Here is a 72,089-nt window from a genome sequence, read left to right on the forward strand (position 1 = left end):
TAATTAATTAATTAATAAGTAATTCTTTTTATACTAGCATAATCATTAGGAAATGTTCTCAAAACAAAACAATCAAAGTTGCAATTCCTTATACAATGTACATTGCATCTGGAACATTGTATAGTTATGGATACCACATCTGAAAAAAAACCCCATCCAAGGGCATCAAATTAGAGGAATCAAACATAGTTCTTTCCACAGAAACTGAGAGTATTTGGGATTCTTCAACTTAAAGAAAAAGACAACTGCTGTCACAAACTTCATTCATTTCTGTAACATTACACATGGCATGGAGAAATGGAGAAAGAAGCATCTTGTATTTTGAAACATTAATTCCAAGAGCCTTCCAATGAAGCTGATTGGAATAAGATCTAAAATTATGGTAAAATTATGCATATGGTGCACAATCACCCTTAAGAATTCATCAGATCAAGACATGCTGTTGACTATTCATCTGGCTGGCTTTAAAGGAAAATTTTTAAATAAATTATTCATAGAAATCATAACTACTCAGGGCCTTTAGTCCTGTAGACTCAACTCAGCTTTTAACTTCCTACTTGTGAGTATCACATAGGCATTTGGTTTGCTTGTTAGCAACAAAATGCTTAAATAAGATGATCCTTGGATTGATCCAGCAGGCCTGTTTTTACTTTCAGATGAAGACTTTTGGTTGAGCTAATTAAAATACTTGTATTTATGCTATGGGATATACTATGAGCAAGTTACCATCTTAAGTGCTAGGATAAAGTGAGCAGTATTCCATTAAGTCAGACTTAAGTGGATTTTTATTTCCTATGTGTACATCTATTGCCACTCGGTGGATGTCAAGCAGAACTGCAAAGAACATGATTTTATACTTTTATGATGTCTGCAAATTTACTGTTTGACATACAGTACTGGTAATTATTCAAGATATACTTTTGAGTTATGGGACAGGCTGGTATCCCAACGTATCCAATAGAAGGGGAAAGAAAGAATCCTGTTTAACACTGATGGGTAAAAATAACTGTAATTAATCAAACTGATTACAGAGGAATCTTTCAAATGACCTTATAATCAACGCTCATGAAAATTAAGAGAATCTCCTCTAATAACAAACACAACATTTGATTTTTAGTATTTTCTATGTTAATGATTGTTTAGCTCATTGACCAATATTTTATTGGATATATATTAATGAAGTAGCTTCATTTTTTAAAATGCAGAAATAGAAATTTAAATTTAAATATATGTGCACAAAAGGCTATTGTGCTATTGCCAACAGCTATTTATGCATTTTAAGAGAGTGTTCTGGAAGCACTCATATTCCAAATTTTAATTGTTCATTTCGACAATAAATTATGTTGTACCTACATAATTTGATTAGGGGTTCAGTGGATTCGCAGTTACTGCGCAGGTCCCACAATATAGTATTACTGAAGTGACAAAAATAAAGTTGACATATTATTTATAATGATTTGTTTTTATGATCTATTTCTACTTTGTTATGAATGCATTTTTATAAAGCTAGGGCTATCTCCAGCAAATAGCTATTGCGTCAAAAAATTGAGAAAAAAGGGGCTTCTGAAGGAATAAAGAAGTATACAACATCCTTCTTGTTGTTTCAGCCAGCCAGCTTCTAACTAACCAGCCAGCCTTTGCGACCTTTTGACAAGCAAAGTCAAGGGGGAAGACAGTTTCACTGAACCGTGTTACTAATTGAACAACTGCAGTGCTTCACTTAACAACTGTGGCAAGAAAAGTCATAAAATGAGGTAAAACTCACTTATGAAATGTTTTCCTTAAAAACATACAAAGGAGAGGGGCGGCATACAAATCTGATTAATAAATAAATTTGTGGCTCAGTTGTGGTCGTAGCTCGAGGACTACCTGTAACAAGTTGGAAAGGGATCTTGAAGTCATTTAGTATAAATCTAATACAAATCTAATAAATAATAATAATAATAATAATAATAATAATAATCCCATGCTCAAACAGGAGACCTCCCCCCCATACTATTCCAGCAGGGGCGGATTCCTCTTACGTGCTACCAATGAGCTGCACACACAGCATGATTATTCTTATGTGTGTGCACGTGATATGCAAGCGCGTGTGCATTCCCAGCGTGATTTTACTTCCACGCATGCGCAGGAAGAAAAAACGCGGTGAAATCTGATGAGGGGATGTGTGCAAGAGATTTCGGCATTTTTTTGCTTCCGCTTATTCACTTCCGAGCATCCCCTCAAGCGATTTTGCTTCTGCGCAATTTAAGAAAAAAGATGACAGCACCAAAAGACTGGCACCGGAGCGGTCACGTGCAAATTATGCAATCTGGCAGCTGCTACCGGTGTGCAGTCAACTATCACGCGGTAGCAATCCACCCCTACATTCCACGCAAGTGGTTGTCCAGTCTCTTCTTTTTAACGCGACTTTTAAAAAAGTCTCATTGGAGACTAATAATAATAATAATAATAATAATAATAATAATAATAATAATTTATTAGATTTGTATGCCGGCCCTCTCCGTGGACTTGGAGAGGCTCACAACAAATAATACAATATAACAAATCTAATATTTAAAACATCACATCTAAAACCCCACATTAAAACCATACAACACAATCATTCCATGCATTAACTATATACAGTGATCCCCCGATCATTGCGAGGGTTCCGTTCCAGGACCCCTTGCAATGACCGGTTTTTCGCGAAGTAGCGCTGCAGAAGTAAAAACACCATCTGCGCATGCACAGATGGTGTTTTTACTTCCGCAGCAGCAGCGAGGAGCCGAAGATTGGGGTTTCCCCACCGCCCACGCAAACTCCTCGCTGCCGCTCGCCCGCCCTTCGCCCGCCCACGCCGTTCGCTCGCGCCGCTTCCCAGCTGAGTCCTGAAGCCAATTCGCTTCAGGACTCAGCTGGGAAGCGGCGCGAGCGAACGGCGTGGGCGGGCGAAGGGCGGGCGAGCGGCGGGCGAGCGGGCAGGCAGGGGACAAGACAAGCGGCGGGCGCGGCAGCAGCGAGGAGTTTGCGTGGGCGGTGGAGAAACTCCTCGCTGATGCCCGCCGCTCGTCCTCCCGCCAGCAAGAGGGGGAAGACCCAGGGAAGCCGCCCAGCAGCTGATCTGCCCGGCGCCATCTACGCATGCGTGCCCATAGAAAAAAGGGCGCGCATGCGCAGATGGTGTTTTTACTTCCGGGTTCAAAAATCGCCATACAGTATAGCCGTTTCGCAATGATCGGGATCGCAATACCCGGGGGATCACTGTATACCTAGCCTACAATGATGGAACATCCACGGCTTCTGAAGGCAAGCAGTTCCAATAGTTCATGGTTCTCACTGTTAGGGAATTCCTTAGTTCTAGGTTGCTTCTGTCTTTGATTAGTTTCCATCCATCGTTTCTTGTCTTGCCTTCTGGTGCTTTGGAAAATAGGTTGAGGGGAGAAGTCTGTAATGCCCTGTACAGTATAGGGTGGGGATAGAGGGAACCTTTTCATATTTATTTATTATTTATTTATTAATTGGACATTTATGCCGTCTATCTCTAGGACTCGGGGCGGCGTACAACATATAATAAAACAAAATGAAATATCTTAACCCAATTAATTAAATTTGAGACCTAAAAACCCCAAAACCATAAACAGTCATTTTATTCAATCAACTTTCTCTGAACATATGGTGTAACTACGGATATATTACTTTGAATTTGCAACATTCACTTAATTTCCAAGTCGGTAATAAGCTGAACATAGACCCGGCGATTAGTAACTACGGCTGCTGCTTTTCAGGGATCTCAACGAGACGCGCCTCCAGCGATTACCGTAGCGTAGCCCAAAATGCGCGCTCCCGCTCCCGGCAAACCCTCGGCAATTCTGTGTTCACGGCCCGCCTTACAAAGCTCAGCCAATCACCTTTCAGTCCTAGAACGACGTTAGATTCGAGCCAAACCAATCATTGTGGGCGCGAGTTTCTTTCTTCCGCCCTCCTTTACTGACGGGCGGTTTGACCTAAAAGAGCGAAGAGGGGGCGGATTTTTAATTTTCCAATACCCGCGTTCTCGCGCGCGGCGATAGACCGTGAAAGAACGGGGCGGGCGTTAGAGTCCCCCCTCTAACCCCGCCTTATTTGAAATTGGTCCCCGCCTCCTTCTTGGGCAAGCTTTACCTTCGCCTTTGGGATCGCCACTTGATAAGGATTGGCGCATGCGCGTCAGAATCTGCCGCGATGGAGCTCTTGGGGGATTTGCCGCTGCACTTCGCTCGTTTGCCTATGTTTCCCTTCTTTGACTTAGCGCATTACACCGCTTCCATCATGACTCTGAAGGAGCAGCGGGGTGAGTGAGTAAGTAGGCCGAGGTCCGGAGTACAAAAGTTGTTTTTAATCCTGGGGTTTCCCGAAGGAGCAACCACAGCTCCTTCAGAGTCAACAAGCATTCCTACAAGTGCGACCTAAGGGCTTACAACTCACCCTTGTTTAATATGAAGACGACTAGCTTATGCTGAAGCTTAGGTTGAAACATATTTTACATTAAAAATTAAAACTTCCTATTTTCTTCATTTAAAAAATGTACATAAAAGAAAATGTATCTTTTCTTTTATGTACACTGAGAGCATATGTGCACCAAAGACAAATTCCTTGTGTGTCCAATCTCACTTGGCCAATAAAGAATTCTATTCTATTTATGTCTTTGGAAGGTTGCTTATTAGGATTGATAAAAATGGCTATATATTTTACTTTTACCCAGCATAATTAATGTATAGAATTGGACTCCATGATATTTATTGATGAACAGTTTTACAAAGGGTTATTATAATTAACATAGAAACATAGAAGATTGACCACAGAAAAAGACCTCATGGTCCATCTAGTCTGCCCTTATACTATTTCCTGTATTGTATCTTAGAATGGATATATGTTTATTCCAGGCATGTTTAAATTCAGTTACTGTGGATTTACCAACCATGTCTGCTGGAAATTTCTTCCAAGAATCTACTACTCTTTCAGTAAAATAATATTTTCTCATGTTGCTTCTGATCTTTCCCCCAACTAACCTCAGATTGTGCCCCTTCTTTTTGTGTTCACATTCCTGTTAAAAACACTTCTCTCCTGAATCTTATTTAACCCTTTAACATATTTAAATGTTTCAATCATTATTATTATATTTATTATATATTTATTATATAATATATACATATTTATTATAATTATGATTATAATAATTATATTACAATTATAATTCCAATAAAATTCTAATAAAACATTCTTTATAAAGCGTATGAATGCATCAATACCATATTCGATTTTCTAAAAGGGATCAAACTGCTTCAGGAAATAAAAGGTTTTATTGTTGAAAGGACCTCAGTAATACTATGAAAGCAATACAAGCGGTGTATTTGGATCACAAATAATTTAATACACATCTGATGGGGAAAAAAATATTTAATGCCTGTCAGTCAGTGGCTTAGCTGGAAGGATTTTATTTTTATTGTCCGGGGTCATGTTTTCTTGATAACAAAACTTCACATAGATTTTGCAAGCTGTTGACTGTTTATTTGTATGTTTTTTTAAAAGGGCAGGATTAGAAGATCTGCAACGATTAGCCAATAGCGTTTGATAGAAATTAACTTGTGTTAGGTTCAGTATAAAGTCAATTGCTTACCAGAGGTTACTTTTAGAAGCAGAATATTAGGCAAGAGAGATTTTTGGCAACTCTGGAGTTCTTTTTATGTAACTTCCACTAGGAACTAATCTGTGAGATAATTTTCTATTTTTAATGCATGGGGAGAATTAGCTTCATTTTTTTTAGCAGAATGACAAGGTAACTTTGTGTAATATCAGACGATCGCATAGTTGAGGGAGATATTTCATATGAATAGTCATACATTTATTTATCTGCCTCATCTCTAGATATATTTGCTCTGATTTGACCCATTTTTGTTGTCCTTTACAGTCCCAAGTCCTCAATTTAGGACCACAATTAAGCCCAACATTTCTGTTGTTAAGCGAGAGAGTTATTAATTGAATTTGCCCCATTTTACCATCTTTCCTGCCACAGCAGTTAAGAAAATCACTGCAGTTGTTAAGTTAGTAATACTGTTGTTAAGCGAATCTAGCTTCCCCATTGACTTGGCTTGTCAGAAGATGGCAAAAGGGGATTTACATGACCACAGGACATTGCAGCTGTCATAAATATGAGTCATTTGACAAGCTTTTGAATGTTGATCATGTGACCATGGGGAAGGCTTCAACAGTCGTAAGTGTAAAAATGGCAATACAGTACGTCACTTTTTTCAGTGTTGTAACTTTGAATGGTCACTAAACGAACAATTGTAAATTGAAGACTACCTGTATTGTTTTGGATGCACATGCTCACAAACACCCAGGTACAGTTGATCCCCCATATTGTTGCTTTCCGGAAAGGATGTAAAAGCATTTTGTGAATGTAGATGGAACTGATTGATTTGTTTTGTTGTTGCTGCCATGGGAGTGAGGGGGTGTTTAATAGGTTTTATTGTGTAATGAATTTTTAAATGTTGTAAGCCACTTGGAATCTATGTCTAACTTTAAAACACACACACATGCATACATAGAGTGGAGGGGAATGGAAAGGAAGGAATGAGGAAGAGGGGGTGGGATTCTTCTCTTGTTGTTTCTCTGATTGCCTGGTAACCTGTGTGCCCCACAACCTGGTGTGAATGGAATTATGGGCCTATTTGGCGAAAGGGCTGTGACAAAGGATCTGGGATGGAGGGGCTAGGTCAAAGAGTAGGGCCGTTTCAGCCAAGGAGAAAAGTCAGCTAAATATTTGGGGCCGGAACCCTAGGGGCGGCAAAGTGGACAAGGAGAACAGTCATAGACCCATTGAGTTTGCTTCTTTTGAAATGATCTGTCCTATTCCTGTTTCTGTCCCTTGGCCACCTAAACTGGGAACTTTTAGTGACTCACTTCTTATTATTATGGACTGGAGCTCAAAGTTCAGCTATAAATTCAGAATAAATTTAGGTGAGAAAAATGCCACCACAGATCATGACAAGAGAAAAGACCACAAACCCACACACATCTTTCTTTCTTTCTTTCTTTCTTTCTTTCTTTCTTTCTTTCTTTCTTTCTTTCTTTCTTTCTTTCTTTCTTTCTTTCTTTCTTTCTCTTTCCTTCCTTCCTTCTTTCTCTCTCTCTCTCCCTCCCTCCCTCCTTCTCTCTCTATCTGCTCAGGAAGCAAAAGGCGTTGAAATCTTGTGAGGCGATGCATGCTAGAGATTTTGGCAATTCTTTGTTTTCACACATTTGCGGAATTCATGAAAATTCAAGAAAAAAGATGGTGGCACCCAAAGGACTGGCACCGGACTAGTCGCACGCAAATTGTGCAATCTGGCGGCCACTACTGGTGCGTAGCCGCCTATCACACCAGTAGCAGCCCACCACTACATTCCAGCAAGTGGTTGTCCAGTCTCTTCTTAAAAGTCTCCAATGATGGAACACCCATAGCTTCTGAAGGCAAGCAGTTCTAATAGTTCATGGTTCTCACTGTTAGGGAATTTCTTAGTTCTAGGTTGCTTCTGTCTTTGATTAGATTCCATCCATTTTTTCTTGTCTTGCCTTCTGGTGCTTTGGAAAATAACTTGAGCGGAGAAGTCTATAATGCCCTGTATAGGGTGGGGGCAGGGAGGGGACCTTTTTATATAGTGTAAGTACAAGTTTAAAGAGCATTGATGGCACAGTGATTAGAGTGCAGTACCTCAAGCTCTCTCTCTCTCTCTCTCTCTCTCTCTCCACAATGTTTTTTTTGCTGAATTTGAAAATTAAGGGAGACTAGGATAGATCTATTTCGGCCTTATTTTGGCCTCATCAGCTAGCCATACCCACTGGGACTTGAACCTGCAACCTTTGCCTTGTAAGGCAGAGAATTATCCTCTAGGCTACAGTATCCAATCCCTTCAGCTCTGCACCAGGGAAGGGTTACATATTTTTGTGTCGAATATATATATTATATATACATATACGGTATATATATATGATTTTGAATCTGATGAATTCATAACTCATAAAAACATAAGAATTGGTTGTTTTGTGCATCTAATGTTAGCAGGGATATGGGAATATTTGGGAGTGATGGGTTTGAAGGCTATATATAATGTTCTTCCTCCCCTCTTCCTACTGAAAATTACTTTAAACTTCCCAGTTCAAACTTCTGATAGGAAAAGAGCTGATTTTCAGAAATGATTATCTGGGTTAGGGTTTGCTACATTTAAACCTCACAAGTAAGTAAAATGTGCTTAAAGATGTTGACCCCATCGCATATAGAATTGAAAAATAAAGCAAAAAAAAAAATCTAATATTTCTATTTCACTTTATTTTAAATTTCAAAACTATAATATTTAAAGTTGCAAGGATATAAAACGTAAAAATTGTTTTACTAGTAACTTAAACTTACTGTATAATACTAATGTGATAGTTTAATTGCCATCTTAGGCATGAAAGCCAGCTGGATGATTTTGGGCCAGTCATTTTCTCTCAGCCCAATTCACATTCACAAGGTTGTTGTTGTGTAGAAAATAGGAGGAGGAGAAGTATTAAGTAGCTTCATTAGCTTGAGTTATTTATAAAACCAAGGTGGGGTTAAAAAAATATTTAAAAATTGCAGGTTTGAGTTCTATGAATACAGTTCACTAAGCTATCTGAGCAATGAAATAGAAATGGAGTTTCAAAGATTAAGGTATTGCCATCTGTTGTGGATGCTGTTTTTATGCTAATGTAATTATTGTGTAAAATAATGTTCATTGGCCTCTCCATTTCAGGTTCTAAAGTGCTCCCAAGGTGTCCAATGGCATGTACAAAATTTTGCACGGGGACAGTACACTTCTAACTTCTGTTTCATTTTCTAACATTACTTTTTCCAAATTGATTAAAAAAAAATATTTTAGAAAGAAAGGATAAAAACTGTTTCTTTGGAAGCCATCCCAGTACTATTACACATAAATTTATTGGCAGCTGGTAGAGATCCATCCCTAATAAATTGCAAAAATGCAAATGTAGCTTTGTTTCTCTGCATTTAGGGGGCTTTTAAGAAAGGGGTCCCTAGGCACAAATCTAAAGCTCTTCATAAATTGAAAATCTCCAGGTTTTAGAAGAATAATTTAGCAACATTAAGTTCTCTAAACGATAATTTCATCTCAGTAATCTGGTTTACCAATAATAGTAATAATCAGTAAGGAACCTGATTATTTTTATATCAGGATAATACAGGAGAGATGTTCAGAGCATTTGCACTAATATTCCTGCTGTTTACTACTTCTCCAGCATAAAAGGCTGACAATCACATTTATAAACACTGCATTTTTTTTGCTGACTCAACCAGGTTTTTAAATCATATAATAAATCATATATATTTCTTTAAATATAAGACATTTTTGTCCAATAGGTTGATTTTGTAAAAGGCAAGTGTACTTATGCAGATTTTATGTATATAATTCAACTTTATTTTTGCAGTCTTTTAAAAGTAATGTTGAGCTATTGATTTTGTCTCTATGGAAAAAAATCTGCAAACATTCAAGTTCTTTACATTTCATAGACAGCTAATGCATTGGGATTAAACAGAGATTTTAACAATTTACACACTGAATAAGAACTAGCTAGCTTTTTGGCTGCTTTTGATAAATTATAAATGCTTTGGGGAATCCAGAGCATGATGCCATGGTCTTTCTAGACTGAAGGTATTATTATTTGTTAACAGATTAAGAGTAATTTATTCCATAATTTCTGTTGTTTTTATTGCAGACTGATCTTGATTGTGAGCCAATTCAGTGGCTCTTAGCTAACTTTTGTTGTAATGAAAGAGAAGCATCATTAAAGTATTGAAAGTTACTAAAAGAACAAGTTGTTAGAAAACATCATTGTTTTCCCCTGTGAAACATTTAACTACATGGATTGTAATCCTTGCCTTCCCCAGTCATTATGGCGATTGCTGGGATTATCACATGTAGAGAGTTTAGAAAAGGGGGGACATGATAGAAACATTTAAATATATTAAAGGGTTAAATAAGGTCCAGGAGGGAACTGTTTTTAATAGGAAAGTGAACACAAGAACAAGGGGACACAATCTGAAGTTAGTTGGGGGGAAGATCAAAAGCAACATGAGAAAATATTATTTTACTGAAAGAGTAGTAGTAGATCCTTGGAACAAACTTCCAGCAGACGTGGTACATAAATCCACAGTAACTGAATTTAAACATGCCTGGGATAAACATATATCCATCCTAAGATAAAATACAGAAAATAGTATAAGGGCAGACTAGATGGACCATGAGGTCTTTTTCTGCCGTCCGACTTCTATGTTTCTATGTTTCTATCAAAGCTATTTAGTCTTGACTAAATATGACTGTCCCAAATTTGCCCAGATGATTTCCAGGTCTAAAATAAATCTATAATTCATGGTCTCCGGTCTTCTAACTCTTTGCCTTAACTACTACTATACTACACTAGTTTATGTAGTGTGTGTGTGTGTGTGTGTAAAATACAACTTAACCAAAAAAGCACCAAATCCCATTAAGACAAAACATATGTATATATACCATATTTTTTGGAGTATAAGACGCACCAGAGTATAAGACACACCTTACTTTTTGGGGAGGAAAATAGGAAAAAAAATCTACCTACCTGATATTCATACGGGTAGCATCATTAATGTCTGTTTAGTTTCTGCACATTATTTTATCCCCTGGTTAAGGCTGAAAAAGCCTTTTTTCGGAGGGATAGGAATGAAAACAAGCCTGCAAAGACTTAGGGCTGGAAACAACCTTCTTTGGAGGGAGCATGAACTTTGTGAGTGACATAGGGGAAGGATTGGTAGGGAAGGTTTGCCTATTTGCCGATGACTCTAAAGTGTGCAATAGGGTTGATATTCCTGGAGGCGTCTGTAATATGGTAAATGATTTAGCTTTACTAGATAAATGGTCAAAGCAATGGAAACTGCAGTTTAATGTTTCCAAATGTAAAATAATGCACTTGGGGAAAAGGAATCCTCAATCTGAGTATTGTATTGGCAGTTCTGTGTTAGCAAATACTTCAAAAGAAAAGGATTTAGGGGTAGTGATTTCTGACAGTCTCAAAATGGGTGAACAGTGCAGTCAGGCGGTAGGGAAAGCAAGTAGGATGCTTGGCTGCATAGCTAGAGGTATAACAAGCAGGAAGAGGGAGATTGTGATCCCCTTATATAGAATGCTGGTGAGACCACATTTGGAATACTGTGTTCAGTTCTGGAGACCTCACCTACAAAAAGATATTGACAAAATTGAACGGGTCCAAAGATGGGCTACAAGAATGGTGGAAGGTCTTAAGTATAAAACGTATCAGGAAAGACTTAATGAACTCAATCTGTATAGTCTGGAGGACAGAAGGAAAAGGGGGGACATGATCGAAACATTTAAATATATTAAAGGGTTAAATAAGGTCCAGGAGGGAAGTGTTTTTAATAGGAAAGTGAACACAAGAACAAGGGGACACAATCTGAAGTTAGTTGGGGGTAAGATCAAAAGCAACATGAGAAAATATTATTTTACTGAAAGAGTAGTAGATCCTTGGAACAAACTTCCAGCAGACGTGGTAGATAAATCCACAGTAACTGAATTTAAACATGCCTGGGATAAACATATATCCATCCTAAGATAAAATACAGAAAATAGTATAAGGGCAGACTAGATGGACCATGGGGTCTTTTTCTGCCGTCAGACTTCTATGTTTCTATGTTTCTATGAACCTGGGAAGATCGTTAGGAGCTATGGTAGTTAGGACTGGGAAAAAGCTACATTCTAAGACACACCCAAATTTTCAGCCTGGATGTATCTTTCCATTACATATAAGTAGACAATTTAAAGGCTGAGAATGAACATACCTGTATATTTCTGAATTTTAATCCGGAGTAGTAGTTTCTTTCCAAAATGCAAAAAACATTTGCGCTACTCTAAAATGGTACTTGGGATTGTGCTTTTAAATTGCAGCAAATTTTGCTTTTGAGTTTGTACAGTTTGTAAGTATGGAAAATAGAAGTGTTTTGCTCCTATTTCCAACCTGTAGACTCCCAAAGAGGAGGGAAATTTTTTGGCTGTGCTGCTTCCATTGAGGTCACTAGGTGGCTTCCTCAGCTGTCCAGAAGGTTGGGAAGTTAAACTGCTTCTTTTCAAGGATAACAACTTAATAATAACCAATAACTGCTCTAACTTAATCTTCAAAGGTTTTTATAAATAGAAAATCATCTACTAAGGTATCTTGGTTGTAGACATATCTATTGTATAGAATTGCAATATATTCAGTGTCTTCCAGAAAATGACATTTGCTAACAATTTAGCCAGATTTAAAGCCTATTTTTTCAGAGCATGCTAGAAGAATGTACTTCAAATCTGACAAAAATGTTAGCAAACACCCTCATTCGTATAATTGTTCTCCCCATTGTGGAAAGGACCTTGGTCTTGTGAGCGTACTTAGAAGCCTGGGTTCTCTCCTTGCCCCACCATACCTGGGAGACCATTCTCTGCACTAGGCTTAATGACCTGTGCAGTTGCTGATGGACCACAGTCAGGAGAACCAGGATTGTGATCACTGAACAAATTGGTCTCATGACATGTCACTTAACAATGGCTTTGCTCAGCGACTGAGATTTTAGTCCCAATTGTTGGTAATGTAGGACTATCTATAGTAAATGTAGGACTATCTATAGTAAACGGCATAATCTCCTAACTGAGAGTGTGTCTAATTCCAATCCATTTCAATTTGCTAATATCTAAGATGTCTTCAGATTTTTTTTTACTGTATTGAACTTCCCTATTTTAGTGGTTTTTAGGTTCCCTGTACTCATAGTTCTGTCTTTGCAGCATTCTTTTCTTGGTTGTGAACATCAGCAACTAAATACAGTACCTTGAAAATCTTAATCTACTCATGTGGATTTAGCACATTCAGCAACCGGTCATGAAACCAACATCTGATTGTTCTTTTTTAGATTCTATTAGGCATCGTCTAATCAGTTGCAGTAACTATATCGCACAGTATAAATATTTTGAAATTCCTCTCAATCATTCTTTTCACCATAAATCCCACATAATTTACATTATCTAAAAGAAATCCATTTGCGTTTGCTAAATCTACAAAAGGACTACTTCTGCTTAATCAGTAAAATCCCACCTGTCTATAAGAAATAAATGGGGAAATGATCACTTCCTGTATTATTGACTTGGAGAATTTCCCAGCCACAATAAGACAGGATACATCTGGAAACAGTTTAATCTAAAGAAGAAAATTTATGCATAAACAAATCAAACTGAGAGGGGGTTCCATTCTTAAAAAGAATCAACTCAAACTTTTCTCTAAAGTTGTCCAATAATTCCCATTCCTATTTGAGTTACCATTGCCCCATAAAGAGCTGATTAAAATCCCCACATTAAGAAAAAAAATCTTTTGAATTTATCAATGGGTGGTTCAATTATATACAAAGCAGGAAACATGAATTATAAACATTTATATGATTTCTTCAAAGCAATTCCCTCTAAAATTTCAGGTTAATCAAATCTGAATTGTTTAAACTTTCCTTCAAGAGACTATTGCCCCCTGCAATGTGCTTTGACTTTATGAACAACAGCATAATTTCAGATGCTAAAATTCAAGATTTCCAGTTACTATGTCTCTTGAATACGAATTATATCAGGTAACACCTTCCAACAGTAAATCAAATAATTTGTGTTCCTCCTAGCTAAGCTCTCCAGACCAAGCTGTTTGTAACTCAAGCTAATGGAGGAGTTTGTGGATATTTTCTACAAAGAGGTTTCTTAACACCCCCCACCACATTTTGGCTGCCTTCAAAATAATCGAGTTCATCAAGGTTTTTCCTCTAAGATGTACTATTGTTAATTTCCACAGCAAATGCTGTGGTAGTTAGTTTTATTCAAAAACAAATTGGGATTGAATTTGTTTCCCAAGCACCCTGAATTTCTGCCAGTGCTATATCCATGTTCAGTAATAGCTGCCTAAGAAACTCCTAGAGTTACTTGTATATTCTGACCATCTCTGGCCCTCCTAGCACTCCCTCATCCCCTGAGTAGTACAATGATCCCTTTCATAATTGCAGAGAACGGAAACAAGGTTTCCACCACATTGATCGAATTCATGTAAACTGTATCTCCCACATTGTGCTCAACTTCATCACACTCCAGACAAAGATCTGAAGGCTGCATTTAATAGCATTTAGCATTAGTTTATTTTTTTTATTAATACACATTATAAACTCCTTTTAATGTCGTCTGGCGGGACCCAGGGGAAGAGCCTTCTCTGTGGGGGCTCCGACCCTCTGGAACCAGCTCCCCCCTGATATTAGGATTGCCCCAACCCTCCCTGCCTTTTGTAAACTCCTTAAAACCCACCTCTGCCATCAGACATTATGGAACTAAAACATTTCCCCCTTGCCCATGTTGTTTTGCCGTTTGATTGATTGACTGTGTGCCTGTTTTTTATATATATTGGGACTGTTTTATGAATTTCCTAACTTAAATTGTAATTAGATTGGTGGGTTTCGATTTGTTACTATGTACTGTTTTTTTACTATTGTTGTGAGCCGCCCCGAGTTTGCGGAGAGGGGCGGCATATAAATCCAATAAATCTAATCTAATCTAATCTTTTAATTTCTACATTAAAAATGTTGGTTTGTAAGTGAAACCAGTTAATGAGTCATTTTTATTGTATATATATTGGACAAGAAAAACACCTGTCTAAGGGAGAAACACAAGGAAGTATCAGGAGTTTACTATACATGATATATAGGATACTATTAGTAGTATACATTGTCAGGAAGGTTGTGACTCTGTTGTGTTTCAAAAACAGATCCCTCCTTGCCTTCACTGAATCCAACGCATATCTTCCACAATTTTTCTTAAGCCATTCTGCCACTTGATGGGGTTTTTAATATTTCACCATCACATCCTTTCCCATGGCTTTAATTAACAACCTGTTCACTCCACCCAAGGGTTCCTTATTTTCCTTAGAACATGCTGCTCAGGTCTGCATAGCAGGATCATTATGGCTTAAGAAACAAGCCACAATTAAACAACTAATACCACTGACAATACTTCTACTCTTCAAAAGGACCTTGACCATGTAGCTGAATGGTCTAACAACTGGCAACTTCAAATCTCTACCAACAAACGCTCCGTCCTACACATTGGTAAAAAGAATCCGAATACTAAATACATACTTGGTAAAACTGAACTAACAGAGGACCCTCACTTAGTCAAAGACCTTGGAGTACTCATTTCCAATGACCTAAGTGCTAGAGCCCACTGTAACAGCATTGCCAAAAAAGCATTAAGAATTGTAAACCTAATCTTATGTAGCTTCTTCTCTAGAAACACTGATTTATTAACCAGAGAATACAAAACATTTGTAAGACCTATTCTAGAATATAGATCACCTGTGTGGAATCCACACTGCATATCAGATATTAATGCAATCGAAGGAGTCCAGAAATACTTCACAAGAAGAGTCCTTCACTCCTCACGTAACAAATTACCCTACTCCTCCAGACTTCAAATACTAAATCTAGAAAATTTACAACTACGTGGTCTCCGAACTGTTGTTCATAAAATCATGCATCATAATGTACTCCCTGTCAGTGACTACTTCACCTTTAACAACAACAACACAAGAGCACGTAATAGATATAAACTGAATGTAAATCCCTCCAAACTTGACTGCAGAAAATACGATTTCAGCAATAGAGTGGTCACCGCCTGGAACTCATTACCTGACTCTGTTGTTGCTTCCGCCAACCCCAAAATCTTCAACCTTACATTATCTACAATTGACCTCTCCCCTTTTCTAAGAGGTCTGTAAGGGGCGTGCATAAGTGCACTTATGTGCCTAATGTCCCTGTCCTACTGTCTTATTATCCTTTCTATTACTACGTTCTACTTATGTTATGTTATGTTAATATGTACTATAATACTATACTTGTTTGACAAATAAATGAATAAATAAATAAATAAATAAAACATGTGGGACTACTCACAAGAGCCTACAAAACTTTTGCCAGACCCATCCTTGAATACAGCTCATCTGTCTGGAACCCATACCACATCTCAGACATCAACACCCTTGAAAACGTCCGAAGATATTTCACCAGAAGAGCCCTTCACTCCTCCACTCGAAACAGAATACCCTACAAAAATAGACTAACAATCCTGGGTCTAGAAAGCTTAGAACTATGGCGCCTAAAACACGATTTAAGTATTGCCCACAAGATCATATGCTGTAACGTCCTACCGGTCAATGACTACTTCAGCTTCAACCGCAACAACACAAGAGCACGCAACAGATTCAAACTTAATATTAACGGCTCCAAACTTGACTGTAAAAAATATGGCTTTAACAATCGAGTTGTCGAAGCATGGAACTCATTACCGGACTCAATAGTGTCAACCCCTAACCCCCAACATTTCTCCCTTAGACTATCCACGACTGACCTCTCCAGGTTTCTAAGAGGTCAGTAAGGGGCGTACATAAGTGCACTAGTGTGCCTTTCGTCCCCTGTCCAATTGTCTTTCCTTTATCTCATATATCATATATATTTTCTTCCTTTCATATATCTTCTCCTCTATTTTTACATATTATCTTTATATATATTACTTCATGTCTATTCTCTTCCATATGTATTGTGTATCGGACAAATGAATAAATGAATGAATGAATGAATGAATGAATGAATAAGTAAATAAATAAATAAATAAATAAATAAATAAATAAATAAATAAATAATTAAACAATTAATTAATTAATTAATTAATAGGGTGGTACAGAGCTTAGAATGCAGTATTGCAGGCTAATTCAGTACTCGCTGCCAGAAGTTCAATTTTGACTGGTTCAGGGTTGACTCAGCTTTCCATCTTTCTGAGGTCAATAAAATGAGGACCCATATTGTTTGGGGGCAGTAGGTAAACCTCTTAGAGAGGTCTGTAAAGCACTGTGAAGCAGTAAAGAAGTCTACGTGCTATTGCTATTAGCCCATCAGGGAATTTAAAGAGCCATTTGTTGGCTGTACTCCTTTTGCAGCAAATTAAAAGCAATACTCTTCATAAAGAGCTGTTTGTATCTTCTCTTGTTTTCAGGAGTAGTTGAAGTCGCCTATGACAGCCCACTTGCGTGTTGGTTTAGTGCTATGCTTTACTGTTTTGGTGGGTCCATATTATCTTCGCTGATGCTAGCAGAACCTCCCATTGCATTTCTTGCCAACACCACAGGTGTCCTCCTTGCCTCATCCGTCTGGTAAGTAACTTTTAATATATAATGCATTTTTTTTGATAACTAATACATATTTTCAGTTATTGCTTATATGGCTTCAAGCCATGCTATAAAGAGTTCGTTTTAAAGTTGTCATCTGCTTAAAGAAATCTGTCAATGAATTTTATGATTGTTAATAGAGTTAATTTGCATAAACATGCTTACAGCTCTATCAGTAATTTGGAAAGGGAAAAAACCCCTCTCCCCCTAGAAAAAGCTTTTTTTTCGTTGAACAAAGAACAAAAAGTCTTCTTTTGATGGAAAGATTTGTGGATAATTTAAACAATGTCTGATTTTAAATACAAGGAACTGTCTAGACTTTTAAAATACAGTGGTACCTCGAGATACGAGTTTAATTCGTTCCGGACCTGGGCTCTTAAGTCGAGCAGCTCTTATCTCGAACGACTTTTCCCCATAGGAATTAATGTAAATAATTTTAATTGGTTCCAGCCCTCAAAAAACTCACAAAGTTAGTCTAAATTATGCAGAAAGACATGTTTTTAATGAAGAAATGTACATGTACATATAAATGAATAATGAAGTTTCTTTCACTTAACTTGTAAACTTTCTTAAACTTTTAAATTTACATATGTTCAACTTCTCTGCCACCCAATCCTGTAGGACAGAGGTCCCCAACCCTTTTTGCACCAGGGACCGGCTTTAAGCGATCAAGAGAGGAATGGGTGAATGAATGGACGGAGGGTGGGAAGGAAGGAAGGAAAGAGGGAAGGGACAGGAACAGAGGAAGGAAGCAAGGAAACTTATGAAAGGGGAGAGTAAGAGAGGAATGAGTGAAGGGAGGGAGGGAGGGAAGAAGGTGGGAAGGAGAAAGAAAAGAAGAAATAGAGGAAGGGAAGGTAAAAGAGAGAAAGAAAAAGAGCAAGAAAGCAAGCAAGCAAGCAAGCAAGCAAGCAAGCAAGCAAGAAAGAAAGAAAGAAAGAAAGAAAGAAAGGGGGAAGGGACAGGAACAGAGGAAGGAAGCAAGGAAACTTATGAAAGGGGAGAGTAAGAGAGAAATGAGTGACGGGAGGGAGGGAGTGAAGAAGGTGGGAAGGAGAAAGAAAAGAAGAAATAGAGGAATGGAAGGTAAAAGAGAGAAAGAAAAAGAGCAAGAAAGAAAGCTGCAAGCACCCCCCCCCGAGCCCCCCAGGCCGGCTGCATCCTTTTAAAACACGCGCGCCGCTTCGCAGCTGTCTCCTGAAGCCGAACGCGGAAGTTAGCGTTTGGCTTCAGGAGACAGCTCCTTGGCGCTTGTATCTCGAATTTGGGCTTGTAAGTAGAACAAAAATATCTCTCCCCTCCCAGCTCTTCTCTCGAGTTGCTCTTAAGTAGAGCAGCTCTTATGTCGGGGTTCCACTGTACATTTAGAGATTACTAATTATTTAATAATTAATTATTGAATTATGTTCTAACTACCATTAATCAGTAATTATTTAATTATCAGCTACAAAGCATTTTGGATTTCTAGGAAATAAAGTAGGAATCTGTATAATAATAAATAAGCATTTGATAGACAGTGATGGACATTAAACCAACAATTAACAATATATAGTTAGCGTTAGCATTAACATTTAGATTTATATACTGCTTCACAGCGCTTTACAGCCCCCTCTAAGCAGTTTACAAAGAGTAAGCATATTGCCCCCAACAATCTGAGTCCTCATTTTACCAACCTTGGAAGGATGGAAGGATGAGTCAACCTTGAGCCTACTGAGATTCGATCTGCCAAACTGCTGGCAGCTGGTGATCAGGAGAAGTAGCTTGCAATACTGCACTTTAATCATTGCACCACTGAGGGCTCTTCTAGTTAACCTCAAGATTGTGAAAATACATTCCATGAATTTTGCACAGATTTATTATGAGGGAGAGAGGATTGCATGTGGTTGCCCCTCTGCAATGGTTTCCTGTTGGGTGTTTATTTGGCTCTAACACTATTTGCCTTCTAGAAAAAGCTAAAGACAGAGTGTTCCCAGAGGGTTTTTGGGGACAAATACATGTTCCTATCTGTCTGTCTGTCTGTGTCTCTATATCAGAAGTGTGTGTGTGTGTGTGTGTGTGTGTGTGTGTGCGTGTGTGTGTGCGTGCGTGCGTGTGAACTTTCAATAATCCTTTGATTGCATAGCGATATAAATTGAGTTAATAAATGAATAAAATACACAAATAATCCTGATGGGCTGGCATAATCAGTCCTGGCTACTCCTTAATTACTGCTGGTTGCTTATTGATTTGAAGTTACAGTGGACTTATCTTGGAGTGTTCTATGACCCAGATTTGAAATTCTGATGGTTGCTCGCCCCCACGGCCACATGACCAAAGTTCAAGCATTGACAGCAGGCTGCATTTATGGCCATCTGCATTATCCCATGGTCACTTGACTGTTGTATGTCAGTTTTGCTAAAAGCCAAAAACTGTTCTGGTTTTTTTTGGTAAAACTGTATATATAGGTGAACTGGGTTAACAACTGCAATATTTGCTTAATGACCAAAAGAGGTCATGAAATTGTCATGATTTATGGCAGTGATGGGCAGACTTCACTACAGTCATAAATCAAGGACTACCTGCAGTCCATTGCCAACAAGACCCTCCCTGTTTCCTTCCTTCGCTCTGACATTGTTATGCCAGTATAATCCACCTTTTTTAAAAAAGTGCACTGAAGATATTTTAGATGCATTACTTTTATTCTTTAAAAATGCCTCATGTTTCTGATGGGAGATGGGTTATTTAAGATAAGTTTTCACATGATTGACAGATACATCTGTCTATGAGCAAAATGTAGAGCACAAATGCTAGGGAAAGAAAAGCATGGTTTTATATTTTAGAATTTAAAGTGTGTTCACTGATGCTTTTCTTACAAGTTGATTAGGAGGAGCAAGTTCCAATTGAAACTTAGCGGTGTTTAGCTTTCCACATTTGAAAACTGGGTCAGCCAGGCTGCCTATACCCATTTTTAGGCTATAAATGGAAACCAGCAATCTGTTACCTTTATGACTGTTGCCTTGCTTGAAATTTAACATTCAAGGCACAAATAATTCATTGTGCCTTTAAAATGTTAAATTTCAAGCAGTCTCATATAAATAGGCTAGTGGTACCCCGAGCAAAGATTATGCACACTCCAATTTGAACTTCTTAACAAACCAAGAGACCCAGCAATAGCATTTAGTCTGCCTTGCAGTTGACACTGATGTCCTATTACCCATAAATAAAAGACATGCTGTTCTTTTTAGGGCCTCTCATTAAGTAATAAACCTCATTAGGAGCATTGAATGGTGCTGGGATGCTTGAGTCTCAGCCTTTTGCAGTTGCTGCACCATAAAACTGCTGAATTAACTTCTTGCTGCCCGCGTTTTGCTGAGTACATTTCATTTAGGGAGGTCTGCTTTCACCCTAGAAGCTGCTCAGCTCAAGCACTAATAATATGGACTAGTACTTAATGGCAGGGAGAGAATATGCTTTGTCTTAAGCTGTTTAGCTTGTGGCCTGACAGACAAAGGTACTTCTGGGAAACACATATCCTGACTTCGAAGTTTCCTTCTGTGAACAGTTTCTGCCAACACCACGGGGGGTTGCAAATTATTTTCTTCTTTAGCAATCTATCTATATACACACATATTCAATATGTTCCTCTGGGCTGCCTAGAGATGCTGGGGGATGTCTTTGGGTGGTAGAGAAAGTAGTAGGAACGAGGTAAAGAGAAGATTGCCGGATTTGCCTCTTTCCCATTTGCATAAACAGAAGAACAACTTGGAATCAGAATCTGTGGGCTGCTAGTTTTGTCACAAATGATTGACAAGCTGAGATTTATCCCCAAGCTGCTGAAGCTGGAATGTAGATACAGCGAGAGACGCTTAGAATGATCTTTGTGAATAAAGGGCTACTGATTGGAGATTTAAATGGTTATGATGCAAAATGTTCTAACTTTAACAATCAGAAAGAGTCCAAGGTCAATGGACATCTTCATTCTCTGCCTCTCCACAAGAATGTTATGATAAGAAGTAGCCATAGTAATCCTGCTTTTTGTTCCTTACCCTAGCCCTAGCCCTAACCCATAGCCATGACTCAGTTCCTGTGACATTCAGTTCTATGGAGAGCTGAAAGACAACCATCCAATCACCTCTCTACCAGGGAAGCACCATGATGTTCACAACAGAACAAGTCAAGGTTATGTGGGCTGAAACAGATACTGTATAGATCAGTGTTTTTCAACCAGTGTGCCGCGAGACATGGTCAGGTGTGCCGCGAAGCTCAGAGAGAAAGAAAGCAGGAGAGAGAGAAAGAAAGAGAGAAAGAAAGCAAGAGAAAGAGAGAAAGAAAGCAAGAAAGAGAAAGAGAGAGAGAGAGAGAGAACAAGAGAGAGAGAAAGAAAGCAAGAGAGAGAGAACAAGAGAAAGAAAGAGAGAGAGAAAGAAAGAGAGAGAAAGAAAGCAAGAGAGAGAGAAAGAGGGAGAGAAGGAGAGAAAGACATAGAGGGAGGTAGTGAGGGAGAGAGAAAGAGCAAAAAAGAGAGGAAGGAAGGAAGAGAAAGAAAGAGGGATGGAGAGAGAGATAAAGAAAGAGGAAGGAAGAGAAAGAGGGAGAGAGAAAGAAATAGAGTGAAGGGGAGGAATGTGCCCCAGGGTTTCGTAAAGGTAAAAAATGTGCCACGTCTCAAAAAAGGTTGAAAATCACTGGTATAGATAACTGGCTTATGACTTGTCCCTTTATTCTATCTTGGAAAAACTCATTTCCTAATTTTTATCTCTGAGGTCAGGGTCTTTTTCTTTTAATTGATGTAATCAGGTTTAGAAAGCAGAAATTGTCTAAAAATTGGATAAATATATAACGAGCAAGGGAATGAATGGTAGGTTGTTACAAGCATTCATTATAAACAATGCCATTATTCAGACAAATCATTATCAAGGAAAAAAAATATTCATGTTGAGCATGGATTCATACAAAGCAGTTTTTCTAAATTCATATGCATAAAATGTTATTTGGCTTGAATGTTAGCAATTTTCGCATGCTTTGGTTGCCTGATTCAGTTATATGGGATTTAACCTGCTGCCACGGAAAATAATAAAGTACCGGTATACGGTATTTTTTTTACATGGCTCGAGGGTTGATTGCGTAGTGTTTGCTAGCACAATAGTCTAGCACCACTAGATGGCATTAAAGAATCTCCAAATTTCTAGTTTTTGTATTAAATATTGATCCAGATTCCTTGAGTTGTACAAATATTACAAAATCATGCTGTTAGTACATTAGGTTTCATAAACTCTGGACTATTTAAAAAAGATGAATTATATAATTCTTTTTGGTATCTTTAACATACATCAATGAAAAAAACCCACCCTTTACCTGAATATGTTACTGATTCTTGACATAGATTATCTCCAGAAAATTATGGCCTATGAAGCAACCTTTGGTTTGGAACGATTTCTGTGGATTGAGAAAATAGTCCAATTTGGATTCCATAAACATTCCACAGACATTGTTGAAGCCAATTAATGCCTTTTAATTACTTTTGTCATGTGCCATTGTGTATACAGCCAAATGACAATAAAGATTAGCGTATCTTATTTTATTTATTTTATTTTTCATTTTATTTATTCATTTGTCCAATACACAATACATATGGAAGAGAATAGACACGAAGTAATATATATAAAGATAATATGTAAAAATAGAGGAGAAGATATATGAAAGGAAGAAAATATATATGATATATGAGATAAAGGAAAGACAATTGGACAGGGGACGAAATGCACACTAGTGCACTTATGTACGCCCCTTACTGACCTCTTAGGAACCTGGAGAGGTCAGTCATGGATAGTCTAAGGGAGAAATGTTGGGGGTTAGGGGTTGACACTGTTGAGTCCGGTAATGAGTTCCACGCTTCGACAATTGTTAAAGCCATATTTTTTACAGTCAAGTTTGGAGCGGTTAATATTAAGTTTGAATCTGTTGCGTGCTCTTGTGTTGTTGCGGTTGAAGCTGAAGTAGTCATTGACCGGTAGGACGTTGCAGCCTATGATCTTGTGAGCAATATTTAGATCTTGATCTTAGATCACTCTCTACGTATCCTTTTTCTGAGTTGCCAAGCTCGAGTCTAGTCTTCAGATTCGTCAGATTTGGGGCTGAAAGGTGGATCCAAGCAAGTATTCAAATTGACCAACTCGATACTCAAGATGATTGATCGAGGATAACCCATTGTGAAGACTGGTTCCACAGGATGAGTAGAGGCTTTCAGATAAGGTTACAATGTCTATTTTGAAAACAAGGTGGGCAAATTTAAATCCTGTAAATTCAAGCAAATGACAAGGATCAGGAGTTGAGTTTGACTTGCAGTAGAGTTTAATCTACAGTGCAGAAGCAAGTTATTGTATAGTTTATACTTGTTGATAAGCAGAACAAAATTTGAATCTTTAATACTGCTAGTTTCAGAAGTACAGATTGCATAAAACTGCATAGGAAATCCTTTGAAAATGATTATTTATTTGAGGGATTTATGCTAATTTATGACTGAATATTTGATTGGTAGACATCTGAAATATAGTATTTGTAAGGTTTTTTCCCAACAGCTTATGAGGATAGTTACAAAGCAGCCCTGCCTTCAAAGCTGCAATCTAAAAATCACAAGATAAAAGAAAAAGGAGTTGGGAATAGAGAGGAAAAAAATAAGTCCTGGCCATAATGTATAAGAGTTGACGAAAAAGAGCCAAAAGTCAGTAGCTTGTTTGGTAGCTTTTTTCTTGCTCAACTTATATCATCTTTCTTCTCTTTCTTTTTTTATCTACTTCTTTTTGTTTATGCATGTTGCCTCAGTTGTATCTTTACAATTAATGCTTTAAATCAGAGGTGAGGAACTATGATCACTTCATAGTTATGTATGGTACGCTTGTGTTGTATGGTTTTACTGATGGGTTTTAGATGTATTTAAAAATTAGATTTGTCAAACAAACAACTTGTGGACTTCAACTTCCAGGATTATTGAGTCAGCTCAGGAATTCTGGAAGTTGAAGTCCACAAGTCTTAAAAGGACCATAGTTTCCCACACCTACTTTAAATGGGGGGGGGGGGGGGGAGAAGAATCTAAAGCAGGGATCTCCAAACTTGGCCAACTTTAAGACTTGTGGACTTCAATTCCCAGAATTCCGCGAATCGAAGTCCCCAAGTCTTAAAAGTTGCCAAGTTTGAAGACCTCTGATCTAAAGCTTATGTAATTAGATGGCACTATTTATTTTAGACTCAGGGCGGCTTACAACATGTTAGCAATAGCACTTCTTAATAGAGCCAGGCTATTGCCCCCACAATCCGGGTCCTCATTTTACCCACCTCGGAAGGATGGAAGGCTGAGTCAACCTTGAGCCGGTGATGAGATTTGAACCGCTAACCTTCAGATCTACAGTCAGCTTCAGTGGCCTGCAATACAGCACTCTACCTGCTGCGCCACCCCGGCTCTTATCCAGCTATTCCTGGATAAAAGGGAATTATTAGCTTGCCCAAATACCAGGATCATTTGAATGTTCAAACTTACAGGAGAATGGATTCCAAAATGGGGTAAAACAAAAAAGGTATAGATTTGGCAGAGAGCAGTGTGGTGGAGGCAGAGAAGAACTGAGTGAGTTTATTGATTACAAATATTAGTGGAAAAATGGGAGAGTTATAAAACTGGGGGAAATTGGTATGAAGTCATCTCAAAGAAAGGTAGCAGAGCTCAATTCCAGAAAGGCATGGATTGATATTGCAACATTTTGCTATAATTCTGAATGTACCGAACCTTTCTGCATTGAGAGAAAAGTTGAAGGATTTGTGGTGTTTCTTTATTCCTTGAAGCAATCATGAATTTTTCCTTAGAACTAGTATGCTTTTCACTCAAGTAGACTTATCAGACTTACATAAGGTTTTTTTTTTTGGTTTGGTAAACTGTTTTACAATCTAGTATAAAATAGTTTCATTCCTTTTCTCAGTAAAGAATTAAAAGGAATTTTGTGAAGTGCAACACCTGAAAAATGGAAGCAGATCTGTATTCTATATTGGATTCCTATTACTGTTTCTTTCCCTCCTCACTGAATTGTTATTATGTATCTGTATTCTGCATTGTACTTGAATTTTGTGTCCCAAACCCATATGTGACTTAGAGATGTATCTGGCATAATTCTTTGTTTACAAGGGTTAGGCTAAAGTGTTAAGTTTAAGACAGCGGTCCCCAAACTGCGGCCCGATGAGGTCTTTTAACCGGCCCGCGGTAGCTCATGAGATTTTACTGGTCGATATAATAAGCTCCCGAATCTCCTGTCCACTCACCGCGGTCGGCTGCTGAGCGAGGAGAAGGTGGAGAGGCAAGGGGGTGGGGAGGAAAGCGGGCCTGCAATTGGCCCCTTCCTTTGCCGCCTTTAGGTAGAGAAACTGTTGCTGCCCTATGGCAGGGCAGCAACAGTTCCTCTCCCTAAAGGTGAGAAAGAAATTGGCCAATTGCAGGCCTGCTTTCCTCCCCGCTCCCTTGCCTCTCCATCTCCTCCTCCCCTCCTCCGCGGTGAGTGGACGCGAAATTCAGGAAAAGGCGATTGGCGATTGAAAAACTGAAAGTCACAGCTAAGTGCACCATAGCTAAGTGTGTGTGTGTGTGTGTGTGTGTGTGTGTGAGGTGGCTGCTTGAAAACCCCTGCAGCCTCATACTATCTATTATTTGTTATCATTTATGTTTAAGAAGGTTTCTTAATGGAGAATTTGTTCCATACTTGCATAGTTGGCATGCTTTTGCTCTAAGCATCTTTGGGAGACTGAACCTTTTTCTCCTGATTGTTTAGGTATCTTATATTTTACTGCCCACATGAGCTAGCCTACCGCTGTGTAAGTTTTCCACCTATACGGCTGATGATTGCAGGAATGAAGGAAGTGACAAGAACGTGGAAGATAACAGGTGGAATTGTTCACGCACATAAACGCTTTGCAGACGCCTGGCTAATCATGATAGGAGTTGGTTGGGCCAGAGGTAATACATAAAGCCTCTCTGTTATGAAACTATTTTTTGTGTTGTCCTTCACTTGTTTTTATGGAGGGTGCCTGGTACCATTTGGAAAAGAACGGCTGACTTCATACAAAACTGTTCAGAGTTATTTATTTTTGGCTTCTCAGCCCTCTGAAACTTGCTAATTAAAAATAAATTTCTTTTATAAGAAGCATCATTCCCAGAGATTCAGTGTTAGTTTTATGGTGCTATTTCATAGCCTTCTGATAAAATCTGCTGGAATGGTTAACATTGCTGATCTGTAGAAACAAGTTTTCTCTATCTTAAATCCAGCTTTACAATTTGCTTCCCCCGAATGTCCTTACCGGTATATTCCTTTCAGTTAATATTGGGTAGTTTCTGTATATCTTTTAATTTGATTAAATCCTTTTAATTTTTTCATAAACAGTTTAATTAAACATCTCAATATAAATAGGTTGAAGAACTTAAAGCCGAGAGCTGTTTCCCATATCTGGTGTTATGCCTTTGCACTTAAAATTCTGCCTAGTAAATGTGTGTGAAATTAACTTGTATGTCAGCATACTACCTGGGTTAAGCTATTTTTTTAAAGTAAACTTTTATTGCTTTAAAACAATTGCAGCAAAAAGCAAGCATAACATATAAATGAAGGTATAATTAAAATAATATAGATTGTGTATGTGTGTGTGTATTTATGGCCTCTGATATCAAGTATACAAGCCTCTTTCAAAAAACTTTTTTTTACACAATCTGGGCACATAAATTCAAAGTTCTTCATTTTGTATTTAGCCATTTCTGACATACTGAGAGAAACTGAGGAAAGCTCTCCAAATATCTACTAAAGCTTCCTGTCCAAAGTAATTTCTACTCATTGTTGTATTCTCTAACCAAATGGGGACATGTAGGATTAGGATACAGATACAGCCTGGTAGTTGCATTTGATAAGCTGATCATAGGGAGGATTTTATAGTTCATTGGTGCAAAATTGAGCTGGATGGCTTGTTTTCATACTGTGAAGTCACCTTTTCCCCTCTCCCCATTGAAAATGAAAGCTGGAAAAGAAAGGGTTCGTGATAGTATCCATTGGGAATGGGCTTCTTGACATAAATTAGCCTGTTGACCTGTCTTGCCTATTAGATTATAACAGGTTCGAGAAAAGTTCAGTCCTTCTGCAGAAAAGTTCAGTCCTTCTGCAGCCTCCTTTGAACTTCCTAATTTGTGCACATTGGTCTCATGTTATGAGCAATTAGTTCTCCTTATTTGCACCAAGTAAGATATAGCTCTGTCTTTCTTTTTAAAGCTTACTGATTTCCTACTGTAGAGGGCCATTACAGATTCTAGACTTCAGAGTTAAGCTGCTGCTTCCAGGTTTTTTTCTAACAAAGATTAAACCTTTCCATCTCAGAATACGATACTTTCTAAAGAGTCTCAATTTGAGGATCCAATTTCAATAACTGTAAAATAGGTCATTTCATTTCTTCCTATAACTTAAAGGCTCCTGTCTTGTGCCTCTGAAAGTAATGTGATGGATTTGCAGTTGTCCTAACTAGAAGTGGGATTGAGTGTCTAAGATCTTTTGAACCAATTTAAGCATGTAATAATTTGTATTGAATTACAGGAGCTGGTGGCGGTCTAATATCCAACTTTGAACAGTTGGTGAGAGGTATATGGAAGCCTGAAACTAACGAACTACTGAAGATGTCATAGTAAGTCAGTGAAAAGCACATAACAATTGGCAGCTCTGGGAACATTTCCCCCCTCCCCCACCCATTGGAGGATCTGTATAAGTAGCTCTTCAGTAATGTAACTTTAAGCAATACTATAAAATGATTCATTTCTAATTTTTTTTCCCCTTAAAGAGGATATTTCTCCACACTAATTTGATATCTGGAAAACCTTTTAAGCATGTGACAACAAAACTTGGCATATTGCAGAAGACTGTGATGTCATTATAACTTTGCAAAAATCGAGCCGTGGTGGGACCAGATAACTCCAGGAATCAATAGTGGGGTTTTTTTTGGGGGGGGGGGGAAGTGTGGATAATTGAATTCTATTAATTCATTTAGTGAAGTGAGGTTATCATTATAATATAAGACTATAGAAATGTGCTCCTTTGTTAATTTGCTAAATTAAAATCTTGCTGTCACATGAACAAACTGCAACTGGAAACCTAGCAGAATTCTGCATTTATTGGAAAATGGGCAGTTGGCACCCTCAAATAATTATCCCCAAAATCTTTGTACTGCTCCCCAAACAGATGAATAATAATGATAGCCAAATACAGTGATACCTTGTCTTACAAACTTAATTGGTTCTGGGAGGAGGTTCGTAAGGTGAAAAGTTCGTAAGATGAAACAATGATTCTCATAGGAATCAATGGAAAAGCGATTAATGCGTACAAGTCCAAAACTTACCCCTTTTGCCATCCGAAGCACCTGTTTTTGAGCTGCTGGGTTTCCCCTGAGGCTCCCCTCCATGGGAAACCCCACCTCCGGACTTCCGTGTTTTTGCGATGCTGCAGGGGAATCCCAGCAGCGCAAAAACGGGCTCTTCGCTGGCAACGGAAGTCTGGAGGTAGGGTTTCCCAGCGAGGGGAGCCTCAGCGAAATCGCAGCATCGCAAAAACATGGAAGTCCTCGAAACCTCATCTCCAGACTTATAATGCATTCTTTAGGTTGCATATTGTGGAGAACGTTGGTGCTGGCAAACACATTTTCCCTAGAATGTAACAGCTGCAACTGCTAAGATCTGGCTAATCTCATTTTAGCCCATTCTTTCGGCTCTCATTCTGCCAACCAGATGTCTCTGAAAGGGGCTGGAAAGATATCCCTCTCCCACCATTCTTCTTTGGCAATGTGGAGGCATGATGTTCCTCCTGTGAAGGCAACATGGAGTCTTCAAGACCATCACCCTTTGAAGGACCCTTCCTTCAAGAATTCCTCTATCCCAGGAGTATCAAACCTTGGCTAGGGGATTCTGGGAGTTGAAGTCCACAAGTCTTAAGAGCCGGGGTGGCACAGTGGTTAGAATGCTGAACTGCAGGCTACTTCAGCTAACTGCTAGTTGTAGTTCAACAGTTCAAATCTCACTACCGGCTCAAGATTGACTCAGCCTTCCATCCTTCTGAGGTGGGTAAAATGAGGACCCAGATTTTTGGGGGGCAATATGTTGATTCTGTAAACTGCTTAGAGAGTGCTGTAAAAGCACTATGTAGCAGTATATAAGTCTAAATGCTATTGCTATTAAAGTTGTCAAGATTGGACATGCTTTATCGTCTTTTAAAGTCATCCAAATTAATGGTTCTTCCCGCATGTTGTGGACATGCATTTCCCAGCATTATGTGGTGTGTAAAATGTCTCCTTTCATCTGTTTTAAATCTTCCAATTAACTTTTTGTGTCACTGTACTGGTATTTTTAAGAGAGGAAAATAATTTTTCTCTGACCATTTTCCCCACACTGTGCATGACTGTAAACCTCAAATACATCCCTCATTGGTCACCTTATTATTTTGATAGTACAGTGTTCCCTCGATTTCCACGGGGGATGCGTTCTGAGACTGCCCACGAAAGTCGAATTTCCGTGAAGTAGAGATGCGGAAGTACATACACCATTTTTGGCTATGGACAGTATCACAAGTCATCCCTTAACACTTTAAACTCCTAAATTACCATTTCCCATTCCCTTAACAACCATTTACTCACCATTATTACTGGTACTCACCATTGAATAAGACACTTAGTGATCCTGATATTTATAAACATAATTATTTATTAACAATAATTATTTTTTTGTTATTTATTTGCAAAAATTATTAGTTTGGTGATGACGTATGACGTCATCGGGCAGGAAAAACCGTGGTATAGGAAAAAAACTGCGAAGTATTTTTTAATTAATATTTTTTGGAAAACCGTGGTATAGGCCAGCGTTTCCCAACCGGTGTGCCGCGGCACACTAGTGTGCCGCGAGACATGGCCAGGTGTGCCGCCAAGCTCCAGCTGGGCGGGGCGCTGCCGGTACTTCCGTCCTGGGGCTCCCGCTCGCAGCTGTCAACCGGCTCCTGCTCGATGCTGCGGTTTTCGGCGCTCTCCTGCTGGGCCCCAAAGAAGAAAGGCAGGAAGAAGGAGAGCTCAATTCTTCGCGCCTTTTTCCCGCCTTCCTTCTTTGGGGCCCAGCAGGAGAGCGCTGAAAACCGCGGCATCGAGCAGGAGCCGGTTGACAGCTGCGAGCGGGAGCCCCAGGACGGAAGTACTGGCAGCGCCCCACCCAGCTGGAGCTTCTCTGTCGTCGACGGCAAGTGTCCTTTGTGGCCCGGCGGGAGGGCACTGGCGATGGGAGCGGGGGGGGGGGTGGCCGCAGCGGCCGCAGGCAGTCGCAGGGAGATGGCGGCGGCGAGAGGGAGCGCTCTCTCTCTCTCTCTCAGTTGACTGCAAGCGGGAGCCCTGACGGTGGCGGTTGGACGTGCTTCTGGACGTCGTACATGCTGGCGCTGCGGGCCTGGCATATACGGTGTCCAGCTGCCGCCTTCAGGGCTCCCGCTTGCAGTCAGCTGAGAGAGAGAGAGAAAGAAAGAGAGACATATAAGAGAGGCAGAGAGAGAGAGAAAGAGAGACATAGCAAGAGAGACAGAGAAAGAGAGACAGAGCAAGAAAGAGAGGCAGAGAAAGAGAGATAGAGAAAGAGAGAGAAAGAGAGACATAGCAAGAGAGGCAGAGAGAGAGAAAAAGAAAAAGAGACATAGCAAGAGAAAAAGAGAGACTTAGCAAGAGAGGCACAGAGAGAGAGAGAAAGAGAAAGAGAAAGAGAGACATAGCAAGAGAGACAGAGAGAGAGAAAGAGAGAGAAAGAAAGAGAGATAGTAAGAGAGGCAAAGAGAAAGAAAGAGACATATAGGAAGACAGTGAAAGAGAGAGAGAGCAAGAGAGAGAGAAAAAAGCAAGAAAGAGATAGCAAGAGAGACAGAGAGAGCAAGGGAGAGAGAAAGACATAGAGGAAGGGAAGGAGGCAGAGAGAAAGAGAGCAAAAAAGAGAGGAAGAAAGAAAGAAAGAAAGAAAGAGGGATGGAGAGAGAGAAAGAAGGGAAGGAAGGAAAAGAGAGAAAGAGGGAGAAATAGAGCGAAAGGGAGGAAGAGAGAGGGTTTTGTTGTCCAAACTTTTCTTTAGCCCGCCCCCCCGCCCCCCCCCCTTTCAGTGTTCCCCAGGATTTTGAAAATATGAATAATGTGCCGCGGCTCAAAAAAGGTTGGGAAACACTGGTATAGGCTATTCGCGAAGTTCGAACCTGAAAAAATCGAGGGAACACTGTATTCTTTTTCACCTTTTCCAGCTTCGTTATATTGGTTTTTTATTGTGGTGATAGAACTGTACCCAGACATGTAGGGCTTTCTGTAGATGTTTTTTCTAGCGAAATGTAGAAAGCTTAGGCTCCATCCATGTGCAGCTGAATTAAGGTTTGCAGGGGGGTTTTTTCTCTTCAGCATGCTTCATTTTACAATTATGTAAATTAAAGTGCATTTGCCATTTAGCTAACCATTTCCCCAGTTTAATGAAACCCTTCTGGAACTCTTTTTACAGACAGTCTTGCCTTTTACCACTCTGAATGGTTTAGTATCACTCACAAATTTAGGTAGTTCACCCTAAATCAAAAACTGTTATGAATAAGTTAAAAACTCACATCTTTTGAGAGACATAACTTATTATCTTCCATTTAGACATTTGTCCATTTTATTGTATTCTTTGCTCTTCTAAAATCAGTTTAAAAAATTGAAACTGTTGGCAAAGAATCTTGTGATAAGCCTTTTCAAAATCCAAGCACACTATACAATCCATCCTGTTGAAAACTCTTAATAGGTCCATAAAGCAGGATTTATCTTTAACAAGGCTTATTCCTGCACATGCATAGGCTGTTCATTTTGTAAAAAAAAATGTTCCCATTTGCAGAAGATAGATGTTTAACTAATTGGCCTGTAATCTGCAGGATGTCCTCTAACCTGGTACTTTACATATAATTGCTCAAATTCTTTGTTTGAGTTTTTAACTAGCTCTCAGCATTATTATTATTTATTAGATTTGTATGCCGCCCCTCTCCGAAGACTCGGGGTGGCTCACAACAGTAATAAAAAACAAAATAGTAATGAAACAAATCTAATATTAAAAAACATATAAAACCCTATCATTATTTAAAAAACCAAACAGCACATTCATATCAAGCATTATGTAAAGTAGTCTCTCAAATTGTCCAATAATATTTTCTCTTGTTACTGCAGTTCAGATTATTTTGTTGTTTTCTCCTTGAAAAAAATCATTCCAGACTCAGGTGTCTATCTTCCCTTTAACCACTATGCTTGCTTGCTTATTTTTAGTATATTTGTCCACATGGATAGCATAATTTCTTTTAGAATGTGAGAGTCATTGAATTTGGTAGTTTTTGCTATGCTTTTTTAAAAATTAAAATTTAGCTGCTTCTGTACATGCATCCGTAAATACGGAGACAAAGAATTCATTCAGCTTCTTTATAATTACCATGTCTTCTCTGAGGATACATTTTCTTCCTTTATCATTTAATTTCTGACTGCTTTCCTAGTTTTGTTTTTTTTTGGGGGGGGGGGTTGCTTCAAATATTTCTAAAGATGATCTTATCCATCCCCCTCCCTTTTTTTGTTATACAGTGTTCCCTCGATTTTTGCGGGGGATGCGTTCCAAAACCGCCCGCGAAAGTTGAATTTCCGCAAAGTAGAGATATGGAAGTAAATACACCATTTTTGGCTACGGACAGTATCACAAGCCATCCCTTAACACTTTAAACCCCTAAATTACCATTTCCCATTCCCTTAACAACCATTTACTCATCGTTATTACTGGTACTCACCGTTGAATAAGACAGTTAGTGATCCTGATATTTATAAACATAATTATTAACAATAATAATTATTTTTTTGTTATTTATTTGCAAAAATTATTAGTTTGGCGATGACATATGATGTCATTAGGGAGGAAAAACCATGGTATAGAAAAAACCCCGCGAAGTATTTTTTAATTAATATTTTTTGAAAAACCGTGGTATAGGCTATTCGTGAAGTTCGAATCCGCGAAAATCAAGGGAACACTGTATATCTTTCAAATGCTTCCTCTTCTTTCCCCTTATCGGATTGTACATTTTCTGTCAGAATACCTGCTCCAGCCCAATGGAATTGTAGATGAAGTTATGTCTGTCCAACCGCCAGTACACAGCCCAATTTTCCAGAAGTTGAAGAGAATGGGTTAAATATGCTATGGTGAAAAAAAATATAACAGAAGAAAAAAAAATTCACTTGAAAATGAATTGGACCCATCTACAGAATACACCCCCAAACACACACACAAAATCCTACTTGGGAATTGGCTAGCTGCTTCCTCCTGACCATGTAACCCACATCTGAAATTCTACAGTCCACCCCAAAGCAAACACATATAGAAATATGCAGTGTTGCTAAAGGAAAGAACAATGGAGAAATAATTAAAATTCAAGCAAAGCAACACGTCAAATAAAAGAATTAATATTAAGTGACAAAGGAAAATTCTCTGATCGAACATTCAAAAAAGAAGTGGGGAAACTTTTGTTTCCCAAATGTTGTATGTATATGTTTTGTTTATTATTTACTGTTATGTCATATTTATTGTATTGTGGGTTTTTTTTTCTTTTCTGTTTATTTGTTGTTTGGATTATTATCTATGTAAAAAAAGGAAAAAGAAACATGCAGTGTTGCAATCCAAGAGACAGCAGAAACACATACCGTACATCTTTTACATACATCTTGTAAAAATGAATAAATTATAGACAGGTGAAGAAATTGGGGGGGGGGGGCAGAAGACAATCCTTGCATGTGTCTCCCATCCATTTCTCCTTTGTTTCTTTTGTCTCTAAATTTTCATAGTCCACAGTGTTAGAAAGACTGGCCTATTCCTAGATGTATTTGGCTGACATATTCTGTGGAAGACTTTCTAGATTTCTGGTTTTCTAATTTTTTGACATTACGGATAAAATTTGGCTTTCTTAACTTATTCTTTTGGTTTCATTTTTGAGAGGGTTCCCCCCCTTTTGTAGTCAAAGGTAACCGAGCCTGCTGGCGGTTATCCATTTGTATGCTAAATATACAGTAGAATTACGGTTATTGTATGCTGGAATTTGTGCAATAATTATATCTTGCTTGCTACTTAGGATTAAGACTAGGGTCGCTTCTCGGTCAATTCAGAGGTCATTTGTTCTAGGACAGAATTATTTAGGATATATAGAAATCATGACATGAAAACATAATCTTTGTCAAGGAATTCATCATTATTACAGGAATGTCTCTTTGCATGGCCTTCTTGTTTATATAAATATCTTAACATTGTCCTTAGTTCTGTATTTGGATACCATAGCTATGAATCTATTCCTAAATCTAATTTACACTTGAGATCAGAGAATTGCCGGACTAGCTCATTGAATTTGTTTCCCTTCAGAAATGCTATATTCAAGGAACAAGTATAAAACTGCAGTTAGAAAACCATCATTATGAACTTTGTTTTAACATTGCCTACTTTGCCAAAAAGGGGAGAAGATGCAATTTTTTTCACCAAAAGCATTTATACAACTACTACTTTAATCAGCCCAGCACTGATTACAATAATAAGAATATTGTAGGCACCTGCAGGACCGCCTTCTGCCGCACAAATCCCAGCAGCCAATCAGGTCCCACAGAGTTGGCCTTCTCCAGGTCCCGTTGACTAAACAACGCTGTTTGGCGGGACCCAGGGGAAGAGCCTTTTCTGTGGCAGCCCCGGACCTCTGGAATCAACTCCCCCCAGAGATTCAAAATTGCCCCCACTCTTCCCGCCTTCCGCAAGATGTTGAAGACCTATCTATGTCGTCAGGCATGGGGGGACTAACTATCTCTTCCCCCCACCACCTTTTTTCTGACTGTAATACATGAGAATGGTGTGATTGTGCAGTAATGATTGTTTTTAATATTTATGGGTTTTAAATTTAGCTTTTTATTTTATTATTATTATTATTATTATTATTATTATTATTATTATTATTATTTATTGGATTTGTATGCCGTCCCTCTCCGCAGACTCGGGGCGGTAAAACAACATGAACAATCCAATTAATAAAAACAGCTAAAAAACCCTTATTATAAAAAAAACCCCAAACATACACACAAACATACCATGCATAATATTGGATTTGTACCCTATATATTGTATTATTGTTGTTGTGAGCCGCCCTGAGTCTTCGGAGAGGGGAAGCATACAAATCTAATAAATGTAATCTAATCTAATCTATGAAATGTAAAGCAGAGAAGTCAGCCACGAAGCAACCCTGCTTGAATTTCTGTGGGCAAAATCCAGATAGACAGAGCCTGCTATGAGTAGAATCATCCTCTGTATTCAGCTTACCTTCCAGTTATCCAGTTATCTTTCCCCACAGCTATGCTACTCCACTTAGACAGACCTTTCCTCCATTCAATTCTATTTTCTATTTAATTCTATTTTCACCAAAGCCTGGGGTCTAGAATTCAATGCTATTAAGGACAGTAATAATTCTCAGAAAGTAGCAGGAAAGAACAATTAATCAGTGGAATAGCTTGCCTCCAGAGTTCTCCAACATTGGAAGTTTTTAAGAAGATGTTGGATAACCATTTGTTTGAAGTAGTGTAGGGTTTCCTGCCTAAATGGGGTTGAACTAGAAGACCTCCAATGTCCCTTCCAACTGTGTTGTTGTTGTTGTTGTTGTTGTTGTTGTTGTTGTTGTTGTTGTTGTTGTTGTTGTTCTTCTTCTTCTTCTTCTTCTTCTTCTTCTTCTTCTTCTTCTTCTTCTTCCTCTTCCTCTTCTTCTTGTTCTTCTTGTTGTTCTTCTTGTTGTTCTTCTTCTTCTTCTTCTTCTTCTTCTTCTTCTTCTTCTTCTTCTTCTTCTTCTTCTTCTTCTTCTTCTTCTTCTTCTTCTTCTTCTTCTTCTTGTTAGTCACAACCTGGATGTGGCCTTGATTCATACAAAATGCTTAAGGGATTTTAGTAGTAACTAATCTAGGAATCGATTATTAGCTTTTAAACCAAGTTAACCACCCCAAGGCAGGGGTAGGCAAAGTTGGCTCTTTTATGACTTGTGGACTTCAACTGCCAGAATTCCTGAACCAGTCATGCTATCTCAGGAATTCTGGGAGTTGAAGTCCACATATCATAGAAAAGCCAACTTTGCCTACCCCTGCCCTAAGGGGATCAAATTTTCAGTTCTTTTTCTGCTGGAAGGGGCAGTGCTTCTTTTAGCAACAGCTGTTGTTCTTCCTCAGTTTGCAGAACCAGTGAAAAGTGCCTTTTATTTTCTGTTATATATTGATGCAGAGCCAATTTCATCCGGTGAGTAAAATGTTGTATTAGTGAGACTGTGAGATGTAATTCTGCCTTAGGCACAGCCTGGTGACTCTCAGTCCTAGAAGAAAGTACTAGCAAGCCACTTCTGAAAATGCTATCAAGAAAAGTGCAGGGGCTTGTCATCAGGAATCAGGAGTTTTGACTTGATGGATCATAAGTGATTAATATCAGATCCTGATTAGGAAATTGGATCAGACCACAGTTATTAATTTCTATTATAATTGAAAATGTGTTCCTTTTATTGTCCATTCTAGTGAATTCTCAAAGCTGCTAATAAAATTAAAATATAAAATGTTAAAAGCTTAAAATATTAATATACAGTGAGAACGCCTCTACTTAAGAACTTTTCTAGATAAGAACCAGGTGTTCAAGAGTTTTTGCCTCTTCTTAAGAACCATTTTCTACTTAAGAACCCGAGCCTGGAAAAATTTCCCAGGAAATTTGAGATCGGCATGAAGGCCCGGCTACTTTCCTGCCATTCCCCTTTTAATCCCAGCCATCTTGGGCATTTCTGGGCTGCCAGAGGAGCCTTTCGGTGACGCTTAAGGAGGCTTTGGCACTCCAGAGCGAACAAAGCATTTTCCTTTCTCTCGGTGCTTGGAGAGGGAATAAACCACTTCGTTGTAGTGACTCCTTGCGTTGCCTCCCATGCACCCGGCGCGAGGTTGCCTCCCGGAGTGTCTGGCACAGAAAGGCAAAAGGGTCACCCCAGCCAGATCAACTGGGCTTCAGTCAAACCGAAGTGTCACTACAGTGAAGGAAAGGCGCCGGGTACAAAGCCAGCGAGAGAGAGAGAGGACAGGGGAGCCCTTCAGCATGGGAAGGAAGAGGAGGTAAGTAGCAGCAGCAGCAGACGCTGCCTTTGGTCAAAGGGAGCGGGAGGTTCTCCCCTCTCGCCCGTATGGGTTTCTCTCTCTGATGCAGTTTATGGGAGGCAGCCTCGTGCCGGATGTATTGGGAGGTGCGTGATCCTCCTCGCAGCCTTAGAATCCCTCTATTTTTCTTTAAGCCTTAAAGTTTTGGATTTTTTTGATTCCCCTCAACTCACCTTCTTCCTTCGGCAGCGACTGTCCTCTTCCTCCTCCTCCTCCTCCCACTCAAATTCCGAGCTTTTATTTCTTTCCTAATGGGTTTGCACGCATTATTTGCTTTTACATCAATTCCTATGGGAAAAATTGCTTCTACTTACAAACTTTTCTACTTAGGAATCCGGTCACGGAACTCACGGAACGAATTAAGTTCTTAAGTAGAGGTACCACTGTAATAAACTTTATATTGCACTAGTATCAATTTAATGTTTGAATATGGAGAAAGATATATATCTTTAGAAGCATTTTTTTGAACACTTACGAGAGAGAGAGAAGGCCGAATACAATTCCCACAAAAGCTCTACAAGAGAAGTACTACACAGCATCTGCTGTGTACCAGGTCGGTCAGAAGAGGTACATCTTCAGAAAGGCCTCCATTGAAAAGCTAAGTGGCTGACTAAGTTCACTGAGGGAGAGATTGGCCTTGAGCTGTTTACCACTTGGAAAGGTTAATACTGTGGCAACTTCTTAAATTGTGCTTGGTAAACAAATGTGAAAAATCCAGATCTTTCAGTATAGACATTGTGCCCCATACCCCCCCTATTATTATTATTATTATTATTATTATTATTATTATTATTATGTCAGTACAACACAGCAAACGAGATCACTATGCTGGATTTCGTATTTCATCACCAGTCGGGCACTTCCCAAGCACCTAGGACTGCGTGATGTAGCGGCGAATTATGTTTGCCGATCCCAGTAAAGCGGCCTTTTGCAATTGACAGATGGAGATTTTGTCAATTCTGATGGTTTTCAAATGTCCGCTGAGATCCTTTGGTACTGCGCCCAGCGTGCCAAGTACCACTGGGACCACTTTCACTGGCTTATGCCAGAGTCGTTGCAGCTCGATTTTTAGATCTTCGTATTTCACTAATTTCTCTAGCTGCTTCTCCTCAATTCTGCTATCCCCTGGGATTGCGATGTCGATGATCCATACTTTCTTTTTCTCCACAATCACAATGTCTGGTGTGTTATGCTTCAGAATTCGGTCAGTCTGAAGTCGGAAGTCCCACAGTAATTATTATTGTTGTTGTTGTTGTTATTATTATTATTATTATTATTATTATTATTATTATTATTTGGCATTAATCCCTGGTAGAAGCATTAAAGCTATCAACTGAATGCAAGGTGGAAGCAGGACCATAAGCCTAGTCTTAAGGCTTGTGAAATCAGATCATCACCTTTGAACAAGTCTTTTCTGCGGAGTGCTTTCGGAGTTTAGTGTTAAGCTGCTCCTGTATGTCAGTGATTTCATTTCAAGGCAGGGAGTGTGTAAGGAAACGATTATTGGAACAGTACAGTTTTCCTTTAGACCCATTTTATCGATGGACAGCACGGAGATCATTTTTGCCTAAGGAATAACAACTTTCAATCCATCACATTGGTGAAATATGCATGTAAGTTTCACTTTGAGGACAGAATTGCAATGGGTGGCGAAGATTATCTGTCCTTTAATTCTGAACATGCTTTTTAGTAGTCGGGCTTCATCTTTGCCATTCACCAGTATCTTGCTTTGTAGTGATGGAGGTGGAGAAGGTCCAACTTCAAAACAATATTAAGAACAATTGAGAATAAGACTTTACTGAATAAGCTAAGAGGAACTTGACAGCAGAGTTCAGCAGGGAAATTTAAGAAAGGGAATCTTTAATCTCAGATCTCTTTTCCTTCTAAGTTGACGGCTGATGCTTAGCTAACTTCAAAAGAGAGCAGGGGGGGACGACTATCCTGTTCGGTGGTGCCTTAATAAAAAAAAAGTGAAGATGAATGCCCGTGGTTTACAGGTATGACCTGGAATGCTTATATTATGTTAGTGTATTACCTTGAAACAAAAATTGGAATTTATTTGCAACACGTCGTCTTCATTTAACAACCCCATAATCCCTTGCAGGGTGTAGTGAATGGAACTAGCTAAATGTTTTATTGGCCTTCATGTCACCAAGGCGGAGTTTTGTTCAGCAGATAAATTCTCCTTATGCCCAGAGAGAGAAATATCTGCCTCTGCCCAAGATCGCATTCATAGCCTCCTGATTGTGAGGCAAGGCCTCCACCTCTAGGCCACCACATGATTCCATATACAGTATTTGCATCAAGTGCAAGAGCATAATTCAAAGTGTTGGTAATGACCGTTAAAGCTCTACATGGCACTGGGCCAGAATACATCCGGAACCGCCTTCTACCGCACAAATCCCAGCGGCCGATAAGGTCCCACAGAGTTGGCCTTCTCCGGGTCCCGTCGACCAAACAATGTCGTTTGGCGAGGCCCAGGGGAAGAGCCTTCTCTGTGGCGGCCCCAGCCCTCTGGAATTAACTCCCCCCAAAGATTAGAACGGCCCCCCACCCTCCTTGTCTTTCGCAAACTGCTCAAGACCCACCTTTGTTGCCAGGCATGGGGGAGTTAAGATATTCCTTCCCCTAGGCCATTACAAGTTATGCATGGTATGTTTGTGTGTATGTCTGGTTTTTTATAATTAGGGCTTTTAGTTGTTTTTATTAAATTGGATTGTTACATATTGTCTTTTACTATTGTTGTTAGACGCCCCGAGTCTGCGGAGAGGGGCGGCATACAAATCCAATTAATAATAATAATAATAATAATAATAATAATAATAATAATAAAAATTTTGTCTGAAGAAAATACATGAAGATTCGATCAATGTATTGCCATATTTTAGCTTATAACTTATCAATTATTCCTCCCTGCTAATTCACTTGGGGACCAAATTGCACTGTCAAGAGCAGCTACAACTGTATCAGCATGACTTTGAAGCTCTAGGAGGAGGATTCAAAAACTGGGCACCCTGGAGATATTTTCATACTTTCAATCTATGAAAAAAGCTAGAAAGGAGGGAAAAAGAATCCTGCAGGAGTATGACTAGCTTTGGAAATTAAGCAGATGGGAGCCATCTGGTTATTGGTACCATGGTCTGAATTATCTGTATGATGGATTGCTGGCACAAAACGCATTGCATCTCACCAAAACCCTTTACAGTAGACCTCCAATAAAGATTTGAAGGAAATGGGAATGCTGCTATGATGGGACCTATTAAACCACTCAGTGAAATATAATTCAGAACATAAAAGTTAATGTTCTTTATACATTAATGCTCAGAGTGTGGAAGATACACAAAATGAACATAATTCTTGCTACATGAAATATGATTCCATAGGTATAAGAGTCCTGGTGGGATGAATACCAGGATTACAGTTGAAGGACGCAATTTGATCAAAGCAACAGAAACAATAGAAAAGAAGAAGGGGGAACTAAAAGTATCTATTCCTGCTCAGAAATTTAAAAAGAACTCGAATTATGACCACAACTAGGACCTGAGCCTCTGTGGACCAAGCTGAGTGGTGTCTGCACCCAGATTTATTTCAGATGATGAGGAAAATGTTTGGCATCCTGCAAGTGGACCTATTTGCCACCATGAACAAGCTCCAGAGATTTTTTATGAGATTCCTGACACCAGGAACAGAAGAGACCAATGTGCTCCATAGCCTAATGATCTATTGTATTCATTTCCTCCGCTTCTGCTAATCCCTCGAGCCATCCGGAAGATCCTGTGGGAGAAAGCAAAGGTCCTTCTAGTAATTTCCTATTGGCCTGCAGATCATGGTTTGCTGATTTGCTGAGCCTCTTGGAGGCTGCTCCCTGGAGGTTCCCTCAGAGCAGGGTCTCCCTCAGCCAGGTCCCTCACCCAGACCATCAGTGGTTCCAACTGACCGTTGGCGCTTGAGGAGGTCGCTCTGAGGAAGGACAATATTTCTTCCAGAGCCATCAGAACTATTCTGGCCTTGAAGAGACTTTCCACCACCTGCATCTATGATGATGATGATGATGATGATGATGATAATAATAATTTATTAGATTTGTATGCCGCCCCTCTCTGAGGACTCGGAGTGGCTGATGCCACCTGAAAGACCTTCTGCAGGTGCTGCGTCAAGGTGAACATTGTGCCCACGGCAGCAACCGTTGGTTAAATCATAGACTTTCTCCAGAATGGATTGGACAGGGATCTCAGTCCCAACACACTCCAGAGACAGGTGGCGGCCTTGTCTTGTGTGGACGACTAGAGTCCTTCGTGCTTCATCCCACAATTCATCACTTTCTCCATGGATTATCTAATCTCTCCTCCGGTGAACCACAGGTACCCTATCTGGGATCTACCACGGGTCCTCAAATTGCTTAAAGGGACCCCTTCATCCTTCCGAAAAAAGGTGGCACAGGCTCGATGTCTGTCAGGCACTTCCCATCTATATCGACAGGACAGCGTCATTCCAGAAGTCAGAATTGCTTTTTTTAACCTTTCAACCTTCCTCCTTGGGGTGTAAGGTGTCATCACCTACAGTGGGGCGCTGGATTTGTTCAATGATTGTGAAAGTCTACGAGCTGCAGTCCAGACCGGTTCCAGACCGTGTAATTGCTCACTCAGTGAGTAATGCCGCAAACATAGTGGCATGGGCAACCCAAGGTTCCCTTGAGGAGGTTTGCCATGTGTCCACCTGGTTGTCCTCTTTCCCGTTCATGAAGCAGTACAAGGTGGATGTTTTTGGTTCAGTAGAGACGTCCTTCGGGAGAAGGGTGTTGCAACAGATAATGAAAGTCTAGTGACTCTGCAGCCAGTTTCAGCCCGCCTGTATGGACAGCCTGCTTTGGTATGTCCCATTCCTGGATGCTATATCCACCAATATGAAGAAGGGCCATTGATCTTACCTGATATGTTCCTTCTCAGGGTGGTGGATATAGCATCCAGCTCCACCCTGTTGTTTTTGGATCATTGACTGTCTGATTTGGACTTGCTGGTGGAATTTGGCTTCATTGACTGGCGTGCAAGAGTCTGTTGCTTCGTTTCTTTGTCAAAAAGCTGGCTAGGATAGCAACAAGTGCGGGACCGAAACAGCTTTGACAGACTCAGTCCAAACAGCTAGGAGACAATTCCTGGATGTTCTATCCACCACCCTGAGAAGGAGCCCCTTTCCTGATTCTTAGAACAATTAATCAGTGGAACAACTTGCCCCAGAAGTTGTGAATGCTCCAACACCAGAAATTTTTAAACAAGAGATTGGAAACTATTTGTCGCAAATGACATAGTTTTTCCTGCCTAAGCAGAGGGTTGGACTAGAAACATAGAAACATAGAAGTCTGACGGCAGAAAAAGACCTCATGGTCCACCTAGTCTGCCCTTATACTATTTTCTGTATTTTATCTTAGGATGGATATATGTTTATCCCAGGCATGTTTAAATTCAGTTACTGTGGATTTATCTACTACGTCTGCTGGAAGTTTGTTCCAAGGATCTACTACTCTTTCAGTGAAATAATATTTTCTCATGTTGCTTTTGATCTTTTCCCCAACTAACCTCAGATTGTGTCCCCTTGTTCTTGTGTTCACTTTCCTATTAAAAACACTTCCCTCCTGGACCTTATTTAACCCTTTAATATATTTAAATGTTTCGATCATGTCCCCCCTTTTCCTTCTGTCCTCCAGACTATACAGATTGAGTTCATTAAGTCTTTCCTGATACGTTTTATGCTTAAGACCTTCCACCATTCTTGTAGCCCGTCTTTGGACCCGTTCAATTTTGTCAATATCTTTTTGTAGGTGAGGTCTCCAGAACTGAATACAGTATTCCAAATGTGGTCTCACCAGCATTCTATATAGCGGGATCATAATCTCCCTCTTCCTGCTTGTTATACCTCTAGCTATGCAGCCAAGACTAGAAAGCTTCCAAGGTCCCTTCCAATTCTAGTCATTCTGTACTCTCTGAATTTACTTTGAATCAGTATAAATCTTCAGTGCCAGATAAATTGCAACCTATATTAAAGAAACTTGCTGCTGGACTGGCAAATCCCTTGATGCATTATAAGAAACTGGAGAATGGGTGAAATGTCATCTGATAGGAGAAGAGCAAATATTTTCCATTAATATCTTCAAAATAAGGAAAAGCATCCAGCAATCTACACACTACTTGGCCAGACTCACCATATTTTATTTTTATATTGGGTAACCATTTTAAATGAGAGAATGCTGTAGACATTTGGCATGACAACTAAGCGGATCAATGTAGCTGGCTTAGGAATTGTACTTGAAGCCTGCTTAGCAATGATTCCCCATCAAACTGGAATATCAAGTGAGAGACCGCAAGGTTCACCACTGGGTCTTATATTCCTTGTTACTGTTGTAATGACTTGGCTAAAGAGGTGGAAGGAAAGCTAATCAGTTCTGTGGGTGATACAAAATTAGATAGGATGACTCATACTTCCGAAATAAAATTAATAGTCAGCTGAGTTAGAGAAATGGGAAGAAAGCAAGAACATGAAATTTAAGAAGTGCATTCACAGCTGCTTTGCTGTGGTTTCCTCCAATTCGATGTTGACGTAAACTACACCGCACTCAGAGTATGTCCTTCACTGGCATTTGGGACACGGCATGTTGTGCTGCTGTCTGCAGAGTTTGTATGTGAGATGGCATGCAGTGAGGAAGTGGATCTCCAGGAGGGAGGGAGGTGCAGTCCAGGAACAGGCAACTCAGCTCAGATATCCTATTTGAGAGAAAGAGGGTGAAGAAAGTCTTTGCCTAATAGTTCTCAGAGTACAGTGATCCCTCGATTTTTGTGGGTTCAAACTTCGCAAAACGGCTATACCACGGTTTTTCAAAAAATATTAATTAAAAAATACTCTGTGGTTTTTTTTCTATACCATGGTTTTTCCCACCCGATGACGTCATAGGTCATCACCAAGAGTCACTTCTCTCTCTCTTTCTCTCTCTCTCTTTCCTGTCATTCTCTGCTTCAATCATTTTCTCATTTCTCTTTTTTTCTCCCCTTTTTTCTACCATTTCTCTTTCTCTCTACCTTCCACTCTCCCCCCTCTTGCTCTCTCTCTCTCTTTCTCACTCTCTCTCTCTCCCTCTCTCCTTTCTATCTCGCTCTGTCTGTTGCTCTCTCTCTGTGAGAACGCCTGCCCCGCCTCTCCTGCAGCCCCCTCGCTGACAGCTGGGACAAAAGCACTCTCAGCTAAGGGACTGCGAGAGGGGCGGGGCGGGCATTCTCAAAGCGCTCAGAGCGGCTAGTAGCCAAATGAGGAGGATGAGAAGCTGTAGCTGCCAGCGCTGCTGCAGGAGGACCCGTGCCCCACGAAAGCCAGTGAGAGGGGCAGATCAGGCGGGCGGGCAGTAGTGGCAAGGGGGCTGGAGGTGCTGGGGGGGGGCGGGGGCCGACATTCAAAACAATATTTGCCGGCCTCCGCACTTTTGTCGCTCCCCGCCCCCAACTTCAAGCCCGGCTCCCTGCGCGGCCTTGGAAAAGGGTGCGCGGGGGTAGTTTTTGGCTGTCCATAGCCAAAAATGGTGTTTTTACTTCCGCATCTCTACTTCGCGGAAATTTGACTTTCGCGGGCAGTCTGGGAATGCAACCCCCGCGAAAATCGAAGGATCACTTTATACTGTATATGCAGAGATACTGGAGTCCTCGGTCTGGCAAGGTTTATTGTCTATAGCTGTGAAACAATACAGAACTTGAAAGAACTGTCTTATTTCATTCTTGGGTTTTGGCCTGATATATAAGACATTTGAAGAACATTGATTCATAGTTTGCCCTGACCGACAATTTTAAAATTACTAATATTGGGACAACCCACTACCAGTTGCCATTCAGAATTTAAATCAGAGTGGCATGGCAAGGTCTGAATACTTTATCCAATCAAGTTATTTTATTTATTTATTTCTCCAAAGTTCTAATGATCCATCACCCTAACAACGACTCTCTCACTTGCAACATAATAGTTGCTTGGATTTGTGCAAGGGTCAGAATTCAAAAAAGGGATTCTGATGTTCATGAGAGATAATGGACATATCTGCACAGTTTCTCCAGAACAGATTATTAATATGTGAACTAGCTGATCTAGTGATCATTAGATTTGACTTATTCTCCGTAGAACCCCAGGGCAGGACAAGAAACACATCAGAGGTAGATTCAACTTGGCAATAAGGAGGAATTTCCTGATGGAATGACCTATGTGTACCGACCAGGAACTTGCAAATATACAGTAACAATAAAGCTTAGTTCACAGCTAAACTTAAGCAGCTACTTCGTTCCAAAGAGGAAGCCTACAGATCATGGATCTGGATCCACTGTTAGGCTCATTGCAATTTGCATACCAAACAAATAGATCAACAGATGCTGCTGCTGCTGCTGCTGCTATTATTATTATTATTATTATTATTATTATTATTATTATTATTATTATTATTATGTCAGTACAACACAGCAAACAAGATCACTATGCTGGATTTCGTATTTCATCACCAGTCGGGCGCTTCCCAAGCACCTAGGACTGCGTGATGTAGCGGCGAATTATGTTTGCCGATCCCAGTAAAGCGGCCTTTTGCAATTGACAGATGGAGATTTTGTCAATTCTGATGGTTTTCAAATGTCCGCTGAGATCCTTTGGTACTGCGCCCAGCGTGCCAAGTACCACTGGGACCACTTTCACTGGCTTATGCCAGAGTCGTTGCAGCTCGATTTTTAGATCTTCGTATTTCCCTAATTTCTCTAGCTGCTTCTCCTCAATTCTGCTGTCTCCTGGGATTGCGATGTCGATGATCCATACTTTCTTTTTCTCCACGATCACAATGTCTGGTGTGTTATGCTTCAGAATTCGGTCAGTCTGAAGTCGGAAGTCCCACAGTAATTTTGCTTGCTCATTTTCGACCACTTTTTCGGGCTTATGGTCCCACCAGTTCTTTGCCACTGGTAAATGGTAGTTCCGGCATAAGTTCCAGTGGATCATCTGTGCCACAGCATCATGTCTATGCTTGTAGTCAGTCTGTGCGATCTTTTTGCAGCAGCTGAGTATGTGATCGATTGTTTCATCTGTTTCTTTACAGAGTCTGCACTTTGGATCGTCTGTTGATTTTTCAGTTGTGGCTTTGACAGCATTTGTTCTAGTGGCCTGTTCTTGTGCCGCCATTATTAGTCCTTCTGTCTCCTTTTTCAGTGTTCCACTTGTAAGCCATGACCAGGTCTTTTCTTTATCCACTTTGCCTTCAATCTTCTCCAAGAACTGTCCATGCAATGCTTTGTTCCGCCAACTGTCTATACGACATTGAGTTACATTTTTTCTGTACTGGTCCTTAGTTTGCTTCACCTTGAGAAGCTTCCTATTGTTGACCTCCATCAATGCTGACTCTTTGCTCCCCTTCACATAGTCAGCTAATGCACGCTTCTCTTCTTCTACTGTCTGCTTCACTTGCAATAATAATAATAATAATAATAATAATAATAATAATAATAATAATAATAATAATTTAGATTTGTATGCCGCCCCTCTCCAAAGACTCTTCATCACATCCTATAACATTTTGAATTTCCAAACACCCACACAAGAGTTCTTTTTGTAGATTTTAGTTCAGCATTCAATACTATCATATCGGATATTCTTCCAACTAAACTAAATCAGCTTGCAGTACCTGAATACATTTATAAGTAGATCACAAGCTTCCTAACAGACAGGAAACCACAGGTGAAGCTAGGCAAAATCACATTAGGTACCTGTGCAATTAGCACAGCTCTCCCCCAAGGCTGTGTACTCTCACCACTTCTTTCTATATACCAATGACTACATCTCAAATGATCCCTCTGTTAAACTACTGATGTTTGTGGATGATACAACAGTGATTGGTCTCATGTGAGACAATGATAAAACCACATACAGATGGTAGGTTGAACAACTAGCCTCGTGGTGTGACCAACAAGCTGGAACTGAACACACTCAAAACCATAAAAATGGTGGTAGACTTTAGGAGAAACCCTCCCGTTCTTCACTTCTTACAATACTAGACAACACAGTATCAACAGTAGAGACCTTCAAACTTCCAGGTTCGATCATACCTTAAGACCTAAATTGGTCACCTAACATCAAAAAAGTCATCAAAAAAGCACAACAAAGAATGTTCCTTCTATGCCAACTCAGGAAGCTCAAACTGCCCAAGGAACTGCTGCTTCAATTCTACAGAGGAATCATTGAGTCTACAGGGGAATCGTTGAGTCTACAGAGGAATCATTGAGTCTACAGGGGAATCATTGAGTCACTTCTATATAACTCTCTGGTTTGGTACTGCAACCCAGCAAGACAGACACAGACCTCAGAGGATAATCAGAACTGCAGAAAAAACACTGCCAATCTGCTTTCCATTGAGGACCTGTATACTGCATGAGTCAAAAAGAGGGCCATGAAAATATTTACTGACCCCTTGCATCCTGGACATAAATTATTTGAATTCCTACCCTCAAAGCGATGCTATAGAGATCTGCACACCAGGGCAATTAGAAACAAGAGCAACTTTTTCCTGAATGCCATCAATCTGCTAAAAAACAGTTTCCTCACCGCTGTTAAACTATTTACTAAGGCTGCATTATTATTACTATTAGTCTTCTCATTGTTCCTATCACCCATTTCCTTCCACTTCTTGCTTGTACCCTTACGATTTATATTAATATTGATTGTTTCCTGATTGTTTATTTGTACCCTATAACCATTATTAAGTGTTACAGTGATCCCTCTATTATCGCGAGGGTTCCGTTCCAAGACCCCTCGCGATAATCGATTTTTCGCGATGTAGGGTTGCGGAAGTAAAAACACCATCTGCGCATGCGCGCCCTTTTTTTTCTATGGCCGCGCATGCGTAGATGGTGGAGTTTGCGTTCCCCGCCGCCCACGCAAAGGGGAAACCCGATTCGGCTCCTCGCTGCTGCTACGCTACCGAGCAGATCAGCTGCTGGGCGGCCGAAGGAACCTTCCCTGGGTCTTCCCCCTCTTGCTGGCGGGTGGGCGAGCGGCGGGCATCAGCGAGGAGCCGGGGTTTCCCCTTTGCGTGGGCGGCCGGGAAGACCCAGGTTGGGGGTTCGGGGGGGTGCTGGGAAGCCCCCCAGGCCGGCTGCGACCTTTTAAAACAGCCGCGCCGCTTCCCAGCTGAATTCTGAAGCCAAATGCCAAAGGCGAACTTCCGCGTTTGGCTTCAGGACTCAGCTGGGAAGCGGCGCGTCTGTTTTAAAAGGTCGCAGCCGGCCTGGGGGGCTTGCTGGGAAGCCCCTCAGGCCGGCTGCGACCTTTTAAAACAGCCGCGCCGCTTCCCAGCTGAGTCCTGAAGCCAAACGCCAAAGGTGAACTTCCGCATTTGGCTTCAGGACTCAGCTGGGAAGCGGCGCGGCTGTTTTAAAAGGTCGCAGCCGGCCTGGGGGGCTTGCTGGGGGGCTTCCTGCCTCTCCTACAGCGAACACAGGCAGCACCTTCCCGAAGCACTCAGCTAAGCTGTTGGGGGAAGGGTTGGCCATTTGCCGCCTCTCTCCGCTGCAGGAGAGGCAGGCGCAACCAAAGCGATGTTCCAAAGCGGTCTCCGGGAAGCAACCGAGGGAAAGGCAGTCGTCTGCTTTTCCTTCAGCTTGAAAGAGGAGGCAAATGCCCCGCCTTCCCCCAGCCGGTTAACTTGAAGCGCTCGGTTAACTGGCTGGGGGAAGGCAGGGCAGTTGCCGCTTCTTTAGAGCTGAAGGAAAGGCAGACGACTGCCTTTCCCTTGGTCGCTTCCCGGAGACCGCTTTGGAACATCGCTTTGGGAGAGGGGGCAACTGCTCCCGGTTAAGAAGCAAGAATCCACCCCCTAGCCAAACGGCTTTTTTCCTGTTTAGCACGGCGTTCGAGCGCTAAACAGGAAAAAAGCCGTTTGGCTAGGGGGTGGATTCTTGCTTTTAACCGGGCAGTTGCCCCCTCTCCCAGAGCGATATCCTTAGCGGTCTCCAGGCTGCGACCTTTTAAAACAGCCGCGCCGCTTCCCAGCTGAGTCCTGAAGCCAAACGCCAAAGGCGAACTTCCGCGTTTGGCTTCAGGACTCAGCTGGGAAGCGGTGCGGCTGTTTTAAAAGGTCGCAGCCGGCCTGGGGGGCTTCCCAGCACCCCCCTGAACCCGGGTTGGGGGTTCGGGGGGGTGCTGGGAAGCCCCCCAGGCCGGCTGCGACCTTTTAAAACAGCCGCGCCGCTTCCCAGCTGAGTCCTGAAGCCAAACACGGAAGTGGTTTTTTTTTTAATTAATATTTTTTTAAAAATCGCAATATAGCGTTTCGCGAAGATCGAGATCGCGAAACTCAAGGGGTCACTGTATACCCCATTATTCTTGACAAATATATATTTTCTTTTATGCATACTGAGAGCATTTGCACCAAAGACAAATTGTTTGTGTGTCCATTCTATTCTGTTCTGTTCCGTTCTATGGGATAGCTTGCTTCCTAGAGCTGTGGGTGTTCCATCATTGAACGTTTTCAAGAAAAGATTAGACAACCATTTATCCATGAAAGGATGTAAGGACTCCTGCTTTGGACAAGGTATTGGACTGAAACTGGGTGTAAGAAGTGGCGACCCAAGAACGTTATCTGAAACTAAGTTCAGTGAAAAAGAATTGAAGTATCTGGACTGAACGTACAGCCTTGAGAAGACTGAGGGGGAAATGTTGTACTATAGTCTTATTTATTTTACTTTGTTCTATTCTATTGAATTTCAAATCCCAATGATTCTGAGTAGTGTACAGTTAAACAAGAAAAAAAAATAAGTAAAGGAAAAAGGAATTGCAGCTGGATGGAAGACCAACTCTGTAATGGATTTAAGTCGCAGGAAGGCATATTCTAACAGAAGGATAATAGTAAGAATAATTTAACAGTAGAAGCTGTTACCTAGAGAAATGGTGGACCCCATCTCTTTGGATGAGAGGCGGGAGAACCAAAGGTCACAGATACTTGATTTTCAATTCTTGTTCAGAGCTAAGAGTTGGATTCAGTGTCTAAATGGCTCCTTCTAACTTTTACAGGAGTGATATTAATGTGCTGTGAGAAACCCATTCCTAGCGCACAGGGCATGCTGCTTGAGTTGCAGTATCCAGCTTGGCCTTGCAAAAGCTAAATTGAGAACATTAAATTGCTTCCACTTTTATTTCTGCCATAGGAAGTCAGAGCTGTAACTGGCTGGCCTGGCGACGGCCTACTGCTGGAAGAGGTAAATGAACTCACGGTGGGCATTTTAAGGTCCCTTTGCCCTGCCTGTCTGAGTTCCTGAAGAGCTTTTTTGTGGAAATGATTATTTTGAAAACAGGGCTGTGACTTCCAGTGTGATAAAAGCAGCAGGGGCATAGAAGCACTTAAGCACCCTGCTTCCATGGCACTATCCTTGGTAATAAAGAATGACAAGAGAGAAACAGAGAAATTCAAGCAGATTTGTTGCCAGAAATAAGCTTTGCTCAGGTAGAGGGAAAAAAGAAGACAGCGTGCTTGGGCCTATGAGCTGAATCCTTCAGCTATGATGAAAATTATAATTTCTGTCAGCTTAATTCACCACAGATGTGTAGGTTTTTTTTTTCTGTTTTAAAAATATATGCTGGCCAAGAAAAAACAGCTTTAAATATTTACAATGTGAAGCTGATGAAAAAAAGAAATATTTATAAAAAGCTCACTTTGTTGCAGCGTTATGGAATCAAGACATTGTTTTATGGATTTTCTTTGTGTTGTTTTTTACTTGCAATATTGTTGGTATGCGTGTATGTGCTATTTGAAGTAGATGGCTTAGAGTTGCAGTTATGTGAGTTGGGCAGCTATGTACTGTAATTCTAGTGAACACAAACAAATTTAATAGGATTTTAAAAAGAATTTTACTGTATGCAGATACAGAAGACAGTAGTTTAGCGCTGATTTAAACATAGAAACATAGAAGTCTGACGGCAGAAAAAGACCTCATGGTCCATCCAGTCTGCCCTTATACTATTTTCTGTATTATATCTTAGGATGGATATATGTTTATCCCAGGCATGTTTAAATTCAGTTACTGTGGATTTATCTACCACGTCTGCTGGAAGTTTGTTCCAAGGATCTACTACTCTTTCAGTAAAATAATATTTTCTCATGTTGCTCTTGATCTTTCCCCCAACTAACTTCAGATTGTGTCCCCTTGTTCTTGTGTATACTTTCCTATTAAAAACACTTCCCTCCTGGACCTTATTTAACCCTTTAATATATTTAAATGTTTCGATCATGTCCCCCCTTTTCCTTCTGTCCTCCAGACTATACAGATTGATATAATTCTAAACCATGGATGTAAGAAGTGAAGGGCTGCTTGTCTTTGGCGCTACCGGTGCGCCCTCCAAGGCTGGCACAAGATTTAGCTTCTGCACATGCGCAGTAAGTGGAATCTTGTGTGAGGACGCGCAGCAAGTGAGATTTCGGTGATTTTCACTGATATTTTTGCTTCCGCACATGCGTAGAAGCAAAAAATCCGCAAAAATCGGTAAAATCTCGTGCAAGTGTCCTCGTAGGGGATTTCATCTTCGGTGCATATGCAGAACCCAAATCTCGCATGGGGGTGCGCATGCGCGAGTTGGGGACGTGCAGCTGCGTGCACATCCCGGAATGTCCTATCGGGACAGAACACCGGACTGTGTAAGCAGCAGCCCATCATTGGATGTGAGCCTTGTTGTTTAAGATATGGCAGAGCCACAAAACAAACATGGTTCAACATAGGTTGTGACTGCTGAATCTTAATTCCCTATTCCTATTCCAAAGCATGGGATGATGAAGTAAACAGAAACTAAGCTCCACACCATATACAATCATTGAGACAGATTTATTTATTTATTTATTCAATTTTTATGCCGCCCGTCTCCATAGACTCAGGGTGGCTTACAACATGTTAGCAATAGCACTTTTTAACAGAGCCGGCATATTGCCCCCACAATCTGGGTCCTCATTTTACCCACCTTGGAAGGATGGAAGGCTGAGTCAACCTTGAGCCGGTGATGAGATTTGAACCGCTGACCTACAGATCTACAATCAGCTTCAGTGCCCTGCAGTACAGCACTCTACCTGCTGCGCCACCCCGGCTCATTGCCCACTTCTGATGTAAAACAAAGTCTAGGACAGTGATGGTGTGAACCACAGGTGGCACGCGGAGCCATATGTGCTGGCACACGAGCTGTTGCCCTAGCTCAGCTTCAACATGATGTGTGTACCCGCCAGCTGATTTTTGGCTCACACAAAAGCTCTGGGAGAGCGTTTTTGGCTTCCAGAGAGCCTCCGGGGGCATGGAGGAGGGCGTTTTTACTCTTCCCTGGATCCAGGGAAGCCTTAGCCTGGAGCGGGCAAAACACGAGCCAAATGGGCCCACCAGAATTTGGGAAACAGGCTGTTTCCGGCCTCCAAAGGGCCTCCGGGGATGGTGGGAAGCTGTTTTTGCCCTCCCCAGGCATTGAATTATGGGTGTGGGTACTCGTGCATGCACAATAGTTTGTGCCCAAACTCTTTCTACACCCAAGGAAAAAAAAAAGGTTCGCCATCACTGGTCTAGGATATCTCAGAAAGTGATCTTGTATGTTTTATCTCAGCAAGTGGTCTTGTATGTTTTAAGACTGTGGCCCAGAATCTTTTGGGCACCAAGAAATGGTTCCGTGGAAAAAGGTGGGGGGCGTGGTTTTGTGTACTGGCTGCATCCTGCAGATGGTGCTTCGCTTGTTTGCACAGCTTAGTTGCTGGCATGCCACGGACTCGTGCATATCCACGAAACTGGGAGTTGGAGACTCCTGTTTTAAGATATCTTTTTTCTAATTTTGCTGCGTAGCTGGAAAACCTGATTAGCACCACAAGAAGCAGGCCTTTTGGCACATCTGTTTCCAACTGATTCATTCATCTCCTTAGCTTAATCTGCAAGAGACGATTCCATAAATAAGTTGTTTTATTATTCCTTTAGGATTTTTTAAAATGTTTCTATTTTTAATTTATGTTTTTAATTATTAAATTTAATTCTTTCCAATTGATGCGTCATTTTAAGTGTGTTCTACTGCTTGCTGCAGTATGGGAGTCTCACAAGGAGTATGCATATTATCTAATACTCTACATTTTAATGGGTTTTTTAAAAAAACCTGGAGAGAAATTAAAACAACTCCAGTGTATTATTAGGAGAGAAGTCCATGCTGAATTTCCTTTCTTCTTTCATTTCTTAATAGTATAGCATAAGAGGACCAAGAGTCTTAGATGGTAATAATGTACCTTCTTGGGCATTAAGTTTTATTGAGATCAGTTGGGCTTAACTCCTTGCTGCATTAAAAATTCAACAAACGTATTTTGAATTGCCAGCCAGCTAATGAGCATTGGTCCCTATAAACAAGTTAACCGATTAAATGTCTGAAGGAAAGCCCCGTTAATGAGCCTTAGTGTTAACAGCAATGATGAGTGAATATGTATTTTGAGAATAGAGAATTGAAAAATACACCTTGCCTTTTGTATGTTTCTTTTTTCCCTCCAGTCCCGTGAAAGTAAGTTTGATAGGAGCAGTGCTCTTCACGATGCAATGCAACCTTTATCTTCCAATAACAAAGAACAATCTCATGTTACTTTACACCATGTTTTTGGTGGCCACAAAGGTAAGCTTTTCTGGCTTATGGGTTTCTATGGATGTGTGTTCAACATTGTTTTATCATGCTATAATAATATCTATTAGGCATATTCATATGGCAGATATGATAGTTGGAACATTAAATAATACTAATATGATCCTTTCCTGCTTTGATTATATGTATGTTGACCTTTTTCAGTGCTGTAATCTCCAAGCGTGTTGAACTATAGCTGTCATCATTCTGGTTCACATATATTTTCCACATCTGTCTTCTCTCAGGATTTAAAGAATAAAAGGGAAACCAGTCAGGAACGTGTGAGAAAATAATCACTTCCATAACATTGAGACAATTTGGCATTCCAAGGAGTGGTTCACAGATGTACTGTATGATTATTGCCCAGTATTTATGTTCAGTGCCAAACCAACTATATTTTTTCCTAATGACAATTCATGTGATTGCTCATATCTTGGCTTAGTATTTATGAGCGCAACTGGAATCCCAGTGACAATATCTGCTATGGATTTGGCTAGCTTTTCAGTATGTGTGAACAGTGCCCATCTGTAAATGTACTTTACTTTTGTATTGGATTATACCATAATGATTGACCACTTGACCACAAGCCAAGCTTGTGAGAGCTCATTTAATCCATATTTCCTTTTGCCAGAATCAGTCCTGTATCCCCACTCCCACCCCGGTTATTTAACTTATGCTCCTTGGAAAGGCAGAACTAATGGGGAAATGTTTAAAATTTCTCCCTGGGAAGAAAAACCTTCAAGACCAGAATCTATCATTAGCATGTCTGCCTCTTCAGTCATTCCACCAGCTCAACAGAACATTGAGAAGTGTTTATATCAAGGGATTCAGAACCTTGCCTATCAGTGTTCTGTCGGGCTCTCTGGTAGACTCCTCCCAAAAATTCGCAGGTACAAATTTCAGACACACACATTTGAAAATTCAAAACAATGTTCTTTATAATGAAAATTCACTTAACCTAAGCCCTCTTTTGGTATAGCCAAGAGCACTCGTCTCCAAACAAACTGGTAATTTGTACAAGTCCCTTATCAGTTCTGTGATACTTAGCTTGCAGCTGTGAGGCAATTCACAGTCCTTCTTCTTTCACAAAGTGAAACACACTTTGCTCTGGTTTAGTTTCAAAGTGGGGGAAAATCAGCACACAAAAGGTCAAAGTCAGTAAAGCAGTCACGAAACACAATGATCAGATAATCCTCCACAATGGCCAAACCCACAGGCTGCTATTTATAGCAGCCTCACTAATTACCACAGCCCCACCCAACCACAGGTGGCCTCATTTTCTTTGATAATAATCTCTCAGTTGTTGTTGCTTATGCATCGCTCTCCGCATGCGTGGCTGTATCATTAACTCTTGTTCTGAATCCAAGGAGGAGCTAGATAATTGATCTCCTTCTGAGCTGTCTACCACACTCTCCTCCTCCCTGTCACTCATGTCTTTTTGGTCAGAGGAGCCTTCATCAGCAGATTCCACCGGGGGCAAAACAGGCCTGCAACATGTGGATGTCTCCCCCACATCCACAGTCCTTGGGGCAGGAGCAGGGCCAGAGCTAACCACAACACGAAGTAGGATAAATTTTAGAAAACCTAACAGAATGGGCCCCAATTTAGTATGGAGGAAGAAACTGCCAAAAAAAGAGATCACATTTGAAAAGATGATTTGAGAATTGACAAAAAAGTTATTCCAGATTTAATTTGCCCAATGAATCATTATGGGAGAGGCAAGCGGGCAGTGTCTCAAAATGTTGCTGACTGCTTTAATCTAAACCTTTCCTTTGTCTGTTTCCTAATCAAGTGATCCAAAGTAGAATGTATTCAATGTGGTTTCCAGTGTCCACCCAATACAAGTGCAACACAAGGGAAGAGCAAAGACACGCAACTACACACATTACTTTGTTAACATAGGAGAAAATACCAGTGAACTTCAATTAGAATATCGTGCAATGTATTTCAGTAATGAAACTTAAAAGGTGAAACTTCATATATGAGAAAGACTCATTACATGCAAAGCTGTGATTTGCTGTAATTGTGATGATTATGAGGTACAGCTCATGAAAACCCTAAATCCCACATCTCAGAAAATTAGAATATTACACGTGATCAATAAAACAAGGATTGTACATAGAACAATATCGGACCTCTGAAAAGTATAAGCATGCATATGTACTCAGTACTTGGTTTTGGAGCTTTTTGCAGCAATTACTGTCTCAATGGGACATGGCATGGACGCTATCAGCCGGTGGCATTGCTGAGATGTTATGGAAGACTAGGATGCTTTAATAGCGGCCTTCAGCTTTCTCTTGGCAATGCCCCATAGATTCTCTATGGGGTTCAGGTCAGGCGAGTTTGCTGGTCAATCAAGCACAGTAATCCCATGGTCACTGAACCAGATTTTGGTGCTTTTGGCAGTGGGGGCTAAAATTGATTATGTACGCTATAATCATCACAGTTATGACAAATAACGGCTTGAACTATCTTGCCTTGCATGTAATGAGCTTCTCTCATATTGTATTTCCCCTTTTAAGTTGCCTTACTGAAGCTCCTTAAAACCCACCTCTGTCGCCAGGCATGGGGGAATTAAGACTTTCCCTTCCCCCTAGGCTTATAAAATTTATGCATGGTATGTCAGTATGTATGATTGGTTTCTTAAATTGGGTTTTTTAAAAATTAACTTAAATATTAGATTTGTTTACATTGTATTGTTGTTAGCCGCCCCGAGTCTACGGAGAGGGGCGGCATACAAATCTGATTAATAAAATAAATAAATAATAAATAAATAAATGAACTTTTACACAATATTCTAATTTTTCGAGTTTCACCTGTATAGCCTCCTCTCTGTGGTTGGTGCTGCTAAAAAGATGGGAAAGAAATCCAGAACTGTGCTTCCCCCCACCTTGTTTATTAAAAGCAAACTCGACTGAATTTCAAGAAAAGTGGGGGTGGGGGTGGGGGTGGGGTAAAAGTAGCATAATAAATGCACAGGTCACTTCAATTCGCCCAAAGGTTTGCATTGAGTTGTTGGAAAGATATTACTTAGGCTGAGTTTATCCAGTTTTAGTCGCAGAGCTGATGCACTTGCTGTGTGTTTTCTTGCAGATAAATATGATGGTGACAGGATGCACAACTTCTCCGTTTGCTTCCGCGGAGGAAACACTGGGTCGCCTCTTTTTTGGCCAGAAGCCAACTGATTCACAAGCTGTGGATGAAGTCAAAGGACCCTCAAATGGCATCTCCTCACCCTGTGACTGTCTTCTCAATGAAGAGAAGAGTGAGGCAGTCCAAAAGAAGCATGGAAAGAAAACTCAATGAGAACCTCAAAAGTGCTGTGGACAGCCAAAACGGCTTGTTTGTGTGTGCCCATAAAAATGTAGAATTTTCTCTTTTCCAATGATGTGAAATTATGATTGTGCACGAGGTAATTTCTGTGACAAGAGGATAGCTGCACTGGTCCTTCAGGGAAGTTTTCAGGGGAAACAACAGTTCAATGAAGCTCTTATATTGCCCATGAACTGCTCCTATTGTTTACTACAACATTTCCGATCCTACTGTCATCTGGATACTTTAGGACAGAGGTCCCCAAACTTGGCAACTTTAAGACTTGTGGACTTCAACTCCCAGAATTCTCCAGCCTGCATAGTTGGCTGGAGAATTCTGGGAGTTAAAGTCCACAAGTCGTAAAGTTGCCAAGTTTGGAGACCTCTGCTTTAGGATAACAGTTCCCATACTTCTAGCCGCCACAGCCTTAAGGGTACCAGATTAGAGAAAGCTTGACTTATTCCTGCCTTATGGTCTGTGTAGCTTCCAAAGTTGGCTATGTTTTTTTAAACTAAAATTCATAGTTGAATAAGATGCATCATGTCATTTTTTTAAACTAAATAAATTTATTTAGTTTCGATGGCCAACCATCTCACTATAGTGACTGGGAAGCTAAACACATTTAAAATCAAAATGCAAACAACACAAAGCATCATAGAAGATCAAAGAATGATAAAGATACTGAGATCAAACGCTGTGTGTTTACTCTTTTTTATTGTTTTTTAATTTAAGAAAATAATGCCTAACATAAAAACTTGTCAAAGTATTTTCTGTGTTTCCCCCCATAGTGGCAATACATAAGAACCAGGTTTTAAAGTATGGCTCATCCAAAATTGGGCACTTTTAAATAGCAATGGGAGAGACTTCACAATATGTATTTTTGGTCTGTATGTTTTTTATTGCTTCCTTATGACTGAACTGATATTTTCTTATTTGACAAAAATATGCTCTTTCAATCTTTCAATTTACAAATATTTTTATTTAGGGTTTGTGGGATGTATACGTTTTCTGATATTGGCACCTGTTAATTTTAGATATACTAATGACCTGATTTGAAAGCACAAATTCTTAAGTGCTCGAACTTGGCTTGCATCACAAGCTAATTTGTATATTTTCCACCAATTTTTCATACTAAATTTTAAGATTTTTGGACATGAAATGATTTGTAGATACCTCTGCTGGATTTTTTGCAGGGCAATTAAATCTTTTGAGACCAACATCCATATGCAATGTAACTTTGAGCCACTCCTTATGCACAATTTTGAAAATATTTGGAATATTGTCTGAGATTAAAAAAGACAAGACAGAGGTTACAGCTCACTTGCCAAGAAGGTTGGTGAGAATGTAGGGAAATCTACTTTTCCCTAATCACCTAAGAGCCTATAATGCACAGTCAATGGCCTATTCTCGTCTCAATCAAGCTGCCTCTATTTCTTTGGTTAATATTTTTCATAAGCATTTTGAGGCTAACATTTGTAATTTTTTTATAAGCTGCTAAAAATTTTTATCCAGGTCAAAAATGAAGCAGAAAAAAAATGGAGTTTTTAAAAAAAGAATAACAACTATTTGTCATATCGTTTAGGGCAGTTTCCATTCTAGATCTTCTATTTCAGAAGATGAAACAAAAATGTCCAAAAACTGCATTATTTTGAACTTGGTTTGTACTTACATACTTGGAAAATACTTGAGTTGGACATCAGCAGCCAATGTGCTTCAGATGTTTATGAGAGGGGTGTTTTAAAAGGCCTGCTGGTAAAATCACTGATGTCTTTTGTATGATTGGGTTGAACAAATGTTTTGATGCTTTTTAGTCCAAGATATTTTTGCGTGAAATGCCTTTGGTACTCTTGTCAACAGTCTCACAGTAATTACAGTGTAAGCTTTATAGCCTACATAAATGTGAAAATGTATTTAAAAATTACTGTAAAATACTTAGAAGATTGTATGCCATGCATTTGAATTCAGCCTTTTAAAAACCTGCTATTAAACAATGGAAACAGTTTGGCTCTCAGTGTGCTAATAATATGATCAACAAATACATGGACATGAAAAGTTTAGTGGCTAACGCATTCTGCTTCTTCATCCAGAAAAGCCCTTATGTGGTGTAAGGTTTCCTGCCTGTGCAGGGGGTTAATCAAATGTTTAGTACCAACCCTTCCAGTGGTTCAAACTACAGCCTTGTATGGCCTTTTTGCTGCTTTTATGCTTTTGATGTTTTTTACTCCAATTCCAATATTTATATTCTTCCAATTCTCCATAGTGGGTGGAGCTAACCTTAAAAAATGGGATGACACCGTCCCTTCAGCCATGAGGACTGAATCTGACAAATTGATACCTTCGTCCTCCTGCCTCAGTTCCCCCTCTTTGACTCAGTCCTCGGCCTCAACAGGGCATGTATGTTACTCGCTTCCATTCTTTGAGGATTATTTCCACCGGTCATCGAGTTAATAATTGTGAGTTGTGAGGCCGGTGTCGGTCTGTGCAAGTCGCCCTCTATTTTTGTTGTTGTTCAGCTGCTCACAAAAGGGCCCACCCTCTCACCCCTGGGTTAGTACTGACCTTTATTCCTTTGCCCGAAGCACAGCTGATCAGCTCCTCAACTGTATTTCAGGCTAATTCTAGCTCCTGAGCATGCGCAGAAGCCTAATTGCATGAGGGGATGTGTGCGTGTGTGCGAGCGGGCGCGTGCAAAACATCACAGTGCAAACCGGTGGGGAAGGTAAGTGATTGCTTGATTGTTTTTAGTAATAATGGGTTTTAACTTGTTTTTCTTAATATTAGATGTTGTGGTTCAGCCTGAGGCTGCTCAGGGACCGGCTGTGTCTCTGCTGGCTCCATGCCCGGAGGAGGATGACAGCGAAGAGGAGGGGGCTGAACAGTCGGATGGGGGAGAGGAAAGTCAGGAATGGGATGAAGGAGAACAGCATGAGAGCCTCGGGGGGGGGGCTCTCCCCAGCCAGTAGCTTGGAGTCATTAGGTGATGAAGCACAAGCCGTCATTGACATGCGACAGAGAGGTTCAGATCAGATAAAGGAGCAATTAAAGAAGTATTATCAGCACTGAATTAGGAACAGCTGGGCTTGGGTGTGGTCCTCCTTAGCAGGGTTTAAAAGGCAGGCAAGCCCTTGAAGCCATGTGGAGTGCTATCAATTGGAGTTACGGTGTCCTGCTTTGTTCTCGGCGTCTCTGTTCCTGGCTTGTGGCCCAGCAGTTTGGAAGACCCGTGGGAGGTGTAGGTCTGCTATCTACATCCTCGTCTTGGCAGCAAGAATCCTGTATTGCCTTCGTGGATATATCTGAAGATACAACATTTTCCTGTTTGTAAGGACATTTTCTGTTACCTGTGTTTCTTCTTGAATTTTATAAACTGCCTTTGCCTTTTATCGGTGTGTCTGGCTTCTCTTTTTGGGTTGGTATTGGCTTCCGGAGTGACCCAGACAGAACAATTAGATTTGTATTTTATTGTATTGTTATTGTTGTTGTGAGCTGCCCTGAGTCCTCGGAGAGGGACGGCATGCAAATCTAATAAATTATTATTATTATCATTAAGTGAAACCCACCCCTGCCTATTTACTGCCTATTCTACTCATGCAAATTTTCATTCATGAGACTGCCTTGTAGTGTTTAGCCTCATAAGCAAACTATTTAGACTAGAGGGTTTCTTTCTCTCTCTCATTTCCCCTCAGCATGTGTTTGTAAGCCCATATGGGCCTGCTGAGGATCCAGCTGGAAGATTGGCCTCGCCTGCTGGATAGCTCCTGGCACATTCCTTCGCACATTCCTTCTCTGGGAAGGCTTTGGAATAAAGCAGGATTCAAAGAAAAGGAAAAGGTGGGAGCTGGAGGTCATTGGCAATCCTTGAATGAAACTGCTCCTGTAATTTATCTAGGATGCTGATTTTAGGGATTTAAGTAGTGTTCATTCCATCCTCATCCAAGTTTTCAAAGCAGACACCACTGTTTTTCAGTACATTCTTTTAACTCTTCAGTTTAGAGTCACACTTTACATTAAATTACTTACTGGATTGCTTCCAGCACACTGGGAATCCGTTTAAAATAGAACCAGTGGCAAAGAAAAAGTCAGGATCAAAGGCATTGACATTATATTGCAATTTAAGAATAGGTATAATCGTATGCAAACCCATCCTCATCCCTTCCTCTCACTTTTTTGGATATAATATAGTTCCTTTTTTTTTGAGGTGTGAAGTGTTAAGCCACGAGTTTTTAAATATATAGACAGGAATTTAATTTTGTAATTAAATAGTATTTCAGGAAGTAACAGAAAATCAGCATTGTAAAACAATACTGTACCTCCTTTAAAAATAATATATTGAATGCATGGTTACAAAGTCTATACCATTTTTTGTTTTTATTTTTTAAAAATATAAATAGCCTTAAGTACGAGTAAAGTATGGGTTAACGTTATTTGCTCAGAATAAAACAAGACAAAGGAAGCAGGTAAGTTGGCAAGCTATGTTAAATAAAAGAATTTCAACTTTAAGTCAAGTAACTATTTTGGAAGATTAACTCTATCTCAAAAATTGGAAAACTGTGGAAGAAAAAAAATGTTTAAAAACATATTGATAAGAAAAACCCTTTAATATTTATTTATTTATTTAATTATATTTCTATGCCACCCAACTCCCTAGGGTCTCAGGGCAGCTCACAACAAACATAAATATAGATCAATATAAAAACTACTTTAAAAACTAATTTAAAATAATTGCACTATGCAATTATGCAATATGAATACGCGTATGCAGTATGAGTATGCAATATGAACATTGACCTAATTGTTATTTTAACCATGTCCCTGAGGTTTTTGTCATGCAGCAGCAAACAAATCAACAAACCTAGTTCTCAAGCTATTTTCAAATAACATCTGAGGTGACAAATTCCACTTCCTCTTAATTACTACTATCCTGTTCATTTTTAAAGACACAGGAAGATACCACTTGTCACGGACATCAATACCCAGGAACTGGAACTGTATACATGTCATTGGTTCAGATTTCCTAAATGGATAAACTTATAAACGTTATATAACCCTGGTGCAGGGATGGATGACAATCAGAAAATTCCCACTCTCTATGAGAATGGAACGTTAAAAATAATAATCCAGAAGGCGGCAATGGCAAACAGTTCCTGTATCATGCTCAGCAAACTTCATGAATATGTCCACGCCAAGTCACCAGGCACTTGAAGGTGACATTATTTTACTCTTATGGTGACCAGCTGGGAATAAAACAGTTCAGTAGCATAATGGAATAGCTTCTGGCTAGGCAAGAGTTCAGGAAAGCCCAAAACAGCTGGATTCTCACAGAAGCAATGTGGACGGATGCCAGCATGATGTCAAGCAGTTACAATAGTTACAATTCTCATACCATATCAAGCTTGATTGGATTATATTCTCATTGTATACAAGGGATTGTATACAAAACATTTTTAAGAGTTATATATGTTGCTCTCATGTGGATTCCTTCATCTTATGAAAGAGATGGGAGCCCCACAGTTTCTTAACCTAAAAGGTAAAAATTAAGCTCATTTCTGCTAATTTGAGCAGTTTTTAACTAAGTAAGTCCTCTCATATATTTGCTACATTGCATTAGTACGTTTCCCAAAAGAGAAGTGATCTGTAGGATCTGCAGACCAAGGTGTGCAGCAGCCAATGGAGGGTGAGGTCTCACTAGCAGGGAGTCTTCTGATAGGCTGCTACTCCACCTTACTCCTTAGCTCCACCCTTTGCCCTAGGCCAGGGGTAGGCAAAGTTGGCTCGTCTGTGACATGTGGACTTCAACTCCCAGAATTCCTGAGCTAGCATGATTGGCTCAGGAATTCCGTAAGTTGAAGTCCACAAGTCATAGAAGAGCCAACTTTGCCTACCCCTGCCCTAGGTGCTTGAACAAGGTCTTGAAGCTTCGATCTGTTGCCCATCCAGTCATTTACAAGTCTAATTTAGGCCACATATGGCTCACGGGCCATAGTTTGCCAATTACTGATCTATGTCAACACTGGGAAGCTATATTTGCAGTAGCATGAATCTCTGAACAATATTCAAATCCACTCCAGCAGATCATTTGGCCTCATGCTGACAGTGTTTTTTTGATAGTCTTCTGCTGATAGCCAACAAAGGCAGATGTATAAGACATCACCTACCCCAATTTACAATGCAACCATTTTAGCTATTCCAAGAAGATTCCACATTTCAGGTGACCCTGATGCCACAGATAAAACCCCAAGCGACCGCAACATCTTTGAAAAAGAAAACAATCTTTCCATTTCTCTCCCCTCCACCCTCTCAGAACCTATCATTCCCTCACCCCAGGGGTGGGCTACTGCCCGGATAGGGGGGAACGCAGTGGGGTAGCGAAAATGGAGCTCCACCCCAGAGCACCCAATTTGCACTGAAAGATGTTGAAAGAAAATGCATAAGCCACACCCAGTGTGTTAGTAAAAACTTTGGTAGCCCTTCACTACCCCACCCCGCACTAATCTCCACTGTCAATAACTATCTTTCCATCTCCCTCATCATCCAACATAACCCATGGAGCTTCCAGAGAAACATTGTCTTCTTCCTCAAAAAAAATCAGTCCCAATAAAAACCACTTTTGATAACTGTGGTCTACATGATTGAGATCCTTCATAGACAGATAATCTTTTTGTTTGTCCAGAGGAGTGTTTCGGAACCCTGGCAAATGCCTGGATTTAAGCTTCTGGAATTTTCCAGCCAGCAGGTTGACTAGAGAATTCTGGAAGTTAAAATCCAGACATTTTACAGTTGCAAAGATTGAAAAACGCAACTGTAAAGAATCCAAGCACGAATGTTCAGAAAATCTCCTTTCTATAGTTCTGTATCTAGATTCCAAGGATGTATGGTGTGTGTGTGTGTTTGTTGTTAAATCAAGATGGTAGCCATGACAAGATCAAAGACCTTCTCCTTTTAAAATATTTACCACACACAATACGCACTCAAAATGGGTCAGGGCTTTCCATGGTTGCAGAAACTATCCTGACTTTTTTGACCCACATCCCCTGCACATAGCCCTATTCATATTAGGGGAGATTTTGTGTTAGCAGCAGCTTTGGCAATCTCCTGGGGGCATTAAAATAACAGAATTAATAAGCAATGCTCACTAAGAAAAGAACCCTTCCTATTTTAAAAATCACAGTACGGCATTGTTTCTCTGCAATATTGTATTGCCAAAATTTTTTATTTCCCATCCACTAGGGATTAAGAAATTGGACCCTTCCCCCTTCTTCCCTTTATTCCTAACCTGAAAGTTTCGGGGAAATAGTGGCATTTAGGGCACTGTAAGACATCTTTTCCAGCATTTAAGTCTATTTTAGTTCCAGAGATGTCCAGAACTTTTTACAGCATCAACAGATGATTCTTTAAAATTAGAAACATAGAAACATAGAAGACTGACGGCAGAAAAAGACCTCATGATCCATCTAGTCTGCCCTTATACTATTTTCTGTATTTTATCTTAGGATGGATATATGTTTATCCCAGGCATGTTTAAATTCAGTTACTGTGGATTTACCAACCACGTCTGCTGGAAGTTTGTTCCAAGGATCTACTATTTCAGTAAAATAATATTTTCTCACGTTGCTTTTGATCTTTCCCCCAAGTCCCCAAGTTTTCTGAAATTAAACCAACCTTATGGCTCCAAATTTTAGTACACATAAGAGACACTCTAATCAACAACACGGTAAATACCAGCTTACATTAATTTGTAATATTTACTAAAACATCTAAGAATTAGGACTGAATGACACTTAGAATAACTTCAGCATTTTTACAAAATGCCTTCAATGGACTTTGCTCAGAGTGTCTTAATTGTCACTGCCAGTTACAAAACAATCAGAAAGCATATTGGTAAGCTTGTTCATAGATTTATTTTGCATGCATACAAAGCGTGAGACTATTTTGTATGTGAGGGAGATACAATACTTGGCGAATGGCAGTAGTTTCTAATGTCAGAAAAGTGAATATAGCACAAAACAAGAACACTGGAAAATTAAATTTTCAGGATTCGAACCTCGTGCTACAGGGCTCTTCAAAACTCAGAAACATTTAAAGAGATTAAAGATTACTGGGAAAGAAAAGGCATCTGGGTATCAGTTATGTTTACATCTGGCAACAATAGTTTTTAGATCAGAATATTTTTTCTCTTGGGATCAGAAAGCCCATGACAGATGAGTTAGATGAGAACAGTTCGGTCCATCACTTTTGGAGATGAAATTAGGATTCTCTGAAGTCCACTTTCTCTTTCAGAATGAGGCTCCATTTTCCTTCTTTTGCAGGGCAATGCCCTTTGCAACAACAACAAAAAGTGGGAAACAGGCTTTAAGATAAATCTTTATTTAGTCCTGTTTTGAAATGCTTGTGGCTCTGGCTTTTCATGGAGAAAAATAAAAGCCGCATTTTGATTTAAAGATTGGTTTTGTACTTGTTTCTTTACGGAACACTGTTCTTTGACACTTCTGTTTCTGGCAGAGAACAATTGCTTGATTCTCTCCCAAATCCGTGATCTATGGTAGCATAAAACTATAACTTGCAAACCAAACAATTTTTATTTTCAGACAAGCACTAAGGTTTGCAAATTAAAGAACCTTTCACCACCCCTCTTCTTCCCTGCAGAGGTATCAAAAGCACACCCCAGTAGGCTGCCACGCATGGGGCTATGGACTGCATCCTAAATGTTTCCAACCACAGGCTGTAGTTCTGCTCCAAAGGCATATTAAGCCATAATTAATTTAACTCAAGATTCACTTAAGTGGACTGACTAGAGTCAAGTAAAAGTATGGTTACTCTGTGTTCAATAGGTTATGCAAATTCAGAAAAAGGTTTTAGTTTTCCTTGATCAACAGCAGAGCACCCAAATTCTGTAAGTAGCCAAGAAAGGAACCAGTAACCATTTTCGCATACTAGATATTATTGTGTCCTGCATTTAAGTTAGATTTTTTTTCTATTTAAAAAGCTATATCCTGGAATTGGCATTTAAATTCACTTGCCATTCCAACCTTGAGGACTACTGTAATCTTTTAACTATACCATAATCACGAATATCCCCGGTCATAAATACACTAACCTGCCCTTTAAAAGCTGCCTTAATAGAAAGATGCACCCTCTCCAAACTCTTTAGGTCCACAATGAAGGATGGCTTCAAACGATGAGTCCTTAGTGCTCTGTGAACTTGTTTTCTTGCACGCGTGTCATTACCCAAACTAGGCATCATCACTAGTACAAGCCACGTTACCTGGTTAGGTAATGAAACATCTGCAGGGAAAACAACCCAGGTCGGAGAGCACCAAAGACCCCTTCATTTCAAGCCTGTGCTCCAAATATTCTCCTTTATTAAGATCGCTCCAAACTTTGAAACTCCTCCTTCTGCACGCGCGCGAGGAAAAAGGACTACGAAATTGTTAAAAGGACGGGGACTGTGCCATCACCACAGGATCAAAACGCCCGGAAACTTTGCTATCGAAAGGGTGGCGACCTGCCAAAAACAGACCACGCGCGCCTTCCATCATCACTGCGAAGCATTCGGCGTTCCGGGGTTTAACTTGCAGCAGCCGGCGGGCAAGGTTGCGACTGGGGAAACGCTAGTAGTAGCAGCCGCCAAGCGTGGCGCGCTCTTTTTACACCGTCGGCGATTCCCGGCGCCGTGCAATGCGAGCGGGGAGGGCGGAAGGAACGCGTGCGCCTCCGGCGCTCTGTCGGCTGGCACCAAGCGCGCAGGAGCTTTTACGCACCCAGCAGGAAACTTAAGCGATCTCGGGGTGCGCTCGGCTTGGCTCCTCCAAGGGAGCCCACGTGGTGCGACGCGCTTTTCCACGCCTCCAGCGAGGGAGGCATTTCTTCCCGCCTTCCTCATCCGACGGCTTTCCCCACCTTGCCGGCAGGTGGCTCTTTCGGACCGCGGCTGTTCAGCGGACCGCTTGGGTGGCGTGAGGCGCGCCTGGCCCCCAAGAAGCATTTGCCACGCGTAAAGGCTTTCTCTCCCCCCCCCTCTCTTTCCCTTGAAGCAAGCGTGTAAAATACAACGCCGCGGATTTGCGAGCACTTCCTCACGTCTCCGTTCGGACTCGGGGGACTTCCCCTGTGGCTGCTCTCTCCCTCTGCAAGGAGTTAGTAATTGCTCTTTTGAACCTTGGCGGCTCTAATTTGCGCCCTCCGAGTACCCTTTGTTCTTCTGGAAGCGTCAGGCCGCCGCAACTCCCTCTGCAGGACAAGGGTTGTGTTACACGGATTGACAGGGTTCATACATGGAAGCAGGGCGCACAGCCTTGGGGAGGTTTGCTTGGTTTTGGCTTAAGGTCTTGGCGGCATTCCAGCCCTTTGTGCCTCATAAACCTGGTTTTTATGCTTGGCATAGGTTTAACTAGCTACCTAGCTAGCCACATAACTACATAGCTAGAGCTAGCTACATAGGTACAACTAGCTATGTAGCTGCAACTACCACTAGCTAGTTGTAGTTAAACAATGGTTACTCAGATCATTTCTTATTTATTTAGTTAGTTAGTTAATCCAATGCACAATTATACACAATGAAGATTACAGAGTTATACTCGAGTAAAGTATATTAGAGAAAGAATATAAGTGAAAATTTAGGAATAAAATATATCAATTAGAGAATAGAAGGATATTATGAGAGTAGTATAAGAAGAATAGAATAGAAGAATAGTAGATATGATATACAGTATGAGATATAGGAGAGACAATAGGACGGGGCGCATGCCACAGCCACTTTATCCTGTATTCCACAAATAGGGAAAGAGATGCACCCCAACCTAACGCTTCTTGGGGGAGGCAAAGTATTACTTAAGATTTAAGGCAGCAAATTAAGGAAAGGTGTGTAATTTTCTGTCCAGTTTTTGGTTGGGATTCAGGCCAGGTTATGGGACTGCCTTAGTAGTTTTGTGGATGACCTCTGGGTATGGGGATAGTGAATCCATTCTAGTCCTCCAGAATTTCTTGGTGACTTTTTATAAGATCAACCAAGCTTTGATAAGCTCTAAATATTATTTTGAACAGCACAACTTAACTTAATCATCTGATTTCAATGGAAATGCTTCTTTATAATTTTGTTACAAAACAAATTACTGGGCTCAGAAGGTATCTCTTTTTGCCCCAATCAACCTCACTTTGTGGTTAAAAAACCGATTTAACCATAAAGCACTTCCCTAGACAGTTGTTCTAGTAATGATTGAATCTCATTAGATACCAATGTACCCCAAAGGATTGCATAATTTCCCCCAGCCAAGTACTTTTATGAAGGCCAAAAGCTCTTACATCTTGGGGTTCTGACTTTGCCAGCTTTTCCAGAGGGGCATAGCCTAAAGATTGAGCTCTCACTAATCAAATCTAAAAAACAATTAAATTTATTAAATTTATAAGCCGCCCAATTCTTTGTGGACTCTGGGCGGCATACAACAAATAGAAAACAGTGTAAAAAAAATGAACTGGGTTATCAAGTCACAAATATTCCATATGCTTTGATTATTACAGACTCGGTTTCATATGTTTAATTTCTCCGCTCAACTAGTATTCGATCTGAATAATAACAAAAGTAAAGGATATTTTCCCCTGAGCAGTTAGTGGGACTCACTAACAGGTGAGCAAGAGATGCCAGGCTGGGCTGTCCCAAAGGATAAAGGAAAGTCAAATCGCCCAAGAGGACCAGCAGAGAAGCAGGTTGGGTTCCAGGACCCCTGGAAGAGAAGAAAGTGGGGAGACATTATGGCTGTCTTCCAATATTTGAAAGCCTACCACAGGGAAAGAGTGTGTTGATTTGCCATTAGCAGCTGAAAGGAAGGAAATGAAGCAGTGGATGGAAGCTCATCAGAGAGAGACCCAATTCTGGATTTTTATTGGCCAAGAATTTTTATTGGCCAAGTGTGATTGGACACACAAGGAATTTGTCTTGGTGCATATGCTCTCAGCGTACATAAAATATACATTTGTCAAGAATCATGTGGCACAACACTTAATGATTGTCATAGGGGTCAAATAAGCAATGAAGAAGCAATATTAATAAAAATCTTAGGATATAAGCAACAAGTTACAGTCATACAGTCAACATGGGAGGAAATGGGTGAAAGGAATGATGAGAAAAACTAGTAGAATAGAAGTGCAGATTTAGTAGAAAGTCTGACAGTGTTGAGGGAATTATTTGTTTAGTAGAGTGATGGCGTTTGGGAAAAAAAATGCTCTTCTGTCTAGTTGTCTTGGTGTCAGTGCTCTGTAGTGATATTTTGAGGGTAGAAGTTGAAACAGTTTGTGTCCAGGATGCGAGGGGTCAGTAAATATTTTCCCCGCCCTCTTTTTGACTCGTGCAGTATACAGGTCCTCAATGGAAGGCAGGTTGCCAGCAATTGTTTTTTCTGCAGTTCTGATTCTCCTCTGAAGTCTGTGTCGGTCCTGTTGGGTTGCAACACCAAACCAGATAGTTACAGAGGTGCAGATGACAGACTCAATGATTCCTCTGTAGAACTGTATCAGTAGCTCCTTGGGCAGTTTGAGCTTCCTGAGCTGGCGCAGAAAGTGTGTTGATTCGCCATTAGCAGCTGAGGGAAGGAAATGAAGCAGTGGATGGAAGCTCATCAGAGAGAGACCCAACCCTGGAAATGAATTTCCTGACAGTGAAAACTGTTAAGCAGTGGAGCATTTTGGCTCCATTATATGTGCTCCATTGCTGGAGATTTTAGAGAAAAGATTGGGCAATCATTTGTTTGAGATGGTATGAGGAGCCCAGCCTTGGGCAGGGGATTGGACCACCTGAGGATTCTATTATGCCCTCTGTGCTTTGTGCCACAATGGTTGTGCTTTCTTGTGAACAGACAGCTCCCCATATGAAAGGCACAGCCTAAAGGCCACCAAGAGAATCAGCCACTGGGCTGCCCAGCCACTTCTAGTCCAAAGTGATTCTGTGTAGGTTCAGAATGTGGACATTGTTTTTTCCTGATCTTCATTTCCAGGGATAAGGATGATTTGCAACGAGGATGGTGGAAGTCATGATGGAAAAATGGGTAGAGGAAAGGAAGAAATTCTCACTAGCCAGCCTAGTAAACTCAAGAAGAGCCCCTTGGATTCATGGAAAGATTTTGATGGCTAGGAAAATACTAGGGAAGAGTCATTTTGAGCTTCATCCTATTGGCCAAATGAAGCCCTCTCTCCTGGGAATCTAGGCAAGGTTCTACCACATGTTGTACATACTCCTGATCAGTTGGAGGATGATGAAGATATTGAGGACTCGGATTCAGATAGTGTTTATGAAGTAGTGGGGGGCCCGGGGTTATAGGTAGTAGAACAGGTGGGAGGCCAGCCACAGGATGGGGCTATGAGTTCAGGATCTAGTGTGGGAGAATCAGATGCACGCTGGGTTAATCCTAAATTCAGAAGAATTCAGAAACGTAGAGGGGCAAAGGTCTGGAAGAAGATATTAAGGAGAGGAATGGGTTAAATATTGTAGTGAGGTAATTGGCACGTCAGGGGGCTAGTGGAGAAGAAGGGTGGAGTTTCAACGTTGCTGAAAAGAAATATGGAGGGATTTTTTCGCCGCGCTAAAGTAAGCCAAAGTATTTTGTATTGTATTTAGTAAGTGCTGCAGTTTTTTTATAGCTATGTAGTTAGGAAATAAATCTTGTCTAATTGAAGCAGGAAAAGGAATGTGAGAAGCGGCTAGAAGAGAGATAACGGACCGATTGATGTCTGGAATGTGTTGGAGTACAAGAGAGCAGAGAAATAAACGGAGTTGCTTTATTCATGAAATGATGCATTTAATGAGAGTTATTTGTAATTACTAAACTTCTACCAGAAACCAGAACACCACAGGCAAGTAAACAATTGTTCATGCCTACAAATGAACAATTGTGATTTTCAAGTATTGATGGGTCTTCAGGTGACTGCCCAGAGCCCCAGGATGGAAAATGAGACATCCCTTCACAATTTGACCTCCAAGGTATATGTCCTCAGCCGAGGGATTCTGAAGCCCCCAAGAAGGCAGCTGCACTAAAGTCCTAAAGAGAAAGGCTAGAAGAAATCTTTGCAAAAGGGAGGCATCTCTATCCTCTACCTTGGCTTTTTTTAAAGGAAGAATGACTCAGGGCAACCTCCTTGGTGGGCCAGCTGGCAGGCCGCTTAAAGCCCCTCCACATGTCCACTCTTGAAAAAGGGCCTGCTTTGGCCCATCATTTTCTCCCCAGAAATGAGAAAAGAGCTAAGTGGAGGCCGCATCTCACCACAATTTTGGAGAGGTCCTCACCATAGCAGAAGCCCTTTTGCTACAGATTTGTTGATATTCCAACGGATTCATCAGAGGAGTCCTTGCCTGCATGAGAGACACCCAGCAGGAATGGAGTCGCTGCCTGTCAGAGTAGGTAGCATCTCAGAGGGTGGACGACCCTTGCTTGTTTTCAAGGAGCTTGCAGGGTAGAAAAAGATGGCGAGGCTGAGCGGCTCATCTTGGAAAGAGGAAGCTGAGCTAGCTTGATGTCCTTAAACATTTCACCTTCTTCATCTGGACATGACTGAGATGGCAGAAGACAAATCCAAGGAAGAGGACAACTCTCCTACTGGGAATTTAATGC

General features: G+C 40.5%; 1 protein-coding gene across 2 annotated transcripts; it reads left to right on the forward strand.

The window, feature by feature from the left end:
- Positions 1-4,144: 4,144 nt before the first annotated feature.
- TMEM38B (transmembrane protein 38B) lies at positions 4,145-59,495 on the forward strand. Of its 2 annotated transcripts, none has more exons than XM_070742378.1 (6): positions 4,145-4,312; positions 17,118-17,274; positions 26,076-26,260; positions 27,873-27,960; positions 54,060-54,177; positions 57,277-59,495. In XM_070742378.1, exons 1-6 carry the CDS (start codon positions 4,204-4,206, stop codon positions 57,487-57,489), a joined length of 870 nt encoding a protein of 289 aa, XP_070598479.1. In that variant the 5' UTR covers positions 4,145-4,203; the 3' UTR covers positions 57,490-59,495. The 2 variants fall into 2 exon arrangements, with proteins under 2 accessions (XP_070598479.1, XP_070598480.1); XM_070742379.1 differs by having other exon boundaries at positions 4,167-4,320.
- The last annotated feature ends 12,594 nt before the right edge of the window (positions 59,496-72,089 follow it).

Source organism: Erythrolamprus reginae, chromosome 2 (assembly GCF_031021105.1).
Source record: "Erythrolamprus reginae isolate rEryReg1 chromosome 2, rEryReg1.hap1, whole genome shotgun sequence".
Taxonomy (NCBI): Eukaryota; Metazoa; Chordata; class Lepidosauria; order Squamata; family Dipsadidae; genus Erythrolamprus; species Erythrolamprus reginae.

Coding starts and splice junctions, on each gene's coding strand:
- TMEM38B (XM_070742378.1), top strand. CDS start 4,204: ATGGAGCTCTTGGGGGATTTGCCGCTGCACTTCGCTCGTTTGCCTATG. Junction 17,275..26,075: donor CTCCTTGCCTCATCCGTCTG/GTAAGTAACTTT, acceptor CTGATTGTTTAG/GTATCTTATATTTTACTGCC. Junction 54,178..57,276: donor TGTTTTTGGTGGCCACAAAG/GTAAGCTTTTCT, acceptor GTTTTCTTGCAG/ATAAATATGATGGTGACAGG.